The sequence below is a fragment of the Diplotaxodon limnothrissa genome, linkage group LG12 (assembly GCF_057381915.1).
Source record: "Diplotaxodon limnothrissa isolate DT_005_m linkage group LG12, D_limnothrissa_male_GT1.1, whole genome shotgun sequence".
Lineage (NCBI taxonomy): Eukaryota > Metazoa > Chordata > Actinopteri > Cichliformes > Cichlidae > Diplotaxodon > Diplotaxodon limnothrissa.
The window spans coordinates 8483711-8555799 of NC_140607.1; the positions used below are offsets into that span (position 1 = coordinate 8483711).

The following is a 72089-nucleotide window of genomic DNA, read 5'->3' on the forward strand; positions in this document are numbered from 1 at the left end:
GAGACAGAGTATTTAACTTAAAGGTGGCAGCTTTTATTCGCTGGCAAAAGCAAACTGAGAAACACAATACATGAGCACTAGAAATACAACAAAAACTCAAGCTAGGAAGAGTGACCTAAACTGGGAGTACATGACATAACCTAACATGACAACATGACGAGTGAGGAATACGTAGAGTGGGAGGATGCGACAACAAACAGGGGAATACTGAGGACTCAAACACCAGCAGGATAATGAGAAACAGAATGAAACACAGCTGGGACTAATCAGACACAACAGGACAAAGGGGAAGCAAAACTGAACACATCAACATAGGACGCAAGACTGTCAAAGTAAAACATGATGTAAGCACAGAGACATGGACTTGACACTGAGACAAGACTGACTGGATATGAAACATGGAGCACTAGAAGATAGAACAACAAATATAACATCAAGAGAACTAAAACCATGAATAACAATAAAGAAGAAATATAAATTAAACACAAAACACTGGCTCACAGACCCAGTGTCGTGACACAGGAATAGTTTTCCAGGCTTCTTGAAGGTCATTTAGAGCTCTCTTTTAGGTTTTGGCTGCTTTTTATCTGTTCTCTGTCAAGATGATCCAACTAAGCTTACAAAAAATGTTGAAGTTCAGCTCCGGAGAGGCAGATCCATGGTTAGTGTTTCACTGTATGTTATTCAATCCAGGTATGAATTTCCTGCATTGGTAATGTGTTTGGGGTCATTGTAATGCTGAAAATTGAAACTGTTGCCAATCAGATGGTTTCCACATAGTATTACATGTTGGATCAAAATCTGACTCGCTGGGAGTGAGACATGTAATTTGCAAATATCCTGATAAATTGGCTCTAAGTGTGAATGGTTCTCTCTATGTGTTAACCCTACGCTGGTGACCTATGCACTGCACGTCGTACTCTTTGACAGCTCGAATTGGCTCCAATTCATTGTTTTATTAGTTTGTATTACTTTGTAGAGATTGTAATGCATAGAGCAGGCTTTACCTCTGCATTCTGGTGTTATGACCCGGCTCTGCTAGGCGACAGGGGATGTAACATAAATGAGCCCAGAGACAGGAGGGTTAGATAAAAAGAAAAATATAAGGTTTATTAACACAACTGAAAACCGTTAGTGAAACAACTCACTAGGCAATAGGGTGATTTGATATATAATATATCAAATCATGCTCCCAGATTCTGGGAGCATCATACAACCTGTTCCCATGTTCTGCAGTCAGCTCATTTTTTTCTGCTTCCAACACATCAGCTTTAAGAACTGTCCATTCACTTGCTGTCTGATTAATTTCACCCCTTATTATGTGCCACTGTGTTACAGGGTAAGATTCCTTATCTGTTAGTCACTTAAACAATTTTATTTCATCTTTGTACAGTTTGGCCCCACTTTACAAAGTAATAGGACAAAGTATACAGCAGGACAATAATATAGTTAAATATATTGGGAAACAACCATAATGCAAATAAATGTAAAACAAAATGTTTCAATATAAGAATTAAGAAGAATTATACAACATCAACATTAAAAAACATCACAGTCGCTCATTTTAATGGTGTGGCAAATGATATGTGTCTTACCACTTGCATGTGAAACCTAATCTTGTATACACGTTTAGTGGTCCAGCTTCTAAAAAGGCACCAATAAGAAGCTCATTTGGCATCATGCTTCTGTTCTTTCTCTACTCATGCAGAAGTCTGATTTTGTAAACAAAGTAGATAAATATGTACATTTAGATAAAAATATAAATACAACTCAAACTTTTACAGTGTCATAAGAGAAAGCATGGTTTAAAATATTAAAAAAATCAAACACTTAGGGTGCTTCATAATGTTCAGCTGGTGGGGAAAGTGCAGTCTTTAAGATCTCTGAGTGCATTCACTGTAGAGTGCAACAGAGCATGGCACTCTCCATGAGAGGGGTCATGATTGCGGTCATGATTACTCACGTTGGCAGGATGGGACTTTGCCGCTTTTTCCAGATGATTCCTGCGATGGCAGCAATGATGCCTAGGACCACTAGTGTAAACTTGACTGCAGTGACAATAGTTTTTCCTACAGAGACAGAAAAAAATCGGTTTCCTTGGGTTGTAGTTGTGCAACATGACACAGTAAATTGAACTTAATCTGTAGACTGAAGTAGATGACTCTTACCAGTACCACTAAAAGCTGTGTCCACTGAGTCACAGTTAGGAAGCGTCCACCCAGGCTCGCACTGGCACTCACTTTTGTGGTTGCACACCTGGAAAGCACAAAGAACATGTTGCCATTATTAGTCTTAAAAAATACACTTCAGTGAATATGCTTTATTTAAAAAACAACAACAAAAACACTGACCTACCTTTTGAATTTAAGTAATATAAAACACTGCATGCCCAGTATAACTGGTGGCATGTAATTAACTAGATTTAGCCAAATTTGAATTACTTGGACTTTTCTTGCATATTCTGTTCATAGTAACATATTATCCCTACATCACTTTAGCTTCTGACCAACTGACTCTAGTTTTATTTAGTTTTGGATAGACTATAGGTAAAATATGTATAAGATGCTAGGCTAAATTATGTTATTATGATCAGCTTTTCATCAGTTTTTCCTTGCATCAGTTATTCTTATAAAATATAGCTAAACTAAAGATTTTTTGGGGCTCAAAGTTTAACAGAGTTTTTGCAGAGCCAATTAAAAGGCACCAAGTAAAAAGTAATACAAGACCTTAATATTAAGAAAACTTCCCAAACTGCTTTGGATATTGGACGTTTATGAATTGTTTTTCTCAGAACAGTCACTTTTCAAAAGCAATTTGTTATATCCATTTTTTTAAAATAACTTACAAATCACACACTTCATTCAGTGCATATTTGCAATGACACTGCAGTTGCAAATGTTTGCATATGGTTCTACAAAAGTCTACATGAGTAAGTTTGGGCATGGTTGTATATCTCACATTAGCATTTCAGGGATGCCTTAAAAGGGTGTCTTTGTCTTTATAGGGCTAAATATGACCAATATGACCCCATTAAGATTGAAGTTATAAAACATTAAGTCCAAAAGTCAATGCAGGCTATGACAGTGACTCCATCCACCTTTTACACATAAGCTACATTTTAAACATGGATATGGTAGATTAGCTGCCCCCGGCTAACAAAGGATTTAGTTAAACTTTGCAGCGAGAAATCACACAAAAACTACTTTTAACCCTTTGATTTTGTAAAGTTGATCTTAAATTTCACTCTTAGTGGCATTAAAGTCTTTAAAAGCTTTAGAACCCTGTTCACAACTATGAGGGTACGCAGCTTCTCCTCTTGATAACCTTTTGAAAACAGATGAACTAATAATGAAAATACCAGAATATACAGTCCAGCACAAAACTGTTATAAATCAGTTCCACCTCAGTGGATCAGTTTTTGGTGTTGTACTCACAGCATGGCCTGGGCATTTTGCTGAACAGTTGGTGTTTCTGTATGCCGTCTGCAGATCCACACACTGATTCTGGCTGCACACCTTGGAAAAGACAAGTCAGACATATATTTAACTTTATTTTGTTCTACACTGTAGATGCAGTAAGCAAAAAGTGGATTCAGGAAGCCTGCTACCTTTCCATCTCCACATTTAGTCCCCGTTTCCACCTGGCCTTCGTCACCGGTGGTGTCTGAGAAGAATGCTGCCTTGCATGTGCCGATGGCGACCATCCGGCCATAGTTTGGGTTGTCATTACCGCCTTCACAGAAGAGCTTTCCACAAAGAACATCTCTGCAAAAGAAAGACAGTGTTTGTTTCTGATCATGTTTGGTTGATATGAAGAACGAAGAATCAAAATAAGGGTCGGCTGCAGAGCAACTGTTGCCCTGTACGTTCTACTGGGACTCACTCTTGCTGACAGGGGATGAACTGATTATTTGAGGGGCGTTTGCAGAAGCCATAGTAGACTCCTCTGGTGTTGTAGTTATAGCATCCTTGTTTGGCCTCCTTAGCTCCTGATAGCAGCAGGAGATTGCATAAAAACCTAACTCTCCATATGACTTTCACATACATCCATATGCGTATTGACAGGATACTCACCTGATCCATACATCTTGACACACTGCTTAGGTCTCTGTGGACACTGACCGTTGTAGCAGTACCCTTGGCCTCCATCACATGGGAGCCCATTCACAGCAAACACATCCTCCGGACAGGTCGTGCTCTTCCCATCACAGTACTCTGCCAAATCACAGTCATCCTGCTTTGCGCGGCACTGTCTGGAGGTAGGCAAGATCTGTGCCGAGCATATACCATCAACGTGTAAGTTATCTGAAACATTGTTTTTCTTAAAGTGTTATATGTTTAAATTTTCTAGCGCTATGTGAAACACCCTGAGTGTGTGAGCTCTGTAAACAAAATATCAAAATGCAATACTGTGGTGTTGGTTCAAACATTTGCAATATCCTCTAATTACTTGAGGACTGTAGCTGAGCAAACAACTGGATCACTACAGCCAGAGGAGAGACTTCCAGGGATGAAAATAAATAAAGAAAAGAAAAGAATAATCCTTTAATTGTCCCACAAGGGGAAATTTGATTGTAACAGCAACAAGAAAAACACATGTACAAACAAACAGTGAACAGGACACAGAACAGAAACATACACGATTTTTTTTTACATATTTACATTAAGGGTAGTACTGTACTGTTACGTGCCAAGAGATGTGGCTTTTCTTTTGTGTTCTTTTTATCTTTCAGGTGTCAAGCCTCGACCTATTGGCCAATTCAAAGTTGATTTGCATGTGTCTATTGGCTGGTCTGGGCACAGTTGGCCAATCACTCTCCGAGGACGACTACAAATGAGCATCTCCCTGGCCAGCTAGTGGCTGCTGGCTTCTGCTTTATGACAAACATTTGCGTGAAGGCTTCTTTGTATTGTGTGTGGTGGGAGGCTGGACAGGTAAGCTGGGGTACCCTATACACTGGCTGCAGTTTTAAACTGTTACACACTAGGTTATTCGGTTGATGTCACTTTTGTATGTTTTCACTGACCTTTTGTCGAGTAGCTAGGTAGGTCTTTTGTTTTGCATTTTTGTTTTAGTTAGGGTTAGTCAGTGTGGTCGGACTGCGTCTTCTGAAGTCCACCATCAACTCCTTGGTTTTCCCGGCGTTGATCGGCAGGTGGTTCTGCAGACACCAGTCCACAAAGTCCAGAGTCCACTGTCTGTACTCTGAGCCGTCCTCACCTGTGATGAGGCCGACTATGGCAGAGTCGTCAGAGAACTTCTGTAGGTGGCAGCGTGGGGAGTTGATGGAGAAGTCTGTAGTGTAGAGGGTGAAGAGGAACGGTGCCAGCACAGTTCCCTGTGGGGCCCCCGTACTGCAGACCAGCGTATCAGAGACACAACCCTGTCCTCATATACTGTGGGCGTCCCGTGAGGTAGTCCAGTATCCACTGGGACATGTGGTGGTCCACTCCTTATAGCTCCAGCTTGTCCCTCAGAAGTCATGGCTGGATGTTGAAAGCACTGGAGAAATCAAAGAACATGATCCTCACAATGCTTCCAGGCGAGTCAGAGTTCTGTGCAGGAGGTAGATGATGGCGTCCTCCACCCCGATGCCAGACTGGTAAGCAAACTGCAGCAGATCCAATGAAGACCTCACCAGGGGGCACAGATGGTTTAGAACCAATGTCTCGAGGGTGCTCATCAGATGTGATGTCAGGGCTACCGGCCTGTAGCTGCTGAGGTCCTTGGGATGGGAGGTCTTTGGTACCGGTACCACACAGGAGGTCTTCCACAGCTGTGGTACTTTCCCCAGCGACAGGCTCAGGTTGAACAGATATCCTAGGATGCCACACAGTTCATCTGTGCTGCATCTCAGGAGCCTGGAGCTGATGCCATCTGGACCTGCAGCCTTCCGCACCTTAATCTTGCAAAGCTCGTTCCTCATTTGAAGTGCTGAGATAGAAAGAGTGGATTTTGGGGGAGGGGGGTGTATGTTGGAGTCCACAGCATACACCCTCCTGGCTGGGAGCTGAGAGGTGTGAAGTCCTGAGATGAAAGACAGGCAGTGCCTGAAGATGAGGGAGATAGCTTCAGGGGGGACGATGCTGGGCGGGGTGGGTGGTTGATCAAACCTATTAAAATATTTATTTATGTCATTCACCCACCCCAAGTCTCCTGCAGCCTGGGGGTTGGTTTTTGTCCTGAGATTGTCTCCAGGCTCTTCCAAACCCCTCTGATGTTGTCCTGTTGCATCTGCTCTCTGTTGGCTCGCTTGGCAGTAGGCAGAACAGCGGAGCCCCTGAGGGCTAACAGCTGATCCCTGCTGTAAACAATGGGAGGTCGGACCTACACACGCTCTGTTCTGACTATTGTCAATTTTGTACATGTTTTGTTTTTGTTTGGTTAGTGTGCTGGCCCTTTAAAAGAAAGGCATGGTCCGTGCGTGGACAGGAGAAGAGTCAGAAAGACTCAGACAATTGACAATCGACTGACTAACATGTGTTCTATTCATAAAAAGGCATTCCCTGTGAGTATGCGTTATTGTTTGGCACTTTATGTTAATTAATAGCAGTTACTTACATGCTGTATTACGCAGGCTAATTTATGGCGGTTATTTGCTGTTAGCATTAGCACATGGTTACGCAGCTCGTCAAGTAATTATTTTAGTTTGTCACTCATATACACTGTATTTTGTTATCACATTTTCACACCTGCCATATAAAGCGAAGTCTAAACCCACTCTGGCATCAGTGACTTTTGTGTGGAGGTGTGTAACTCCTGGCCAGTACACGCTCTCTGGACACAGATACCGTAAAAAATGTGATAAAAAACACAATTGTCCATAAATTTCTGAGCTCCATTGTGGAGTAGTACACTCCACAATATAAAAACAAGAACAAGAAAGACAATAACAACAAAGAGAAAAAAGGACTCTGTCAGGTCGAAGCTGCTGATACTGGCTGCCTGGAGCGGCGCCGGAAGAGAAAATAAGACTACGTTCACACTGCAGGTCTTAACACTGGGATTGCCAGGCTTCTACCGTTCTACCTTTTAATACTGCAGACTTGCAATGTGTAAGTTGTCCTAACAGTCATCTTAAGTAAGCTTTACTTAGTTTTTTTGAGGCAACGAGTTTCCTCAATTTTTTGGAGTTCTGGGAACTAACAAGGCTGTACAGTGTACTCAAAATGAGTAAGTTGCCCTAACTTGGTCATCTTACGTAAACTTGATCCAATTTTCTTGAGTTCTGGGAACAAATGAGCTTGTACAGAGTACTCAAAATAAATAAGTTGTCCTAATTTAGTCATTTTTAGCTAAGCTTTACTCAATTTTTTGAGGCAACGAGTTTCCTCAATTTTTTTGAGTTCTGGGAACTAATTAGATTTTACAGTGTACCTACTTCTTTGTTCATTGTAAACAATTGTACTTTCTGTAAAGTGCTTTCAATAAAACAGAAAAGAAAAGTATGTTTTGTTTTGTTTTTTTTCTTCAAGATCTGTTCACATGTACTTAGCAAGAGTGAGTACACAGCGTTAAAAAATGGTACTTAGTGTAGTGAGGAAGGCGAAAAGCAAAGAGAGCGTATGAAGGTAATATTGAAGTAGGCGCAGTTTTGAAGTGGTGAAAGGCAAAGGCATGAGTGCAAGCGTAATAAAAGGTAATAGGAGAGATGTAGAGCAGGCGGAGGACTTGGCTGGAGCAGGAAAAAGCGAGTGCACGTCTCCCCGCCCCCCAAGCGAGGGCCGTGGCACTGAGTTCCTACGAGCTGTGTTGTCGGTTGCAACCTTAGATCACACCATAGGGAAGGCAAGAAGCTGGAAAATCGCCTCTCTTTTCATCCTTTCCCCTCCTGGAAGGCAGCGAAAGCGAAAAAGAGCACCCATCGGAGGTAAACCCCCCCCCCCCCAAACGTACCAAATTGCTCTCATTGTACGCTTCCAAATTTTTGCGGGAGCCGCAATCGCGGGTCATCGCGCTTTTCCATTGACTTTACATGTAAACCTGACGCTCTGTTCGCGTCTATCGCGTTCAAGCTTTTTATAGAATAAATTGCATGACTGCAGTGAGAAATCAGTAACATCACGACAATGTCAGTAGGGAGTGGGGAGAGGGTTTTAGGAAAGATTCGAGTGCCCGGTCTTACAACTGCAGCACAGATCATAATAAAATTGCTATTTGCTTGGGTATTACTTTCATGAATGACATCCATATTAATAGGAATCAAATTCTGCATCTTCAAGTTAGGATTTTAAGGGGGATAAGGGGCGGGGACACCAACTGATGTGCAACCTCTACTAAAGCTTTAGCATAGGAGTAATACTAATGATTCTTGACGCCAGTGAGGCTGACAAAGTGGTGTAACAATTTGGGTTTTTTTTAAAGATAGAATTTCCTATTACTGACAGCATTTAGAAACTAGAGTTTGACTCCTGTGTGAGACCGTAATTTTCTTTACTCTTCTTTATTTATGTAACTTTTGTTTTCACTGGCAATTTAGTGTTAGGTTAGGACAAAAAACAAATTAGGAAGGTTAAAGACAGAACATTACTAGATTGTGGTTTTAATTAAAATGTAGCCTTTGACAATGCTGAACACATGAGAAGCTACTTTAAGGCATATCACCCAATTTGTAATATTGCTAAACATTTCTTAAGGCAGACAAGTTATGCTGGCTGGGTCAGTGTCATTTTTGTTGTAATTGATGTCTGGTTTGTTCTGTTCCCTAGTGATGGGTAGGGATGGGTACCAGTATCCGGTGTTCTGACATAATCCTTGAAATAGTAATAACACAGTATCCTCAGCAAAGATGAATTAAACAAGTTTTATTTTAATGGAAGTTTACTTCAAGTCTTCAGATTTTTACTGTCTTTTATTTGATTACTTTAAAGTATATGATTACATTAGAGTAATTAAATAAAGACAGTTTTGATGGAGCTCCTGAGCCAGCCCAAGCTCTCTATGAAGACGAGGAAAAACTCCCCTGGGGGGGCCAGACTGACGGGAAGAAACCTCGGGAAAGCCCATTCAAAGAGAGATCCCCTTTCCTGGGATGGCTGGGGGGGGGGGGGGGTTACAGGAATTCCAAAACACTGAAATTTAAAGTGGGCCAATTAAAAAAAATTATTTCCTGAAAAAAAGAAAGGTAATTCATACATCACACATAAATGATAACGTCTGAATTGTGTGTGTTTGTGTGTGTGTGTGATAGGCTTATCTCAGCCAAGTGTGATGCTGTAGCTCCTCCAGCGTCGGCCGCGTCTCCGGGACTTTGGTTAAACACGCGTCCAAGAAATCCCGGCAGTCTGGAAAGAAAGGAAAGAGAAAAAACATGAAGATGATAGTTCCAGTGGTCCAAGCCATCAGTCAGTCTTGAAGTGTGACGTTTTCTTACTTTTGGACAGATGTCTTTTGAATTTCAGGCGCTTTTTGAGGAAGCTCGTGGTGTTAAAGTCCCCGGCATGAAGCGCTTCGTACAGAACCACTCCCATTTGCCATACCGTGGTGGGTCCACACCTGTAGCAACTGCGCCCGTACCACTCGGGAGGGGAGTAAATTTCTGTACCTAATAAACAGACACAATTGCAATTTCTTCTAAAACAAAAGGCGAAAATTGTGACATCTGTGAAGAGCAAGAGCAGAATATGTTACCATAGAAGACGCGGTACTGCGACTGCTCCTTAACAAAGCAGCTCAGTCCAAAGTCGATGATACGAACACGCGGTACATCTGAGCCGGTCTCAATTAGAATGTTCTCACTCTTGATGTCCCGGTGAAAGATGTGTTTATCCTCCAGGTGCTTCGCAGCATCAACCAGCTGCTTCAGAATGACCTGGAAATAGAGCAGGGCGATATGACCAAAAATATTTATCACGATATACATTTGAAAAGTTGCGATAACGATATAACTGACGATATAACTGACGATATAACTGACACTAGACAAAATACTTTACAACTCCACAACTTTATTAGTGCAAAAAACCCCATAAATGTATTTTCACTTAAACAAGCAGCTGTTTTTTTATGTGCATTAAAGTTATATAAAAATGTAACAGTGCAAATGCAAATTCCTCGCTGACAGTTTAACCAAAAGGCATTTCCAGTGGAAATTGGCCGACATATCCTCAGCATAACCATGTAAAATATCCACAAAGCTTAAAAAGAGGTTATACACACACAATACGGTAATATCACGTTGAGGTGCAGTACGTATCACTCCGCGAGGCGCCTGCCTACGATAGCCGTAATGCTCCGACAATCCATCGAGCGGTGCGGCTTTGTAGCTTAGCAAAGTCGCCGTGTACATAAAATCGTTTTGAGGTCAGTAAACACAACCAGAATTCATACATAAGGCACACGGGATTATAAGGGGCACTGTCGAGTTTCAGAAAAATCAAAGGATTGATTTTAAGTGTGCCGTATTTTCCAAACAACACAGTAATAACGACGGCCCGCTAGCATGCGCTACCAAAAATTGTGCTTTGTTGTGTATCTGACGGACGAAAGCTAAACCAGTTCCACACCACTAAAGTTGCAGCATTTTTACAAACCAGTTCTGGTTCATCCGTTTCATTCAACGATCCACTTTTGCTCTTCTCTTTCTGCGTCACCGCCATCTGCGTATGTAAACATAGGCACTGCGCATGCGCGTTTTACCTATTCTAGCGCGATATTTCATTTTCCTATCGTTGCCCAAAATTACACCGGTATTACCGTGAATGGTATGATATAGCCCAGCCCTACCTGGAAACGATGAAAAAGACAATAACCAATCAATGGGTTAATGTTTCTCTAATACTCTGTGCTTTGATTGAATGATGTACAGTCTAAGACTCTTCTAAGACAAGTCAACTTGCCTTGGCCTTGTCCTCTGGCAAAAATCCTCCATTTTCTTCTATATATTTATCCAGGTCCACAGCGGGGACAGGTCTCTCCATCACCAGGATCAGCTCTCTGCCAAAGTCAAACCACTCCAACAGAGACACTGGGGCTGATGTTTCCACTGATCCATCTGCTTCAGCTGCAAGCTTCAGCATGATGGCAACTTCCACTGACACATTCTTCCCGTTATCATCCTGAAATATTTCAACAAAGTGGATGATGAGGCACAGACGTTCCACAGGTGAACGCTGCATGCAATCCACTAATGTAAAAACAATTCAAGTCTTGCACATTTACCTTCACTTTGCAGTACACTTTCCCCTTTGGGATGTGTTTGATGGCCACCTAAAAGACACAGGGCATTGATGAGCATTTCCTCAGTATGACATCATTAAAGGTGTAAAACAGCATACATCTCAGCTTACGATATTATCCCTTATCTGCATTACTGCCTGTCTTACTACCACCATCTGAACACTTACTGGTAAATGATCCTTTATGCGGTAGCCAGCAAACACTGCTCCGCATCCTCCTTCTCCAAGCCGGTGCTCCTCCACGTATCTCGCTTGGAAGTCACCTAAACAGACAAACACAAATTGGGTTTTACTACAGCTGTCACACAAATTACTCTCTGCTGTACCCTAAATGTTCATTTTGCTCTTCACCTGAATATAAAAGCTAAGCTGCTTGCTACTTACGTTTCTGTTCAGCCACTGACTTTTTGGCAACGGTTTTGGTTTTGTCCTGGTCCACGTTCTTTTTCTTAGGTGGGTCCCTGGTGTCTCCCGCAGCTTTCCTTTTGCCAGCCTTTTTGTTTTTACTGCAGCTCTCTGAAATCTCTATGCTGCAGTCTGCAGATGTGGAAAACACCAAAAGCACGTCAGCTTATTAGATAATAGACACAAATATCTCCCAAACACTAATATCTTCAAACTAGCAACCAGATGTACACTTAATCTACCCCTCACTCAACTAATTAGCCTACCTTTACCAGTGTCCAACCAGGAAGATGCCTGCCCCTTGTCACCGCTCACATGCTCAAGAAGTTTACGCTTTTTTGCTGTATTGGTTGTCCCCGCTTCATCTTGTTGGACCTTTCGCTTGACTCCCCCGACCACATGAGCATCTGAGCTGGTGGAAGGACCAGCCTGCTCAGTGACCCTCCTTCTTTTTATGGGGGTCGTTTTTTCAGGACTGGCCTTTCTTTTAGCCATCCTGCTCTTACAATCTATAAACAACAACAACACATTAGTGAAAAAGAGCGCTCGACATCAGGACTAGAAGGATTTTGATGTCATTGAATTTTAAATTAGTATTGCTTACAATATAATAACAAGTTTATCCTTTTGATAAAAAACACACCAACACGAGTCCATACTAGGTCTACTAAGTCTAGATACTGATGACACTTGTTGCTCTGTTTTCACTGCTCAGTCCAAGAATAAACTTGTCACATTATTTTACCAAAAGACAAAGTGCCCCAGTAACCTTTCTTTGATTAGACATGTTGCACTCAGGTTAGTTTCAATCAAAACCAGGATTTAAATCCTCTAAAAATGAATCATTTTATACACAGAGCCTCAACATTGTTAGAAATGTACATTCTGTTATTTGGGGGATTTTTTTTTTTTTACTTACTTTGATCTCCTGGATCTTTCTTATCTGCCTCAGTCGTAACTTTTCTTGTTTCCTTTTTCATCTTAATTTTTTGAGAACTTTTAAAATAGAAAATGTCACCTTAATGAGTGAATAGTCCTTCAAATGTCTGGATGCTTGACTTTTCTAACTAAGCTGTATAAGTCAGTTCTGTAAGTGAGCTTTAAAAGTAAACTCCGGAGTCTATGGCAACACAACATTAGAACCTTGCCTTTTAGTGACATCACTAAAAGGCAGTGTCCCAAGTAGTTTAAAGAAAAACACTCTGGCATTTCATATAATTCAGTAATTTCACATTAAACTTTCTTTCATTATCCTTTCATTATTTGTTTAAAGACTTGATGTGTGGATGCTACTATGAAGACTTCTAGTTGAGCAAACACTAATAAACACTGACTAGTTTATCTGAGATAAAATATAACACTTTTTTATTAAGTCAGTGTTAACTCTGTTTTTTTCTGTTAGGATCATTCAATAGTATCAGAAGAGAAAAGAAAAGTATGTTTTGTTTTGTTTTTTTTCTTCAAGATCTGTTCACATGTACTTAGCAAGAGTGAGTACACAGCGTTAAAAAATGGTACTTAGTGTAGTGAGGAAGGCGAAAAGCAAAGAGAGCATATGAAGGTAATATTGAAGTAGGCGCAGTTTTGAAGTGGTGAAAGGCAAAGGCATGAGTGCAAGCGTAATAAAAGGTAATAGGAGGGATGTAGAGCAGGCGGAGGACTTGGCTGGAGCAGGAAAAAGCAAAAGGGGAAATGCGAATCCCCGCCCCCCAAGCTAGGGCTGTGGCAGCGAGTTCGTGGGGGTTCGAACTGGCGGCGCTCTGTACCAGAGTGCTCTGCCACACGTCATACGCCAAACGGCCGGCCGAGAGAACGTTTAAAAAAAAGGACATTTATCATTTCTTCTCCAGCCAGCCAGCCAGCCAGCCCTTCTCATGGTTTTTACAAAGTACACAGCACAGCAGATTCTGCAATATTCTTACACATCAATTACACATGGAAACCTACCTACCTACTTCTGTCTTCATTCTAAACAATTACACTTTCTGGAAAGTGCTTTCAATAAAACACAAAACAAAACCATCTTTTCTTTGCTTTTTTTTATTCAACATCTCTTCACGGTGTAGTGAGGAAGGCCAAAAACAAAGAGAGCCTATCAAGGTAATATTCAAGTAGGCGCACTTTTGAAGTGGTGAAAGGCAAAGGCATGAGTGCAAGCCTAATAAAAGCTTGAATGCATTTGCTGCAGATTTGTCGGCCGTTCAGCTGTGACACAAATTTTTTTGGGCTGCTTCCCTGTCACATGGTGTCATCGCTGCATGTTCCCAGGAAGGAAAATTTGTGGAGATCAAGTGCAAGCATTACTTTTGCAGCCCCGACCTTCACTTCATTTACTGCAGATATTTTAAACTCAGTTTTATTCATTTGTACAATACAGCACAAAATAAATAAATAAATCAGAACATGTGCATATATCTGGACATAAACACAGATGAATATCTTCTTGTTCTATTACTGTGGTTCAACTGTCTTGTATCATCATCCTCTTTATTAATAAGATGCACTGAAAGCCAATTATAGACAAACCATTAACATCAGGTACTCAAGGTCACATGCCATCATGTGACCTCCGGTGTTTTCCTGACACCCGTAACTGTACAAAGGGGATCTGAAAACAAATGATGTGTGACACACTGTTCTTTACTTCTACCACTCAGTAGAATAAAACTAATTTAGTTGGAAGCGGACTCATTTTTCCTTTTTTTGCTGCATGACCTTCTGGTTGAATGTTGTGTACAAGTATGGCTGCCATGTCCCGTAGTAATATATGTTTATGAAGGCCACAGTGAAAATCACTCAGGCTTTCCCACAGCGGAAACATTCCCCTGTCCTGTTAATGGCATCGTACTCAAAATGAGCACAAGTTCTTCGTAACAACATGGACCACTGTGTTCTGTGTGTAGCAGTTCTCTACTGTGAGAACCCCAACCACCTTTTAGCACGACCAGCATTCGTCCATATATTCATACAGCGCGTTAGTCTATACCTTTAAGCATTTTCTCTCACATGCACACTCACACTAATGGATGCATCCAGGGAAATTTGGGGGTTAAGTATTTTGTGCAAGGTGACTTTAACATGAAGCCCGAAGGCACCAGGGATTGAACCAACAACGTGCTGACCATTGGTTCAATTCCTGGTGCCAGTGATACTTTCAAAGCCATCATGGACCCTGTGAAGTCCTTCTACATGTGATTAAATGATAGACATTTAAGGCTTAATGCTTCACATCAGACACGAGCCTTATTTAAGGTGGCCCTCTGTGTTATTTATAATTGCGCTACAAGGCATGCTGCTGATGCAACATTAATTCAGGCAACAACTTTCTTGCCTCTTTGTACTTCTGAAAGTTCCTCTGAACACTTATGCAAGATGCTGTAATTTTCTTTTATCCTTTTATATCCCACCTACTCTACCCAACCACTCCAACCAGTTCCTCACCTTGAACGTGCCTCCAAGTCTGTGAGCGAACCCTCTTTGACAAAGTGAGTGACATCAGCAATGTGAACTCCCAGCTCCAGCCTTCTGTTGGGGAGCTTGTGTACAGACAGCGTGTCGTCTACATCTTCACAGCCGCGTGGATCGATGCTGAACACCAGGCGACTGTCCCTAAGATCCCGCCGCTCTGCCACCTCAGAGGGGTCTACCGTCCACGGCTTCTCCAGAGAGTTGACCGGCATCTCTCTCAGCTGATGGCAGACAGACAGGCACAGCTAAACAGCCGCATAGTCTTTTGAACTTTTCACATTTTGTTATGATTCTATACAAAACATTAATAATAATAATAATAATAATACATTTTAATAAGCGCCTTTCAAAACACTCAAGGACACTTTACACAAAGACAAAGCAAAACAGTGTTTCACTTTCAGTTGCTCCCTTGTCACAAGGGGTCACCACACCTGATAGCTCAGCATCTTTTGATACGGCAGAGTTTTATACCAGATGCCCTTCCAGGCACAACCCTGATTTGTATCTCCGGTTGCAATCGAACCAGTGACATTTTGCCTGCAAGCCAGTGTGTAAACCACTGATGAAAAAAGGAAAGAATGAACTATTCCACATATTTAATGATTCTTTAATATTTTGTTGATTTGATAATAATAATAATAATAATAATAATGGATTGGATTTATATAGCGCTTTCCAAGGCACCCAAAGCGCTTTACAATGCCACTATTCATTCACTCTCACATTCACACACTGGTGGAGGCAGCTACAGTTGTAGCCACAGCTGCCCTGGGGCAGACTGACAGAAGCGAGGCTGCCATATCGCACCATCGGCCCCTCTGGACAACAATAGCTATATTGCAATCTTTAAAACCTTTGGTTACTATGGTAACTCTCTGATAACCAAGCACTCTCTGATGTGACCAATCACAGAAGCTCTACTGCCACCCCCTTTATAACATAAAAAGTTATGAATGATGTTCCAGTCTATGATAGTGGACTCATCTGTGCTTGTCCTTTGTTACAGCCCATTGCAACCCTTACACTCCTTACAGTGGAAATGCAGTTGTCTTCAGGTGTTGCCTAGGTTTAACTGCCGATTGTCTACACCTGGTGAGGTGTGGCTAAAGGCGTTCCTGAAGTGGTCTAGTCCAATCACCTTCTCCAGGCCAATCAGCATTCATGCTGTGTCCTCGGTTATTCTTCCTTGTACACGCCTCATCTCATCACTCATGCTCCATTCAACCATTCCACCACCAGCTTCCAGGCTCTCGGGGCTCCTGCTCTAATCCTTTTCACAGACGGGGTTCTGTTCCGCTGAGATAGGCCATCTGAGTCTAACGGCAAATCACCTGTTTAAATTCTGTTCATCAGTAAATCAATTTCATTCTTTCAAATAACCTCTCCTTATTAAAATATCTGTACTGTATTTAGTGATGAACAATTTTTAAACTCTGGTGTTTGCTCCCATAATTTCCCTTTTATTTTGACGCTCTCTGCTCTTTCCTCTTTCACCTGATCTCTGACTGCGATTGTTTGGAGGTGAAAACCAAACATCACCTGGGTTTCAGAAAACCAGAGTTACCCTGGTAAGCAACCATTCTCTGTATCTCACTATGGGAGATATAATCTACTTCCAGGTTGTAAGTTCTTTATCCTTAACAAGGTATGGAGCAGGGTAAGCCCACACTAAGGACTGAGTGTGCCAGTGAGGATGCAATAATATCAAAAACGCATAACCTAACAAATGTAATAGATGGTCCTCTGGTGAACTGTGAAGGTCACACTCTCAGTAGCCTTCAACAGCCACACAGACAGATACACTCAACAAAACAGGAACACACAGATGCTTCAATCTATGCAAAGGAGTGCAAGACACAGAAAAGCGCTATATATGGCTACATTTTCAGCAATTTACCGTTTAAAAGTGGGCCCTGCATAAACAGGATGTGGACCAATTGGTGCATTCCCAAAGTAAATGTGATACGAAAGAGTAGCTAAATGCAGTTTAATAAATGGAAAATAATCCTCTCTTATTTAGCTAATCCTGAAGGAAACATAACATGTGGAACAGAGTTAGGAATGGGTACCGGCAATGTTCCCTCGAAGCTGTGTGTGTGCACAATTGCGCACTGCTGGCACGGTCTCTGCGCACAGAAAATCTGCGTTGCGCACAAAAAAAAAAATCTAACCTGAATTGAAATTAAAATCAATACTTTAACAAGTCTGTTTTGCAGTGTTAGTCAGTGACTGGCTGCTCCCGTATGGGATCCAGCCAGTAATGCGATTCACATTCGTATATACGCAGCTAATCAATGTCGTTGACAGGCTCTGACAGCGTCCTTATGTGCCGACACCGGTGTTTTAGCGAGCAAAGCGGCGTGGCGACGTTTAGTGTGTGTCAGAACAATGAGGCGACTGCTGAGTGTTACAGGTGTTACAGCAGTGACACATCTGCTGCTGTCAGGCCTGCAGGTATCAGGCTGTTGTTCTCCTTCATCTCATAGTTGACAGAAATTATTTTTGGAGTGGCACAAATAATTTGTGTGGCATCAGATTTGATGCAATTTGATGATTGTTCTCTAAATAATTTAAAATGTTTATTTAAAAGCTGGAGAGCAGTCAAATGCTGGAAGTGCTGGAAGTGGAAGCTAAATTGGCTAGTCATTCATATGTATATTAGGTTGTTACCTAGGAATTCTGGAGGGAGGGGAGTGGGGGTGAGTGATTGAGGGGGTGGGGGAGTGGAGTGTTTCAGTTTGCCATCTTAGGGAGAAATCAACACATGTCCTTTGTATGTCCTTTGTTGCTGACATTTATTGATGAAAATAGTACAAAAAACCAAGCATTTGTACACATATTTACAAATAATGATAAAAAGTGAGTGAGTACATTTCAACATTTTCAGCAATCACTCACAATCCTGGCACTGCCACGGTATCTGTCGTCTGCATTTACCACATGTGTACCTGTAGCAGTGAACACATCGCACAGTGGCCTGATTTTTTTTGCATCTGTGTTTGACCTGACACGTGGCCCTTTTTCCAGGGCTCGGTGTGGAGGGTTGTGTCCGAAGCAACTGTTCTTTTCTTGCCTTCTTCGCAGCTACATGAGAGCGAGCCAATTCTGTTGCAAGCGCCACCAGGAAGTCCACCCGTCTTTCCTTCGTCCCGGGGCATGCTTGATACAGCACATGTGCATTCAGTGCTGCCATGTCAATCATGTTATAAAACACGGCAACTGGCCAGCGCCGTGTTCCTTTGCGGACAGTGTACTCCCGAACCATCTGGTCCATCACATCCAGAGCGGAGCATGTTCATTGGTTCATGGACCTCCCTGAACTAATGGCATTTATTGCAATTGTCATCTTGCGGGGGGTTTACAGGGTTCCATCGGTAAATGACTGCTGGTCAGCAAACCTGGGAAACCCACAGATAATTGGAACTATGGCACGAAACCGCTTCCAAGACATCATGCAACACCTACGCTTTGATGACAAGTCCACCCGCAGTGATCGAGCAAAGACTGATAAGTTCGCTGCAATTTCCAGTGTGTGGGGATCATTTGTCACCAACTGCATCACGTGCTACAACCCTGGTCTACATATCACCGTTGATGAACAGCTTTTCCCATCAAAGACTCGGTGCTGTTTCCTGCAGTATATTGCAAGTAAACCGGACAAGTTTGGGATCAAGTTTTGGGTGGCCTGCGACCTAAAATCCAAGTACATTTGCAATGTCTTCCCATATCTTGGCAAGGACCCCAATCGTCCCACTGGGGAGAGACTTTCTGAGAATGTAGTAATGAGGCTGATGGAACCATTCCTAGACAAGGGCAGAAATGTTACCACGGACAATTTCTTCACATCGCTTTCACTTGCGCAAAAACTTCTTGGACGGAAAACCACCATCCTCGGCACAGTCAACAAGATTCGCAGGGAAATTCCTCAATCCACTAGACAGACAGATCGCAATGAATTCACCACTCAGGTATGTTGCAGGTCTTTTGTGGTTCTATGTTTATGTGTTTCATTGTGTGTAAAAGGGCTATGGAAATAACAATTTATCTTATTTCTTAGGTGTTTTCAACCTCTGCTGCCACGCTGACGGCGTATGCGGCCAAACGGAAGAAGACAGTCTATATTCTTAGCAGCATGCACAGCGTGGTTCAGACTGATAACACCACCAAAAGGAAGCCAAACACTGTCTCCCTTTACAACAAAACAAAGTGTGGCGTGGATGTGATGGACCAGATGGTTCGGGAGTACGCTGTCCGCAAAGGAACACGGCGCTGGCCAGTCGCCGTGTTTTATAACATGATTGACATGGCAGCACTGAATGCACATGTGCTGTATCAAGCATGCACCGGGACGAAGGAAAGACGGGTGGACTTCCTGGTGGCGCTTGCAACAGAATTGGCTCGCTCTCATGTAGCTGCGAAGAAGGCAAGAAAAGAACAGTTGCTTCGGACACAACCCTCCACACCGAGCCCTGGAAAAAGGGCCACGTGTCAGGTCAAACACAGATGCAAAAAAAATCAGGCCACTGTGCGATGTGTTCACTGCTACAGGTACACATGTGGTAAATGCAGACGACAGATACCGTGGCAGTGCCAGGATTGTGAGTGATTGCTGAAAATGTTGAAATGTACTCACTCACTTTTTATCATTATTTGTAAATATGCTTGGTTTTTTGTACTGTTTTCATCAATAAATGTCAGCAACAAAGGACATACAAAGGACATGTGTTGATTTCTCCCTAAGATGGCAAACTGAAACGCTCCACTCCCCCACCCCCTCAATCACTCACCCCCACTCCCCTCCCTCCAGAATTCCTAGGTAACAACCTAATATACATATGAATGACTCCAGCATTTGACTGACTGCTCTCCGGCTTTTAAAGGTAGAAACGCAAAATGATGACTCCGCGGGGGTCTAAGGTAGAAAACCAAAATGACTGCTCTCCGGGGGTCTAAGTGCTCAATTCCGATTTTTTGATCAAATCCTATTTTTTTTTTTTTTGTCTGCTTGTTCACACTACAAATAAAATGTGACAGCAAACGCGCTCTAGTGTGAACCCTCAAAGCGGCTCGCATGCGCAAAAGAAGATGTCACACACAACACGCTCTGTTTAGACCCAGAGCTTCTCCGGCGCTGATAATTAGCGTCTGTCTTGTGTCAGTGACGTAAAAGACGGATTTAATGTGACCTGACTGTTCAAACAGCAGTCGCTTTCTAAAACATCGGATATGTATCGGATTCAGTACCACATACAAAAGTGACCCAGATCGGATTTGAAAATATCGGATTTGTGCCGTTCACACTGTCATACCATGATCGGATATGGGTCGCATAGGGTCAAAAAAATTGCTTTCCCCTGCAGTGTGAACGTAGCCTTAGTGACACCAGTTACACTGATCGGTCTTCTTACTGACTCACCTTACAGTTCTCACAGCATTCGCCTTCAGCACATTGTGAACCCTCTTTCAGGGTGCAGGTGATGGCGTTGCAGCACGGATTGGTGCACTCCTACAGGGACGACATATATTAGAACTCATCAGGCTGGTGTTAGGTCTTACTGCTGGGATGCATTATTAAACATCTGTTTGCTCTGTTCCCGTGAGGAATCTTTATCGCTAGGTTTAATACTCAAATTTCCCATTGAGAGGGCCAATGTGCGTTTATCATCTTCCATATTGAGTTGATTGGTTCAGCTGCCCGTCACTACCAGATCAACTGCCCATTTGCACATGTGCGAAGGTAACTACTTGGACAAACTGCCTGAAATGTGTTGACAGAAGCATTTCGGGGATTTTGACACATTCTGCACTCCAGATGCTTTAATTGCGTTAAAAATTTTAATCGTGTTGACCTTGATGGCGGATTAATTTGCGTTAATGCGTTAATTTTGACAGCACTAGTTCAGTTCCTTCTAATGATCTCTCCTTGTTGAATTCCAGCAGAGGTGAAAACAGGTCTAAACATCACTCTGACTGTAATTTTCTTTTCACCGAAAACTACAAACTGTTCATCTGTTACACACAGCTATACTTTCACTATATTTCTATATAGGTACATAAAAGTGTTAAGTACATATTCCAAGTAATACTGCAAAATAAAAAATAAATAAATCAGCAGTTCTTCAGCTTCTGGAAGAAGTCAGTTGAATAGTGGGACTTGAAAAAAAAAATATGTGTGTGGCTCAGGCCCATTCATTATTTCATAAATGGTAACTGGTAAATGGCCTGCATTTGTATAGCGCTTTTCTAGTCCCTAAGGACCCCAAAGCGCTTCACACTACATTCAGTCATTCACCCATTCACACACTGGCGATGGCAAGCTACATTGTAGCCACAGCTGCCCTGGGGCGCACTGACAGAGGCGAGGCTGTCGGACACTGGCGCCACCGGGCCCTCTGACCACCACCAGTAGGCAAACATGGGGTTAGTATCTTGCCCAAGGATATTTGGCATGCAGCCAGGAGGCAGCCTGGGATCGAACCACCGACCTTCTGATTAGTGGCTGACCTGCTCTGCCACCTGAGCTACAGCCACCAGTACATATCTGGTGTTCAAGGTTCAAGGTTCTTTATTTGTCACATGTATAGTTATACAAGTATAACACACAGTGAAATGTAGCCTGACACGCTCCTCCACATGTGCAAAAAAATTGGGGGGGGGGGGGGGGGGGGGGGTGTAGAGGAAGAACATTATATACATATATATATACACTGAACAAAAATATAAACGCAACACTTTAGGCCGTCTCATCGTTGTTGGAGATGGCACCCAACACCACTGTGTCGTCAGCAAACTTCACAATGGTGTTGGAGCCATGGGTGGCCACACAGTCTGAAGTGTAGAGGGAGTAGAGCAGTGGCGAGAGGACACATCCCTGAGGTGCTCCTGTGTTGATGGTGATGCTGTTGGAGAAGCACCTGCCCACCCTCGCCACCTGAGTTCTGCCAGTGAGGAAGTCCAACACCCATGCACACAGACGGCTGTTAAGTCCCAGTTCCCTGAGCTTTGTGAACAGTCTGCAGGGCACTATTGTGTTAAACGCTGAACTGTAATCAACAAACAGCATTCGCACATAGTTACCCTGTTTCTTGTCCACATGGCTGAGAGTGGTGTGTAGGACGTGGGCGATGGCATCCTCTGTGGATCTGTTGGATCTGTAGGCGAACTGCAGCGGATCTGTGGTGTCTGGGATGGAGGAAGAGATGATGTTCTTCAGCAGCCTCTCAAACACCTTCATTACTACCGAGGTCAGTGCAACTGGCCGGTAATCGTTCAGGGATGAGGGTTTGCTGTTCTTGGGCACAGGGATGATGGTGGATCTTTTGAAGCATGTGGGGACCACAGACTTCGCCAGGGACTCGTTGAAGATGTAAGTGAACACACCTGCTAGCTATCAGCAGGTGTGCAGCAGGTGTGTATCAGAAAGCTGTTTTTCTCACATCGCCTCAGAGCAAGCACTTCATTAAAAGACTCAAGATCAGACAAAGGAAACATGGAGCTGAATTCCATTCTGAGTTCAGAAGCCATTTCAGACCTGAGCATGCACAGACACAGATCAGAATCATAGCATAATAGTAATAAAAACATTTGTACTGCTACACTGTTTATCAAACTAGTCTTTGTAAGTGAGAGGCCAGCAAAACATAGAAGAAATAGAAGTTTGTGGAGCTACAATAGGCCTAGGCTGCTGAGGGCTTTCTTCCTGTTAAAAAGGGGTTTTCGCTCCCACTGTTGCCAAATGTTTGCTCATAGGCAGTTATTTGATTGTTGGGGTTTTCGCTGTGTTGTTATAAGACCTCTATCTTACAAAATATAGTCCCTTCAGACAGTTGTTGTTGTGATTTGCTGTTAAATGAATAAAACTGAACTGAATGAAAAAGAAAAGTTCTCCTTCACCAGATCAAATCATCAACAGCTTGCAGATCAGATCAACTTGCTACAAAATGAAAGGTTTAAGCAGCTGATGTGCTTATTTACCTTCACCGAACCACAGTCGCACTGCTCTCCTTCCTCTCTGAAGCCGTTTCCACAGACCGCGGGAGCCACGACACTCTTGTAGGCTGGTTTGTCCAGCAGACAGCTGGGGCTGCGGCTTGTTAGGTACTTTTCATAGTTGCTGCTGCTGCAGCTACTGAAGCTTCGAGGAGTTTTCCAGCTGAAGAGGAACAAACACATTATTAGTATTATTATCTTTTGTTGTGTTATCTTTATCAGTGTCTGACACTAGGAAGACATGGCTGCACAAAAGCGGTATGGTGGTACATATACAGCACGTACGCACCAAACATGCTCACACACGTTCTTCAGTCTTATAGCCATGTGAGATTAAGAGCTGCACCAGCTGACCTCCTTTTTGGTCCAATACACACAGTTATTATGTTGTTGTACCAAATGAAACATGTTATGATGATCAAAACATTTAGTGAGGTTTGTAAGGCTCGTATTGTTTATTTACGGTCACTTGTTATAGCCTGAATTTATTTGCTAACAGAAAGAATCTGCATTCAACTTGAAGGATGTCTCAAGTCAGCTTTTCTTACCTGAGGGCTGCTGCCATGATGCAGCTATCGTCAGAACATAAACAACCACTGGAGTCATCGTGGTCCATGCCCAGGTTGTGGCCCATCTCATGAGACAGTGTTGCTCCCACTGCTATGGCTGCATCACTGTGATCCTAAGAAAAAAATGAAGCACAAGAAAGCAGCAAAAATTTACTAACAGCAAGAGAGAGCAACACAATAATGTCACATGTTTGTCTCAGTTTTAACATTTTCTCAGTCTATTCAGTCGGGACTTTCAGACTGCATGGATCTATTGACAGAGTTAGTGTAGTGGTCTACAAGTGCAGTGCAAAAAGGAGGAAAATGTTTTAAAGGATTTTGTGAAAAATTCATGATTAGTCAAAGAATGAGTTTTCCACGTTGCACTTATGGAGATGTGTGCATCTCAAATGTGCAAAGAAGACTTTGTAGACCGAGTCTAGTTCTAGATCATAATTTAACTTAGTTTTTCTCTTTTAGCAGGAAGTGGTCACTACATGTTAGTGATAAATTGATGGAACTGTCATTTATTTTCTCTGGTATTTGGTCATTAATCAAAGTATCAGATGAACAATTAAGTTGATTTTTGAGGGGCAAAGGAATGACTGAACTAAATGGATTTAGGAACATGTTTCCAAAATTCACATTTACCACAACATGAAGCAAGGGCAGAAGTTATGAAGTCAGTGAGATACATCATCTGGGAAGCATGAACACCTCACCTGTACTACGCCGACAGAGTGACCAGAACAGAGAGTCCTGATGAAAGCAAGACCCACAGTTGGTCCTTCAAAGTCGATACCACTGAAAGAGAAGATCAGAAAGTCTTAAATTCATATACAGGATTCATATCATCCATCTACTCACTAATCTAGCTACTACTAGATTAGATTAGATTAGATTAGATTAGCTACTGTGAATTTTCCTGAATGTTGAGGTGTGAACATTCAAGCACATTCTTATTTAAGATTCAATAATGGATCTGCTTGTGGTTGTATCTTGTGTATAAAACACAAGTTACACAAGCGTTATGTGGAAGCTTAAAACCTCTTAAGATGATGTGTCAGGCCGGTTTAACCTGGGAGAAAAAAATATGGATACTCACAACTCAGATTTCTGAAATTAGTTTTCTCTTTCCTGCTCGAAAGAAAGTAGGAGACATTTTGCTCCACATGATTTGAGTCTGACTGATTCTACTTATAGAATCTATCCATACCTTATAAGATGTGCATTGTCATGTTTTATCCTCATCACCAGCTCAGAGTTTCTCCACTTCATGAAAGCATCCAGGTTTGCTCCTGCTGGGGGGGTCACAGAGATCAGGTCACCATTCGTCCATATCTCCAACCCCACCAGAGCAATAAAGGTCCTCAGAGGTTTGTAGACCTGAAGAAGACAACATTGGGGATGTAACATTATACTCCAACTGCTAGCAGCTACTGCAGAACAGTATGTAGTACAGTGCGTCTGTATTGGTATGGAATCTGTATAGAAATAGCAAAAAAACAGACTCACCATGTTGACAAAGTTGACAATCTCAAATATTCTCTGTCTCATCTTCTTTTGATCCCTGTTCATCTTCACATACTGAAACACCACAAGACAAATTTCTCATCCTGCTTCTCACCAGTTTATCTTATAAAAATCAAATTTTGCAAACCAAGGGGAAAAAATGAAAAAGTTAGAAAAGAAGATTAATTTTACCGCGCGGTTATCAGCAACAAGGACGAGCTCAACGTATTTCTGCTGCTGTACAATAGAAATACCCTGAAGAAAAATGTTAATATGGATAACTCAAGCAGAACAACACAAATGAAGACTTACTTAAACTTTGTTATTATAAGAATAATATTGGTAGACTGACGGATGTATTAGTATTTGTCACATTAAACTTAGATAGTTTGAAGACCTAAAAGGTTTCAGAGGTCATGACTTGGAGGAACTCTGGTGAAGAGGACAAAACTAATTGTGTTACCCCTGATCTAGAGCGGCTGCTGCTTGTTGGAGGTTCATAGTCGTCACTCCAGCTGGTGTTAGTGACCCCACACACGGCAGGCGTGAAGTTCTTTTCATTAAAAGTCATCACTGCATGATCCCCCTCATCGTCACTGGATAGTGGCTCAATCAGGTACCTTTGAGCAGATGTTCTGAAGTAACCCCTAAACCAAATCATGCTGGTTAGTTCATTCATTTTTCAGATGTTGCTTTGAGGCTGACTCAACTCAGGAACCTATCCACTGTCATCTAAAGACTTATTTGGGCCAAACCTTCTCTTCTGTTGTTTTAATCTCCAGCCTGTGTATAAACCTCTAGTACACAGAGAACCAGTTGTGAAATGCACAGTAAGGAAATGGTTGGCAGAGACTGAAGAGGTCCTGAGTGACTGTTTCCATTCTACTGTGTGGGACAACCTCTGCAGCCCCCTAGAGGGTGACCTCAACAGCATCACAGACTGCTTTACAGATTACATAAACTTCTGTGTGGACAACGCCGTACCCATCATAAAAGTACGGTGTTTTTGTAACAACAAGCCATGGATGAATCCTGAAATTAAGACTCTCCTCAAGGAGAAGAAGAGAGTCTTTAGATCTGGAGACAAACAGGAGCTGAGAGCTGTCCAGAAAAAGCAGAAATGGAAGATAAGGCAAGGGAAGAAAAACTACAGAAGAAAGATGGAAGAGCAGCTGCAACAGGACAACATCAGAGGGGTTTGGAAGAGCCTGGAGACAATCTCAGGACAAAAACCAACCCCCAGGCTGCAGGAGACTTGGGGTGGGTGAATGACATAAATAAATATTTTAATAGGTTTGATCAACCACCCACCCCTCCCAGCATCGTCCCCCCTGAAGCTATCTCCCTCATCTTCAGGCACTGCCTGTCTTTCATCTCAGGACTTCACACCTCTCAGCTCCCAGCCAGGAGGGTGTATGCTGTGGACTCCAACATACACCCCCCTCCCCCAAAATCCACTCTTTCTATCTCAGCACTTCAAATGAGGAACGAGCTTTGCAAGATTAAGGTGCGGAAGGCTGCAGGTCCAGATGGCATCAGCTCCAGGCTCCTGAGATGCAGCACAGATGAACTGTGTGGCATCCTAGGATATCTGTTCAACCTGAGCCTGTAGCTGGGGAAAGTACCACAGCTGTGGAAGACCTCCTGTGTGGTACCGGTACCAAAGACCTCCCATCCCAAGGACCTCAGCAGCTACAGGCCGGTAGCCCTGACATCACATCTGATGAAGACCCTCGAGACGTTGGTTCTAAACCATCTGTGCCCCCTGGTGAGGTCTTCATTGGATCCGCTGCAGTTTGCTTACCAGCCTGGCATCGGGGTGGAGGACGCCATCATCTACCTCCTGCACAGAACTCTGACTCGCCTGGAAGCATTGTGAGGATTGTGTTCTTTGATTTCTCCAGTGCTTTCAACATCCAGCCATGACTTCTGAGGGACAAGCTGGAGCTATAAGGAGTGGACCACCACATGTCCCAGTGGATACTGGACTACCTCACGGGATGCCCACAGTATATGAGGACAGGGTTGTGTCTCTGATACGCTGGTCTGCAGTACGGGGGCCCCACAGGGAACTGTGCTGGCACCGTTCCTCTTCACCCTCTACACTACAGACTTCTCCATCAACTCCCCACGCTGCCACCTACAGAAGTTCTCTGCTGACTCTGCCATAGTCGGCCTCATCACAGGTGAGGACGGCTCAGAGTACAGACAGTGGACTCTGGACTCTGTGGACTGGTGCCAGCAGAACCACCTGCCGGGAAAACCAAGGAGTTGGTGGTGGACTTCAGGAGACGCAGACCCACCACACTGACACCGGTGAACATCCAGGGAGTGGACATTGAGATAGTGGACTCGTATAGGTACCTGGGTGTTCACCTGAATAATAAACTGGACTGGAGCCACAACACTGATGCTCTTTACAGGAAGGGTCAGAGCAGACTCTACCTGCTGAGGCGGCTCAGGTCATTTGGAGTCCAGGGAGCGCTTTTAAAGACCTTCTATGACTCTGTGATGGCACCTGTCATATTTTACAGTGTTCTACTTTGGACCAGCAGTTTATCTGCAGCTGAGAGGAACAGGTTGGAAAAACTCATCAGGAAGGCCAACTCTGTTCTAGGATGCACCCTGGACCCAGTGCAGGTGGTGGGAGACAGAAGGACTCTGGACAAAATAACATCTCTGATGGACAGAGTTTTCCACCCCATGCATGTAAATGTTGCTGAACTGCAGGGTTCGTTCAGTGACAGACTGCTGCATATGCACGAAGGAGTGTTTCTGCAGGTCCTTCCTCCCTGTCAGACTGTACAATTGAAACTGCTCCCAACAATCAACCAAACAACTACTACTGTTATAACATGTACATTATTTTTTTCAATTCGTATTAAAAAAAAACCCTATACTTTAATCTTAATAACTGTACAGTACTCTGTTTTTGTAACTATTGTCGATGATGTACATATTTTTTCTGTAAAAATTGTGTGTTTTTCTGTTCATTGTCTTTTTCTGTTTGTATATGTGCTTTTATTCTGCTGCTGTTACAACCAAATTTCCCATTTTGGAACAATTAAAGGATTATTCTATTCTATGTTAATTTAATGTTTTGCTGGTGAGGTGTAATTAAAGTTCGGGTCATTGTGAGGTGAGGTTTGGTTGAGGGTTAAGATAAGGTTAACTTTAGGTTTACATCTAAAAAGTAATGAGAGTATTTGGAGAACTTGTTTCTGGCCTGAAATCTATTCATCTCATATGAAGGTTTAACATTATTAATTTAATGCGTTATGCAAATACAAAAACTGGTTACTTGTCTTTGTGGCTTAATACAACAAAGGAATGAAACTGTGAGGTTATTTGAATTATTATGACAGACAGCATGGGTGGGTATCGCTTTGGAAAGATGTCATGACAGTTTAAATAAAGAAAAGATAGAAGACGGTGGCTCACCTGAGTCCATCACAGGTACTGATGCTAACAGATGACTCACTGTCGTTCACAATCCTCCCATGATAGAAGCAGTGATCCTGGCAAGGACATGAAAATGGTGACTGTGTTATTAAATGACAACATGTAACTTTCTTTTCATCTGCTTATGTCTCCAGCGTTCACTAACAGCCTTAAAAGCCTTTGAAGCGTTTTAAATCTAGTAAAATGTGCAATTTTACAGCTGTAAGTTTGAGGTAAGTTTGTCTACAAACGCAAACACTTACAATGTCATTCGGTACTGTGGTGACTCGAGTCCCATCTTCTTGGTAGTAAGACTCAGTGTAATCTTTGGTAAGTAATTCACTGAATACAGAAAGATAAAGAATAACATACATGTCATATGATTTGACGTGAAGACTGAGTCAAATTCCAGTTTATTCAGTGTTTTCTTACAGAAACTCATTTGTTGATTGGGGCATTTTCAGTACTTTTTAGTCTCTTTAATTGTTGCTCTTTTTTGCATTTTGAAACAGGATATTTTACATTACTTGTATATCCATTTGTCCACTTATTTTCTCACACTGCACAGACACACAGGTTTAGGGAAGTAAAAACTTACTTATTTCTTTCAAGTTGCATTTCTATGTCTTGTCCGCCCACAGTCATTGCATACGTAAGAGTGTCTGGTCTGTGGTACTGTGGGCAAAAAAACAGGAAATTTTGCTTCTAGTCATTCATTTTTATTTTTTTATTTTACATAATCAGGAGAAAAACAGCAGCTGATTTGATTGTCATCACAGGATTTAAAATAGAAAAGAAAAGAAACCTCTGTGTGTCTTTTTCTGATTGTGTGAAGTCTGACCGGTCGAACCACCTCATAGTGCTTTCCCTCCTCAAATTCAGGACCATGGCTTCCTGTGGAAGTGAATCACATATGTGTGATTAGAAAAAGGATATTAATTTTGGATGCTAGTGTCAACAGGGTCTATTTTGTAATTAGTCGAATGCTTAACTCATTGCTTTCAATATTTGTGCTACCTAATCTCGTCTGATTACATCCTGCTTTAAAGTTTTATGTATCTATTTATTTTTAACCAAACCAATAAAACAACAACAAAAAACCAAAACTGACTACATAATTTGATATTCCATTCCAAATGTCATTTAGGCTTCAAACATGTGATCATCGTGACTTTAAACATTTAATTAAAGTTACATTCTCAAGTTTGAGAAAAAAACAAAATGACTTTGTTGACCTGCTCCCTGTGAGATTTTGCAGTGCTCAAAACAATAACAATCAGTGTCACTCGTTTTTATTTGTGATGTAAATAAAAATTGCTTGAATAACTTTATGTGTATAAATGATCAACTAAACAGTCGCATTGATTATTTCCTAAAACAGCACTTTGACAGAGCTTCAAACACACCCCACGCTTTCCTTTTACTTGCTCCACTTGGCTCAGTGAGTGAGTGATATGGATTATAACATTACAGACAATAAATGTAGTATTAAATTCAGAATATTGAGATTACTTTGGAAATGTCCATATTTAGGCTGCCAAATTTAAAATGTGGCTATGTGTCATAATGACAGCATCCACACTGCATGCATGATGTTAGTTCGAGTGGAGGTCTATGGGGCGCCGTTTGTAAAGTGAAACATGTTGCAATTAACGGCAAGATTTAGCTCAAAACTTTACAAAAACATGTTTTTTCGAGTCAGTTTTTACAACATTTAGTAAAATATTTGTAATTTTTCATATTTAAAGCACAATTTTAAATGTTAAATCTAAATGTTAAATCTAAATGTTAAATGTTAAATCGAAATATTATATTTAAATCTAAATGTTAAATGTAAATGTTACAGGAAACTAAATATTTTGCTAACATGCAAATTTATGGTACGGCTCAACGGAAATACCAAAATAAAAGCTTTACGAAAACATCAGGTGCAAAATTGTGCCAGTAGTGGTCAGATTGTGTCTGCTCTCCAATGATGGTCACTTCTCACCGCTGTGAGCTGCTTCACTTCTTACCTACGAGCATGTTCAGCGATTTGGCTGGATATGTGCTGCAGCGATTGTGGGGTTTCAAGTGGAGACTGCAGCTGCTGAGAGTCCACTACTGTGGAACCTTTGGATGGCCGAAAAACGGATCTTTCGATGTTTTTAGCTAAATTGTGTTTGTCTTTTGAGGCATTATTTGGCCGTAATGAGTGTGCATCGAAAATGTGTTCCACAGGCGTGAGACATAGTGTTTTAATGTTCCCCTTATAATCATATGTCTAATAAACAAATGCAATGGGCTGAGAGGCGAGCTCATCTGAACATGAAAGACCAGAACTGATAAACTGCTTGGCTAGGAGATTTAGAGGGCTAATTGTGGAAAAGAAACCTGTCCCCTGTAGAGGGTTGAATGAACAGAGGGTAGGACAAAACTAGGTTTTAGTACCCAGAGTGTGAGTGGAGGTAAAAGTATCCAGTGACTTACCCGAGAGCTTGGGGGAGGCATATAGGATGAGGACCCACAATAGGAGGTTTCGTGTCATTGTCCAAGTGCACACAGTGAGTGTCATGCGCTGCGCTCACCGCAAGCTAAAACGAAGGACCAAAAATTTGTGTTGCGCTGGTCGCTGCACTCTGCTTGCAAAGGCTTTTTTTTTGGCGGCCGCTCTGTGTGCTGATGCATCTGCTTCTTGTCATTTCAAAACATGTATCTCTCAGACTTCGGATCCTCTATGAAAGTTTGTGTTGTATAATGTTCAAATGTTTAAATAACATGTGTCCCTCATTGCTAAAAAAGAAAGCTTTGTGACTTCCCCGATTCGTGAAGAGTGTGTCGTTTGCACTATACTCCCCCCTCCCCCCAATATATACGTCCCTATATGTGAACGTAGACCGCACAGGATGTTTTCTTTCATCGTGTGGTTGAATTTAGCGCAGCAGTAGTATGGCGTTATTGTACCTCTATACTTTTTTTTGTATGTGTATGTGTGTGTGTTAGTCCCCATAGGGAAATAGTTCCTCTGCATTTAACCCATTCACCCAGTGAAGCAGTGGGCAGCCACCAATGCAGCGCCCGGGGAGCAGTGTGTAGGGACAGTACCTTGCTCAGGGGTACCTCAGGGTAGCCGTTCAGTGGAGTTGAACCCCCGACCTTCCGATCATGGGGCCACCACTCTACCTACTGAGCTATCCCTGCTACCTAGAGTAAGTAAATAATTTTTGCAAGTACAAATGTGGCATTTTGAGAGGAACATTATTTTGAGCAAAGACAAGCTTAACTTGAACAAAAATTATTGCTGCGTGCAATAAATGTATTTCAGTGTTTGCTATTATCCATACAGATATCCATATCATATCCATGTAATAACAGCCCCCTCACTCAGTTGTTGGCATTTGCTCTTGCTCAGAGCTCTGCTCTGTGAGACATCTGCGGACCTCCTCTCAGCATGAAGATCCCGTCTCAAAATCTCCCTGCATGCTCAACTCTTTCCGTACACCGTTATAAATGTGCCACAAAACCAACCAATCACAAACTTGGATGCAAAAATTCTAATTGGCTGTTTTGATCTGTAATCAGCTCGCTAGCTACTGCATTCCGCAAACACCGGCCAAAATGTAGCTAAACCCAGTGGAGTGGTTTGGTTTAAATTAAAACCCATTTCAGTTAGTTTGTTGAATTATTTTATTTTACAATACACAATTTTTTAAGACCATTGTTGGTGTAGTATAGTGCTGTCGCGTTGTTGTGAAACAGATTAGGAAAGAGTCAGTCCTGAAGAGATGTTTCCTCTTCAGCCTTCTTCCAGAAGGAGGGATTTTTCATTTACTCTGCATCTTAAGAAGAGATGACAGAATCAAACAATGGTTCCAATAATACAAGGCATACGTTCAGGGTTTGGCACACACACACTTCCCACTGCTGCCTTTCCTCAGCGTTTTGCACACCTTCTGAAGAAGATTATGTGTTTAGATAGAGTCGTTATGATGGAAAATATAAATATCGATATACAAAGTTGATTAAAGCAGTTTTAAAGTATAACATACATCTTTCTGCTGAACTTGTGTTAGAGCTGTATAACTGAGTATTGTACCTTATAAGCTTGTGATTTGTGTCTATGTGGACCAGGGAGAGACAGCATTAACTCAGTGCATGGAGGCCATCATTCTCCACCACTGAACGTGGAGATCATTAGAAACCAAATGTCCTTGAACCATTTGATAGCCATTTGGCATTTGATTTTTGATACATGATATGATATTGTCCAGGTTTTGGTCATTCATTGTACTGTATATTCTTGTCACAGACAAGTCAAAATCTTCCATCCTCAGGTAGATCGTCCTTCTTGAAACACCAAGACATTTAGCAGTGCAGCTGACTGGCAGCTGAGTGTTCAACAATCTCTTCAGTTTTTCTCTCTTTAATAGAATTTTGAGGATGAAGGCAGCAGAAGTTTAATCACGACAATGCGACAGCACTATACTACACCAACAATGGTCTTAAAAATTATATATTTTGAAATAAAATAATTAAACATTCTAACTGAAAATATAGTTGATCTGATAAAGTTAAACCAAACCACTCCACTGGATTTAGCTACATTTTGGCTAGTGTTTGTGGAATGCAGTAGCTAGCGAGCTGATTGAAGAGTAAAACAGCTAATCAGGATTTTTGCATCCAAGTGTGTGATTGATTGGTTTTGTGGCACAGAGTTGAGTATGCAGGGAGCAGAGATTTTGAGAGTAACACACTGAGAGCAGGTCCGCAGATGTCAGCACACAGAGCAGAGATCTGAGCAAGAATAAATGCAACGACTGAGCGAGAGGGGCTATTATTGTGTGTCTATATGGATAATAGCAAACACTGAAATACTGCATGATGCAATAAATTTTAAGTTTTGCTTTGCTCAGAATAATTTTGCCCTCAAAATGCCACATTTGTCCTTGCAAAATTATTTAGATAAGATAAGATAAGATAAGATAAGATAGAACTTTATTAATCCCTCGGGTGGGTTCCTCTGGGAAATTCGATTTCCAAAAAAGCACAGCACCGACAGAAGTTACAGAGTTACAGAATATTATATACACACACACACACACACACACACACACACACACACACACACATATATATATATAAATACAGAGACAATATAAATAAAATATACGAAGGGGATAAATAGAATAAATAGGAATAAAAAATAAAAATACAAGTGAATTGCACATTTCAAGTATTGTCTATTGCACTGTTGACTATTTACAAAAGTATTGCACAAAAGGTATTGCACAGTGAGGTGAAGAGGCACTACAGCTTAGTTGTTCCCCCCTCCTTTGTCCTCCTGTTTCCCCTCCCTCTCCCCTCCAGAGAGGAGTTAAACAGTTTGATGGCGTGTGGGACAAAGGAGTTTTTAAGTCTGTTAGTTCTTGTCTTTGGGAGAAGCAACCTGTCACTGAACAGACTCTTCTGGTTGTTAATGGCTGTGTGCAGAGGATGCCCAGCATTGTTCATAATGTCCAGCAGTTTTTTAGTGTCCTTTTCTCTGCCACTGTCACCAGAGTGTCCAGCTTCATGCCGACCACAGAGCCAGCCTTCCTGATCAGTTTTTCCAGCCTGGATGAGTCCTTCTTTGCTGTGCTGCTCCCCCAGCACACCACAGCATAGAAAAGTACTCCAGCAACCACTGACTGGTAAAACATCCTCAGGAGCTTCCTGCAGATGTTAAAAGACCTCAGCCTCCTGAGGAAGTACAGTCGGCTTTGGGCTTTTTTATACAGGTGCTCTGTGTTGCATGACCAGTCCAGTTTATTGTCCACCCACAGCCCGAGGTACTTGTACTTGTTGACCACCTCCACCTCCTCCCCCTCTATCTGAACCGGCAGTGGACCTGCTCTAGACCTCCCGAAGTCCACAACCAGTTCCTTAGTCTTTGAGGTGTTGAGTTGCAGGTGGTTTGTGTGACTCCATGCGACAAAGTTCCTCACCAGACTTCTGTACTCCTCTTCCTGATCATCCCAGATACACCCCATGATGGCCGTGTCATCTGCAAACTTCTGAATGTGGCATAATTCAGAGTTGTAGCAGAAGTCAGAGGTGTACAGGGTGAAGAGAAGAGGGGACAGCACAGTTCCCTGTGGTGCTCCTGTGCTGCTGACCACTGTGTCAGACGTGATGTCCTTCAGCCTGACGTACTGTGGTCTGTCAGTGAGGTAGTCGGAGATCCAAGCGACCAGGCAGGGGTCCACCTCCATCCTGTTCATCCATTTACGTAGGCTCCGAATAGAGGCACAAAAATAACACCATATTACATCTTCTTTCTATTGGTCGCGTGAAGGTGCATCGCAGCCTGCAGCAGAGCATTGTGATGAGAATTTTTTAACCCTCTTGAGGCAGGCGTTGCCGATTTGCAACAGTTAAAAAACGAACTACCCGATTACCCCACATAGATATTTTATGAGGTTTTTTTTTTTAATCAGAAGTACCACTGCAGGACTTGGTTGTGCATTAGCAACAAAAAGTTTAATTTGAGCCTGAGAGGGTTAACTAGTCGACCACGCCTATAGGCTTTATAAGGCCTTATTTAGACATGTACATGGAATGAGGTTGTAAATCTCCCATTTTCACTGAGTAACACTTAAGATACTTCTTCTTAAAAGCCATAAATAAGCAGTATGACTCACTGTGTGCTGTGGTTTAAGCTTTGCAGTCATTTCCGTTGTCACATTTGTCATGCCACTGTAGAAACATAACGTTTCACCATGTTTTCCAAATATAGATATTAAGTGTCTTGTAAGCTCTATGCAGCAGTTTGGACGCTAGTTCCTCAAACTCTGTCCTTCACCCACTGAACACTTGGAATTTCGTCTTGATGCATTCTCAATCATCCAGGAAAGTAAATCTCCAAAAGTTGATTCTGTTCATCTGGACGTAGCGTTTTGTGGGAGAAACGTTTCGTCACTCATCCAAGTGACTTCTTCAGTCTCAGCTGACTGCAGGTTTCCCCAAATCTTATTTTGGAACACTTGGAATTAACAGTGATTGATGTTTTTTGAAAGCAAGTTTTCTTCTTCTAATGACTCAGTGTAAGACCAAATTCACACAGAAAATGAGCAAAATTAGAAGTGCATTGATAACATCGATAGCCCGCATTGGTCAGCTAAGTGAACATCAACAAAAACTGTCAGAAAAAAAGACCTAATTTTAAATCAGTAACAATCCAATCGGGTGAGAGTCTGTGTATGGAGTAGCTATAGGTTGGCTAGATTTGTGTCCATGCACATCTTAGGAACAAAAAAAGTTTTTCTAATTTTTATGGCTCTCATTAATTTCACAAAGTTCCATTCACTGACACTAAAACCACTAAAGTGAATGACTGTCTCATAGTGACTGAGGTGACTTAACCCAAAAGTGAGAAGCAGCAGTTGTAAGTGGTAGACAATAAATCTTTAAAATGAAGCCAGAGATTAATTTTGTTATGATGAAATACTTCATGACATGAAAGTCACAGCCTGTTTTTGTGATGTGACCCTATATAAATAAAACGGAATAGGAGGAATACGAGGTTTGATGCTTGATACCGACCTCGGAGTGCGATCATTATCTTAAAATACATTCACAAATGTATCATGATTTCACAAATATCTGTCCGTTATTTGAAAGATTGAACTGTTGAATTCAAATGTAATGCTATGTAAAAGCATATAACATGAGCCCTATAAGCTTGTGTTACATCACATAAGTATTATTATCATTGTTAGTTAGGGCGTTCGTGGCTCAAGAGTTGGCAGCTCGCCTTGTAGGTTGCCGGTTCGCGCCCCGGCTCGGGCACTCTCCGTCGTTGTGTCCGTGGTCAAGACTCTTCACCTACCGCCTACTGGTGGGTGTTGGCCAAAGGGGCCGATGGTGCGATATGGCAGCCTCACCTCTGTCAGTCTGTCCCAGGGCATGCAATCAATTATTATTTAACTGTATATTTCTGTACATTTACGTATTATGATTCATATTTCCACATTCAGTGACCTTGTTTATAGGTAATTTCATTGTTTGATCACGCTAAAATGTTCCTAATTTAATGTCTAAAAGCACTTGGAAAAGGCAGAATCCCATGTAAAATTAGCGCAACAAACTCTATTTTCATTACTGAAAATGACCGTATTTTTATGCGGGAATTATTTTCTGTAATTATACGGTCGTATTTTGGCGCCCCAGCTGCCGGAATATTACCATTTTTTCAAGATGCTTTTTCTAACAGTGCAGACTGACTTAGAAGTCTCAGGCTTTAACTCTAAAATTAACTGGGAGGATGTCTTTAGCAAAGAAATTTCACAAACCGTCTTGTATCTGTGACAGGCTTTTACATACAACCATCAAGTTTTGTTAACAATCTAAATATGCATATGTACAGACAGATACATTTAATAATCATGAAAATTATGTTGTATTACATTACAGTGATTTAACGTTAATTTACATTCAAAATGTGAAGTCAAAGTCTATTTACGTAACTTTAATGATATTCTAGAAGAACAGAACATTACTGTAAAATGCACAGTAAAATACCTTCATATTAGGGTTTTTTCCTACGGTCGCAGCCATACCAGCGACCTTGTTGTTGTTAGTTCACATTCATTGGCCGATGCTTAGCGTCATGTTATTTATATTAATTGCAATTCCTACCTCGACATTTCTTTTGCTAAATATATAATTAGCACAGCGTGGCCGTGCAATGTTTTACATTGTGGCATGCAGAGAAATCTTAATAAAGAAGAACACAGAGAGAGATTGAGCTTGTTATTTAATCCCAAACTGGTAGGGGGAGCTCCTTATTAAAACACTTGCCGGTGCTACAATGTGCCTCAATGTTCAGCAACAGCACAACAGAAGTCACTCATGGTACAGCACTCTCTCTACAAAACAACAACTGTCAGTGACGCTGCACCACGGCGTAAACACAACATTCAAGATAACAGTTAAAAGTAACGTAACCATAAACAATAAAACAAGAACATCTAAGCAGCAGCACATGTCCCAAGGCATGATGGGCGAGAACTAGCTGTTCCCCCAACACGCCACAATATGTTTTTTTTAAGTTTTTATTCCTATTAATTATATCTTCACTTGTTACCTCTGAATTATTGAATCAGACCTAGGTGACATGAAATTTTCAGCAAAATTATAATTCAAATACTCCTTTAATTATTGATTATTCTCATTAATTGTCGATCATTTTATATATTTTTCCATAGTATTACATTTGACTTTAACAGATCATTCTCTCACATAACAGACAAATATTTGTGAAATTATGATACATTTCTGGATGTATTTTTACAAAATCTAAATATGTATATGTACAAAAAAATATATTTAAAAAACAAGTAAATTGTGTTTTATTACATTTACAGTGATGTTATGTTATTTTACATTTGACGTGTCAGATCACAGTCTACTTATGTAAATGTAATGATATTCTAGAAAAACAGTACACAACTGTAAAATACACAGTAAAATAATTTGACATTACTATTTTTTGGAACAGTGTGTATGAGTCCTACTGTACTGTGAAGCGGACATCGTGGACTTTCTATTTTATGGTAATAAGCAAGGTTAAGTAACACAACATTATGACCCTGTTGCTAGAAATCTAATTGTTTCTTCAATTTGAGAGTCCTAACATGGATTTCCTAGCATTTCACGAATAGTTTTACCCCTTCCACAATAACAATAATAATAATAATAATAATAATAATAATAATAATAGTAACAATAATAATAATAATGCATTTTATTTATAGGCACCTTTAAGACCCTTAAGGTCTCCTTACAATAGCACAAGAACAATAGCAATGATACAATATAGTAAAACATGGCAAAAAAAATTTAGACATAAGAGAAAAAAAGAGCATGAAAGTATAAAAGCCAGTACAAAAGCTGAGCAACGTAAAACTGGACTAAGACAGAATCAGGTGTATGCAGTTTTGCATAGATGGGATTTGAGGTGTGATTGAAAAGTGGGGAGAGAGTTTGTGTTGGAAGTGCATTCCAAAGTCTCGGGGCTGAACAACTAAAGGCTCTGAGTCCCATGGTAGTCAGGCGAGCAGGTGGAACAGACAGAAGGGAAGCTGAGGAAGAGCGAAGTGTACGATGGGGTGAGTATGTATGGAAGAGAGCAGATAAATATGGAGGAGCAAGGTTATGAAGCGCTTTGAAAGTAAGAAGCAGGATCTTGAAATTGACACGGAGGTGAACTGGAAGCCAATGGAGCTGTTTAAGAACAGGTTTTATATATTCAGTGGATGTAGTTCTGGAAATAATACGAGCAGCTGTATTTTGAACTTACTGCAATTTATGGAGGGATTTATGAGGTAAACCATAGAGAAGAGAATCACAGCAATCTAAATGAAATGTGACAAGAGCATTGACAAGTGTGGTGGTACTGTTTGGAGTGAGTGAAGGACGAGGCGGTTAATATTACGGAGATGAAAATAGGAAGACTGAGTGATATTATTTATATGGGCTGTGAAGGAAAAAGTGCTATCGAGGATGACACCAAGACTCTTAAACATTGGAAGGTTGTGACAACAGAGTTACCAATGGATAATGAAAGATTTCAGGTTGGGACTGTTGGGTCAGTTTTGATCTCGTGCCTATTAAAATGAATTCTGTTTTATTGCCATTAAGATTGAGAAAGTTGTGAATAAACCAGACCTTGATTTCACTTGAACAGTCAGAAATGAATGTGGGTGGGAGAGTAACTGTGGGTTTGGAGGACAGGTAGAGCTGGGTGTCATCTGCGTACCAGTGAAACTGGATGTTATGCTTTCTGAAAATATTACCTAGGGGCAGTGTTGGTCAAGTTACTTGAAAAAAGTAATCAGTAACTAATTACTGATTACTTCCCCAAAAAGTAATCCCGTTACTTTACTGATTACTTATTTTCAAAAGTAATTAATTACTTAGTTACTTAGTTACTTTTTAAAAACACGATTTACAACCTGAACAGGTGATAAAGCGATATATCTTTCAGCCCAATTCTACTTTTTCTACACAATCCATCATACAAAATGTAATCAAATGGAAAAGTCTCTTTTTTAAACTTGTTTTATTAGTTTTAATCTTTTAACTTTATGCATCAAGCAAAAATTTAATTATATGCAACATTCTCTGAGTTGAATAAATGAGTTTAACATTTAAACCTATTTTCTGCACATTCCAGCACATCCATCCATCCATCCATCCATTCACTTCCGCTTATCCTTTTCAGGGTCGCGGGGGGCGCTGGAGCCTATCCCAGCTGTCATGGGGCGAGAGGCGGGGTACACCCTGGACAGGTCGCCAGTCTGTCGCAAGGCTAACACACAGGGACAAACAACCATTCGCACTCACATTCATTTGCACATTCACACCTAGTGACAATTTGGGTTATCCAATTAACCTATCCCCACAAGCTGCATGTCTTTGGACGGTGGGAGGAAGCCGGAGTACCCGGAGAGAACCCACGCAAACACGGGGAGAACATGCAAACTCCACACAGAAAGACCCCGGCCTGATGTTGGAATTGAACTCAGGACCTTCTTGCTGTGCGGCAACAGTGCTAACCACCATGCCACCATGCTGCCACATTCCAGCACATAAAATAAAATATTTTTTTTGTTTACACTCACTCTTTCAAATAGATGCAAGTAAAACACAGCAGAACATGAATAAAGTCAAAGACTCAGCGGTCCTGTTGCTCTATTTTCACCTGTAAAGCAGGACTGCGGTAGGCGGAGGTTTACCCTGGTGCAGGTGTGCAGCGGTCAGTGGAAGGATACCGCAGTGTCTCTGTGAGTTTCCCATTACGTCGTTGCGCACTTGGTGTTTGCTTGGGAGTTTAGGGGTTTTTTTCGCTGTAAAAAGAAGTTTTCTTCCCACGCACGATGGACGCTAATGTTTTTGTCACTTTTTATGGAATCAAACTCAAAGTAAGGTCAGTACTTCCACGCTTTAAACGCTGCACGCTCATACTCTCTCCCGCACTCGATATATGATCCATTGTTGATCTGCACACAGCTGTTGTCACTAACGGCGCACTCGCTTACGTCACTGTCGTGAGACATTCTCGCAAAAAATCACGGTTTTAGTAACGCAGTAACACAGCGTCCCTACGGGAAAGTAACGGTAATCTAATTACCGTTTTTGCAATAGTAATCCCTTACTTTACGCGTTACTCAAAAAAAGTAATCAGATTACAGTAACGCGTTACTGCCCATCTCTGCCTAGGGGTAGGATATAAATGATAAAATGTAAAGGACCCAGGACAGAACCTTGGGGTGCTCCAGAATTAACTGCAGTAGATCGTGATCTGTGAGTGAGTAATTAAAAAAACTGTAAGCAGCCAGAGAGATAAGAGGTAAACCAGGCGACTACTATACTATTTATGCCAATAAATGCTAATCTATGAAGAAGGATGTGGTGGGAGATGGTGTCAAAAGCTGCTGTAAGGTCAAGGAGAATGAGGATGGAGATGAGTCCAGAGCTGCAAGCAGAAGATCGTTAGTGATTTTTACTAGAGCTTTTTCTGTAGTATGAAATGAACGTAAGCCAGACTGAAACTGTTCGTACACGTTATTTCCAGTGAGATGTCTATGAACCTGTGCAGTCACTATCTTTCCAGAATTTTGGCTAAGAAAGGCAGATTTGAAATTGGCCTGAGATTATTTAGATTGGAAGGGTCTGAGCTGTTTTTTTTCAGTATTGTGTAATGTAGAAAACAAAGTGCGAGTGTTTCCTTCAGCAGATTCAATAATAGAAGTGTAGCAGGCAGATTTAGCATGATGAATAGCTTCTTTTCAATGTTGTATATGACTGAGATACATGTCCTTTTGAATAGTAAGTCCTGTTTTCCTTAAGAGATGTTCCAGGCGGCGCCCAGTAGCTTTAAGTTGGAGTACCATGGGGCAGAGTGAGAGAAAGAAACAGTTCGAGTTTTCTGGGGAGCCAAGGTATCTAAGAGCTAAATAAAGCTTTTATTCAGTGTTATTTGTAGTGGACAGCAGGACTTACAACCTCACAGTTTCAACCTGTGTCCAGACTTCAGGAAGTATGATCCTATGATCATATGAATCTAATCTGACTTTCCATTCGGTGCTCAATTGACACATCAAAGAACAAATTTATATATGACTGTGGGAATTGTATAAAATATTTGTATCTGCCACATAAATGCTGGCACTGGTCCCGTAGGCAATGTTTATGTAAATGCTGACCACAATCTCCTCCTCTGAGCTGTCATTTTCCTGCTCAAATGCCTGGCCGTCCTCCACCTCATCTCATGACAGCACTGAGTCACCTCGCCACAGATTCCATAGAGTGAAATCACTCAGCCCTCGGTCATAATCCATACCTGATCACTGTTAGAGTGAAAAATAGAAACAATATCGTCATGAACAAGTCACTGTGTTCACTACAAAAGGGACAGAAGATAAAAAATAAATAACTTACAATTGAACACACAAAAATCTAAATATCAAAACATGAAAAATGAAATTGTTGCATGCTTTAATTTATGCAAAATGCCAAAAATCCTCAATGTCATGAACACATATTTCACCAAAAATTTAAACCTAATTTTTCATGATTTACTGGGGTTCAGGGTAGAACTGGCCATTTTCAACTTCTTTATATTGTGCCTGGCTTTGTTTGGTATCATAACTTTCAGCACAATCTCACGTGTCTGAATTTACAGTTATTTTTTCATTGACATGCTGTATTAACACAACTGATCTGAAATCACAACAAAAACATAAAATCCTGGTAGGAAAAAGTAATTTCTTTTACTGTAAAAACCACAAACATGTTTAGTGAATTATTTTCATAACATTAAATGCTAATACAAATTGTAAATTTTAAAAACTTATGCACAAATGTTGTTATATAAATGAATTAAGTAAATACCAAAAAATGGAGCCAAAGCCTCTGGTGTTTTTGTGGGGGTTTTTTACAAACATTTTTGGGTAAAAATTTAACAGAAACTAAAATGAAAGAACAACCAGGTGGCACAAAATGATGCCCCACAAATTATTTGTGCCAGTGCAAAAAATTGTTTTTCAGGCTACAAGACACCACATGGAACCTGAAGGCCTGACAGCAGGAGATGTATCACTTTTCCTGTTTCACACCTGTATATTTTAAGATTGTACAGTAAAGGTGGACTCAAATGCACCATTGTTTATTTTAATAAAATTGTGCAACAGTAAACTACAATAATTCAAAGAATGGGCAGGGTTTGGCAGCTTGGCAGATTAGAAAGTCATAGAAAATAAAGATAGAAAAATGATACATAAACAAAGCAAAAAAAAAAAAAAGAAAAAATAATATTTTTAGACTTTAGCCTGGCTTTCGCACTCACAAGCAAAATACAGGATAGGAAAAGCTCAAGATTTACAAATAATGTTTAAAAATATTACAGTTTTTGGTTTGCTAGTGATTCTTCTTCTGTTGTGTGAATTTAGGATGTATCCCTCCGTTCCATTAACATCCTTATATTGTAGTGGAGTAAAAAAAAAAGAGTAACAAGTGATGCAGCGTGGAGACATTTACATTTGTTATGGAGCAAGAGGCAGGGCACCAAAAGCCATTAAAGAAATTTGAAAATTTAAAGTTGATGTAAATATTTTTTCTGTAAAAATTGTGTGTTTCTGTTCTCTGTCCTGATCTGTTTGTATATTTGCTTTTCTTCTGCTGCTGTTACAACCAAATTTCTTCTTGTGGGACAATTAAATGATTATTCTATTCTATTCTATTCTATTCTATTCTATTCTATTCTAGAATTGCTATTCTAAATGTCAAAACGTCAAAGTGAAGCCAAAATAAAAGTGTGGATAGGTGCAAAGTGCAGATAGATGTTAACATATCACTGTTTGGTTTATTCAACATTTTGATTGCAGTTTTATACAGACTAATATGTGTAACCTCGGATGACCTGACAGACTCAGGGTTGGTGTCATCCCTCCTCCTCAAACTGAAAGTTGAAATATTCAGCATCACCAGCAGAGAGCAGCAGCTTCGCTTTTTAAACAATCAGCTGTTTATGAAGTGAAACTGCAGTAAACCTGAACTGCCTGTAGGAGGCTCTAGCATATCATCATTAACATGACATTTTACTGTGATGTTAAACAATCATTTTGAAACTGGGCATTGCAATATTGTTTGAAATATTGAAATGGGAGAAATCACACTATAACAGCGTGTGATTACAGGCAGCTTATGTGATCTCTAAACCAGCCACTTCACAATTTCAGTGTTAATGCCCCTAACTGGAACATATTATCTGTTCTGCCTACCAACTGGTGTCATTCAGTGGTCAGTGCTTCTGCTGTTGGACATCCAACAGCTGGCTTGCATGACCTATGTGCGGAAAAATTGAACTTTATTGACTGCAAACACAGAAAGCATGACAACTGTGCTACTACTGGACTCCAGGGACATTACAGTCACTTCCACACCACTGGTCTGACCTTGAAATTAATCTGGCTCAGGAGTTTTCCAATTTACCCGCAAGCCAAGATCCATAACACATCAGTGAGAGTGGAAAAAGGTCACATCCATTTTGAGATTTGACAGTGGTTAGCATTCAGCCATCCAGATGCCTTCTTTTTGCTGATACTTTGAAAAAAGCAACATTTCAGAGACTGTCTTGCAACTTCATAGTCTTCATTTGAGATTAGAGTGGTATATAGAGCAGACACCATGTCTTAAAAACGGGGAAAGGGGGCCCACAATGTAAGAAACAATGTGGCACTTATCCACAGTATACCATTTGCTCTGTCTCCCTCCCATCCATCCCTAACCAGTCACAGCCGATGGCTCTGCTGGAGGCTTCTTCCTGTTAAAAGGGAGTTTTACTTGCCACTGCTACCAAGTGCTTGCTCATAGGGGGTCCTCTGAATGTTTTCTCTGTAGGGTCTTTTCAATATAAAGCACCTTGAGGTGACTATTGTTGTGATTTGGTGCTAAATGAATAAAAATGAAGTTGAAGAGTGGCATACATAAGAATAAATAAAAATCTTCATTTTCCTGGTACTCCATCCATTCATCTGTCTGCCATACTTACATATATTTTCTAAACCAATTCATTGCTGAAGGGGGGACCTGGAGCCTATATCAGCTGTCATGGAGTGAAACACCCAGAAGTCTCCAGCCAATCACAGGGCCAACACACAACCATGCAGACAAGCACTCAGGCTAACAGCTGTACCAATAGGTTCAGTTTATAATCATAAGCTAACCTAACATGCATGTAACTGGACTGTCTCTTACTCTTGTAAGATATGGTAAATATGTTTGCAAGAAACAAAGCATACATAAACTATTAAGAACTAGGGAGATTGTGTTAACTGTACTGTATTAGCAGAATATAATTACTAATCCATCGACAATTTTTTATTGAAAGCTTCTCCGGAGTTCAAACCCTGGGTTGGAGTCAAATCTTGTGTCTCTTAGAAGGCATTATATTTTATATACTGACCACAACATAGCTTTGTATAAATTCGATTTAAAACGTGTAAATGCAGATACACATTTTCCACAGGTCTATATCTTATTTACTAAATCACTTCCCCATCATTTATACAACAGAACAAACACTGCATGCTGACTGTTCCATCTTTCCTATTTGTTTTTGTTCTCTCATGCTCCGATTGCAAATCATACATTCCATCTAACCAATCCTCCCCTTAGGATTAACCTCTGGAATGTCTGTAAGGCTGTATGTTTATGTAATATCCTTGAGCCATCTCCTTCTCGTTTTGCATTCATTCCTTAATAGCTGTAGAATAATAAATTTTTCATGTACATGTGATTTTTCATTTGGATTTTTCTCAGGAGCCTGGCTGGAAACACGTCGCTGGCAGGTTGAAGAAGAGGCTGCACTGACTCCACACATGGCTTGTTTTTCGTGTGGGCCACGTGCCGTGGTCCAAAGTGGAGCAGGGGGGATGATGATGCCTGCCCTGCTGTCCAGCATGCAGTATAAACAAGGACTTAGAAACAGCAGCCTTTTAGTTTAATGCTACGTTCTGAAACTTATGACTCAGTGCTTGTCAGTACTTCAGTGTGCATTAAGAGTGGATCCCTGTGGAGAGTAACTGTTGACCTCATTTCTCTTTATCTCTCACTTCCTCACGATTTTTGTCCTCGTTGTCACATATATTATCAGAATCAGAATCAAAATACTTTTTTGATCCCTAGAGGAAATTATTTTGGTTACAGTGCTTCAGTATAAACAGTAACAAAGACAGACAATACACTAAGTAAGAAATAGACACAATATATACAATATATACATGACTTATACACATATAAGGCACTTATTGATGAATAGCTGAATAAGAGGAGAGCGTGTGCAAAAAGGGTGTAGCTATTGCAGTATACAGTGTGTTAAGTGGATGAGTTGTACTATTATGATGCGTTTCACGTGAGGTCAAGAGAGCCCATCTTAAAGGAGATGTGCTTCTTGTTTTCCCAGCTGATATTTGCTCCTATGCCAGCTTTCTCTGCAATCTGTCTTGGCTATATAGCATATATACTCGCAAAGCCATCCAGAAGACTGAGTTTTCTTACTATACTGCTTTGAACCAGCCTAAAGCAGACACTTGCTCTCAGTTCCATATCCAAACTATCATGCTAAGCACTTTTAAACCTCCCTGAGCTCATAGAATTGCTGCAAGGCTCGGCTGATAGACTTCCTCTTATTGCGTCTAGGTCATTACCTCTTTCTTTTAATTCACAGACTTATTGAAAAGGCTCACACTAAACACTTGTACATACGGCACTGTTAATAAGTCTTGACCCACTTGTTATTTCTTTCTGTTTCACTTCCAAGCAGCCAGAGTTTCTTCTCATTTTTGGAGGTTTGTTGGAGGACTTTCAAACCTGCATATGCACTCATTTTCAGACAAGTACCAGTACCTGACCATTATCTGATCGATTCACTCAAGTATAAAGAAAACACCTTACTCAAGGAACAAACTACTGATGTGTTGACACATAAAAGATAACTCAGTTGACCTAATTTTAAATTGTACCTTTAGGCACTTTGTTACTAGTGGTCTGTTGGGAAAAAAACTACTGTAATTATTCTGTTTTCTTTTCTTTAGTTGAGTCTACGAAAAACATAATATGAGAGACGCTGGCAATAGAATAAAAGCCTATCTGGGTAGAAAAACACACAGTGCAAGTATGTCAACTGTCACTATCAGGTCAGTAGATCGCGCTACAGCTCCTCTGATTTGCATGTCCCTGGACAAACTATGGAGGTTAAGTATAGATAAAGTACTGTATGATTGTGTGTGTTACTGAGTGAATAAGCAGAAAGTGGCATAAAGATTGCTCAACTATTAAGTAAATGTTCTTCAAAGGCCCGGAGAACTATTTCTGAAGACTACTTTAAGAAATTACAAGAAAGCTGCCGAAGAGAGTTGTGTTGTGTTGAAGAATAAAAGTAGTCACACCAGGCACTAACCATTTTCCTATTAAATCATAAGGAAACAATGGGTGGCTCGAGACTTTTGCACAGTACTGTCAACACCTTGAAGCTGTTATATTTGTTCTGCAGACAGAAACTGGCAGGAGTAGTCTGTGGAAGCTCTCAGTCGGCATTACTGTGGTCTAATAATTGTCCAGTGACTGTAAATAGAGGTGCATTATTTCCCATAAGTGACGTTTTCCTTTCTGTCTAAACAGAGATCCAGTTGTGTGATTGAAAGCGTCTGACCACCACTCTTTGGCTTTCAAAAATGAAAGAGTCATTTCTGGTTTCCATGTGTCTGCTTTACAAAAAAGGGATGTGCAGGGCTGTAAGTGCGACTTCTCTGATGTCACTTGAAACGTCTTTGACCTTTGACCTACTTTTACAATAAACAAATAAATGAATAGAACAGAAGAAACCAAGATAGTTTATAATACATTAATGTAGACATAACATTTTTGCTTCCTGGTGTTGTAGAAATAAGCCAGCAGCGGCAACAGGTTCACTGGCAGGAAGTGGAGCGGATGTATCAGTAACTTGTGTTTGACAAGTTGTTGGCCAATGAGCATGAGTACTTTGACCAAAATGTACAAACTGCATTAAATGATCTATTCAGTATGACCTGAAATAAGTGACTAAGGAGACAGTCCCATCATGAATTTAATTACCAAACTCACCAAAGTTTAACAGTCATTTTTCTAAGACTTCCATAGGCCAGGACGTCTTCCTGCAGCTATTGGCCTCAGTTGGCCAGTAAAAAGGAACTTCCGCACTGGCTTCACTGTTACAGGCTATGATTGGAGTCTCCACTGAAAGTGTTCTGCAATCAGACCCCTCTTGATTTATTACCTTGCAATAGCTGACTTGTTCATCAGTGCAGACTTGACTTGCGTGCTCCACCCTCTTGTGTCTCTGATATGACCTTGCCTTCCTGCTATGCTAACAATGGACCTACTGCCGACACATCCCAGTCATTTCCTTTACCTGGTGCCGGACCAAACGACATCAGCTCATACACTTCTTTGTCGTGCACGCCATGGGGTCAGCACACTTTTATCACATCTGAGGTGGAGAGGCAGACGGCAAGGGCACAAGGCTGTGGTTGTACTGGGGGAACACCTAGTGTTTGACTCAACACACTGAAGTACAGTTTGTTGTACAACTAGGTGGAATAGGGTGTGATTCACTCCAAGGAGATATTAAATGATTACTTATATTGATCATTTAATTTACAATATCTGATTGCATGTCGAAATAATATCCAAGGCAAAGCACAGAGATAAACACCCACATACACTGCAACCTTTACCAGCTGACTCAGCGGAGGATGCAACGCACCCAGGCTCCTTCAGCTTGTTATGGATCTTTATTGAGTTGCCAGGTTTATGCAACAAGCAGGTTTTGGAGTGTTGGCGAAGTTATGCAACAACATATTATCTCAATTCATTTTTAGATTTATAGCACCACTTTACAGCAACAGTCATCTCAAGGCACTTTAAGGTGAGGAAAAGGCCCTACCATATTAGAAAAAAGAATCCTGATAATCAAATGATGTGTAAAATGAGCACTTGGCAAACATTGGGAGGAAGCGATTGAAGAGCTTACAGAGAACATATTATCTGAAGGAATGGCAAACAGGACAAAAAACAAAGAAGCTCAAACTGTCCCCGTTTACTTTACGTGTTTAATGTTCAAATCGTCTGAGATATTTGGCACATTTTATTCTAAACATTGAGGCGTAAAGCGGAAACTGTATTGTGGGATGGTTTATTGATCACTTCTTAAGAAGCAGACGGCCTCCAATGCAACAGGACATTATAATTCATCTAACTGAGTCACCCCGTGTTTACTGGTGCAGTGTTATGGAAACCCAGTCAAACCCTCTCGGTTTCCTCCCTGTCTCTCCACCTCCACTCGCTGACTCTTATTGTCGTTAAGGCTTCGCCATGGAGACAGTGAGCCATGTTAGCCCCTGCAAAGCTGTCTGCAGCAGTGCATCCTCACTCAGGAGTAAAGGGTGCGTGACCATACTGCCCTGTTTTGCAGCGTCTGCTCATGATGAACAGAAACTGAAACAGCGTATGCATGGCATGTGTTTTATGGCTGTTTTTCTCTTTGTACTGACTCTTGAGCTTTGAACTGTGCTCAGATTAGTCTGTCCTCATTCCTTTATTCATTGAGCTATACTGTTATCGTTTGTTTTGTATGTATGGATAGAATTATAAAAAAAAGAAGCTGCACTTAAATTTTCACAAAACTAGGACAACAGGAATACTTGGCCATAAACACCTTAAAGCCTGGGCAAAGGATTTTTGGATTCAACACAAAGAAAAGAGATTGCAAATTAGAATTTGTACTTCCAGTGTTGGGCTGGGAGGTAGTAAAAACGTACATATTCTGATACAATAGTGTTTGGTCCACTAGATGATGTATGATGATGTAGGTCAAATGATCCTCTAAGCGATTACGTTTTATGCTATAAGAGCTTGAGAGGTCTGCAGCCTTATGATACATAACATTAACAAAAGCAAAATAATGGTTGCACTAAAACTTTCCAATATCCTAAGTGCAAGTGTAAGAGCTGAGTTTGACTTATATATATATTATATACATATTATATATATAATATATTATTATATATATTATAGGCACTAATGTGTGGACTAATGACATTAGAAAACCAACCAGCTTATGGACGAGTGACCTCAGTACCATCCACCTTATCCAGTGATGCTTGGAATTGCAGGCTCAGTTCATGCTGCTGACTGGGGGAGCATCATGTGGATAGACGAAGAGGAGTTTTTGTCTCGGGCCCCTGTGGTGCAACCAGCCCTGAACCGAGCTGCAGCCGCATTGAACTGGCTCGGTGTAACGGTGCCTTACATTGCCTAGGTGTCCATGTGGCCTCAATGCTCAGTCATCTAATCCGCATCTACTGTTACCGCCTGTGGCTCCAGTGCCCAGCAAGCTGTGAAACAAAAGGTGATGATTAAAAGAAAAGCTGGCAGAACGACCTGTGAAGACTTCGTTCTGAACATTTGGTGAAGATGGTGTTCATGTGATACGTTTTGTATGTTTTAAATGAACATGACATAAAACCAGAGGAAGGTGGTTGAGTCACTATATCTGTTTTATAATTGAGACACTCTCCTGGACGTTACTGAGCACTTTGAGTGTTTTTATTTTTGGCTAAACAATTACCAGAATTAGCTTGTTTTTTAAATCCTCAGCAGGACCCCCTGCTTGCATACGGCACTTGCAACTGCGGCAAATTCTCTTATAATATCACTGTTTAAGTGTTACCATCATGACAACTAAGGTGCCAGTTACGTCTGAATAATGTGTGCTGGCTTCATGCCTCTGCACCACTCATCTAGATCTTTCACAAGCTGCCTTTGAAAGCGCACTTAAGGGGGATATGTTTACAGTTCCCTTAGTGTGCACACACACACACACACACACACACACACACATGCACACACACACACACATACACACTAGTCCCCCAGAGACTCCCACTCTACCCCCCAATGTCCTTCCCTTCCTGTCACATCTTACATAAGCAGCTGCTTGCCAAACAGACAGGCTGGGTGTTTGCTGCCAGATTCCAGTAAGGTCCTACAGTCAGTTATAAACACAGGCCTGTGTTCTCCTATTGTAACCACAAAGCTGGAGCTTGGGGATTCATTATTCGTCATTATTACCAGCGCTTGTTATTGAGCTATATACACTAAGATGGCTTGACTCATTTACCAGCACTGACTTCTAAAACCTGCTTGCTTGTTTTCATTGCTATGAACAGATGGGTTTATTTTTAGCAGATCAGTAGAATTCACATGTTAGTTTTTTCTAAATACATTTGGTCGATTGTGAAATTAAGGGTCAAACACTCTGGGCAGTCTTCTGATGAAACTGTAGCCGTATACTTTACATGTCTAAGGTTCAAATCGTCTGACATATTTGGTACATTTAGGCCGGATTACGCAGCAAGAACACCAAACAAGAATTGATGCATTTACAAAACACTGCATGCCCATATTAGAGAAAAGCAAATGCCCCGTAACCTGGGATCATTTAGTATCTTTGACTTATCCAGGATTTAGTGTGTACACATGTTGACATCTTGGCTTCTTACGTCACCTACTGTTTCAACAAGCATCACTGTTCAACGATTTCCTAATCATGGATTTTTTTTAAGAATTACACATGATGTTGATGAAATCATCATTGTTCTCAGCACGTTGTGATGCTAATATCTATATAATCTGCGCTCACTTTATATAAATGAAGAAGGGAAAAACAATAAGGTATTTAAGCAAAATACGCTTCCTTCAGGAAAATACATTTATTTACTCGAAGAATTCTAATCTGTCATGTGGTAAACAGCCAGCTGCTTTGTATATGTCAGATTAGTTTATCTTAGATTAAACGTACCATGCAGAAAAATGGGGGAAACAATGTCTATCATTTCAGTAAACACTATTGCAAGTTCTTGTTTAGAAGACAGAAAAATGAAAAGAATGAAAATAAGTAGCAGGTTATAAGCGAGACATGAAGTGCAAACTGACATCAACCTGACAAAAAAGAACAAAGGAGATGGAAGATAAAAGAATCATGTTTAAAATGTAAACAAGCACTCCATTAGTCTTTTTGTTCTCAGCAGGAAGTCCTATCTTTGGAATTACCCCCTATTCTTTTCAGTGTTCTTTTCCCTTTCAGATCTGCAGCTTTTTATAGATATTTTCTAATTCCTCAAAGCAATTTTGGCACTCACAACAACAATAACTGAAGATGCACTTTCCCTGAAACACACAGCAGAGACTCCTGAGCCAAACCAAGGGTGAATGACCTGACTAATGAATGGAATTATTATGACATCATTTACAGGTTTATGGATGACCCTGAAGTCTTGAGCTTAGCGCTACATCGTCACCATCACTTTTCTTTTTTGAGTATGCTTGCTAAGCTATCAACTAATGCTACCAAACATGCATCCATAGATTGTCCATAGATTCCACGCATTCAGGTAACTGTGAACCTATTAAAAATTATGTAGATGAGACAACTATAAGTAAACAAACAAGTTTACACGCTCTCTGAGAGGAAGTCAGATACATTCATGACAAGCATCTTGCTCATTATGTTGAAAAAAATTGGCAAGTGAGGGCTGAAGATGGATGGTAATTGACATGCCATGCTAACCTGACATCACATATCATTATGTTATCAGCAACTCCTCAAATTACATTGGACAGGATATGAAGACCTACAAAAGTTGCTTATAATGCTTATCAGTATTTTGTGTCAAGATGGTTAACATGCCCCAGTTGCTGGACTGTGTCTGAAATCACTGGATCAAGTGGACCATGGTCAGTGCTCATTATCCCTTACTTTGTCAACAAGTCAACGAAGCTCATTTCTGAATAATGACAGGAATGACAGATAAATGATAGTGATACTGAGGTGAATTGTTGAAGACATCTGTATTTTTCCATCAGTAAGCACTCCCATTAGCTCCTTTTTGCTGCTATGCTGTTACTGAAACTAGTTATTGAAGTGGATCTAAAGTGGACAGACTCGCACTAGGCAAACAAACTTTCATGTGAAGTAAGAATGTAATCAAAGTGCTGATCAGAGGGAAGGTAGTTTAAAAGTTTTAGGACGCAAGAGTCCACAATGTTAGCTTGTAACGTTTATGTTGTTGTTTAGGCAGCTCTTGTTAGCTGTCCAGAAACAGGAGGGTTGCAGAATAAAGACACAATAAAGACACAGTAAAGACTTGCACAGGTCCTTTAAATCCAGAATCATAGAAGGAAGTCAAAAAAACATTAGGATCTAAGCTGTAATTATCATGGCTGAGCTTTCTCTGTTTTTCCATTTTTAATTCTTTAAATAGTATACCTGTAGATAAAGCACCTATTGCATGCATTATTGTATTTTCATTTGCAGATTTTCTGCAAATTCTGTTCATATTTTTTTTACTGTGTTTGGGAAAATGCAAAAAATATATTTTTAAGACCTGCTTCTGTAATAAATACACAAACTAGTTTGTGTCTCACACTAGTAAGTTGTTGTGCAATAATTACAAGGTTAGGAAGGTCAGTGATTCGACTCCTTCAGTCTAAAGTATCCTTGGGTAAGATACTGAACCTGAAGTCACCCCCAGTACATCCATTGGAGACGATATTTGTGTTTGCGTGTGCACATGTTAGAAAGTGGCTAGACATAGATAACTGTAGGAATGTGTATGTGATTGCATGAATGATACTTGTATAAAGTGCTTTACGTTCTCAGATGTGTAGAACAGTGCTATTTAAGTAGCAGTCTTGCTTAGATAGACTCAATAATTATCTGCATAAGTTGCATAGACTATAAAGCAATTAATGCAAGGCTACCTGCTGCATTATGTAACCTTCATTTTGCATCCCAAACTGTGGTTATAAAATATTGCAGGAGTCTGGAGCATTTCAAAACTGAAGTTTGTGTAAATGTTCTTTGGTAACGCCAGACAGCTCGTGCCAAAATAGGACAGTCCAATAAATCTGGAAGCTCTTCCAGAGACAGGAATTATCATATTATAATAACTATATTATAAAACAACCATAAACAAAGATAAGGGTGAAACACAGTAAAAGTGGTCCAATAGATAAGACTGATCACTAACTCTGTTACATAATTGCAAGGACTTCAGAGCGACTGCAAATCTTAACGTGCAATGAAGTGCCCTGTCTGTGACCTCCAGTCTATTTGAGGGATGTTTCAGAGTCTAATTATGCACTTCAAGCCAAATCTTAAATGAGCAAAATACAAGGGAGTGAAACTGCTGTCTCCTGAGAACAGCTCTCCGTAGACAACATCTGAAAAAACGAAGAAGAAAAAAATGCTTTATACTTGGTTAAATTTAGTGAATCTTTTGTTATGATAAAACGTGAATGCTCGGGGTGGACAGGAGAGCAGGGTCAGCAGCACAAGGCTCCAGTTTCCGTCTAACTGCTGAAACCTTATTGTGCATTCCTTATCTGTCGCGCCTCTGGGACAGCTTTGGGGCCATAAATATGTCATTTCCAGTTCCATGTTTTTCCAGGGTGAGTGCAGCTATTCTCTGTCTCTGTGCCAGCTCCAGACAAGCATTTCTGGCTTATTGTTCAAAATCAGCAAACAATGTCAGTGCCACATGCCGGCCATACCATGCATAAGCTTTATTCCGCAAGAAAACACACACTTCCTGAGTCACTTATACCCGAATGTGTTTTTCCATATAAGGCGCCATGTTGAGGGGACATTTTAGGGCAAATGTCAGTTTTTCAGCATAAAAACACCGGCTGCTATGACACTTGCTGTGTGTTTATAACGAGAGTTTCAAGTAGGGGAACGCCTCACAGCCTTATCAGCGCAACTCAGCCGGGCTGCGTTGGCCTCCAGTCACCTCCAGGCATAAACAGAGCTCAACAACCCTCTCATGTCAAGTCCAAAATGTAAGCACACTGCTAACTGGAAAAGGAAGATACAATCTGCTGTTGCAGTTTTTGGAACTAGTGAAAACCCATTTTTAGTTAGTTGGAGTAAAGTTTGCTTTCAAAAATAGCACTTAAAAAAAGTGTGTCTGTGTGGGGTTTTTTGCAAACAGTTTAAATCTAACAGAGACTTATTTCAGCCAGACGACAGTCACATCACAACACTATACACAGCACGAGGAAATGAACACTCACGCAGTGAACACATTCTCTCTGTGTTAGAAAGCAAGCTAACAGTTCTAATTAATCCATTCCTGTTATGCCCACTTTTACCTAGCGGCCAGCTGGGCCAACAAATTTACAGAAACAAATGACTCATGCACTAAGACAGATGGTTATTGTTGTATTTGCGTCCTACATTAGTGCTAAGATATATATTTGTGTTTTCTTTTGTTGATTGGTGACTTATTTTTGTTTCTTCCTTTCTTTCTTTCTTTCTTTCTGTCTGTCTGTCTGTCTGTCTGTCTGTCTATCAAAGTAAGTAATAAAAATGAGCCAACTGGAGACCTTTCTGTATTATACTGATCCAAATTTAAAGAAGGAGTCATTCAGAATTTTCTTGGTGTCCCCTCAAGTAGGGTAACGTCATAATGAGCAGCCACTTATTAGTCCAGAATTACTTCCCCATTGCTATTTATGTTTGCCCTCAAGCAAAAGAAAGAATCTGATACCCACATTCCTGCCATTTCCTCTAACAATGGAGATTCTGATGTTTTAAAAAATGTAATGAGCAGAGGTTGTGTCAACTAAAATAAACTAATAAGACTCTTGAAGAAGAGGCGAGCATCCCTCATTCAGATTGCTTTTATGAAATGAATTCCTTTTGTAAACAACCTTTGGCAGTATCACGGAGACACAGAGAGAACAGATCCATCCACATCACGTGCACTAGCAGTATAGCACAGAGAGATGAGAAATACACGGGTGGGTTAGGGGGGTTATGACCCCCGCAATAATTAGACCCAACCAATATAACCCCCGCAATAAAATTATCTGAATTATCTTGCATAAATAGGCTGTTGATTTTCTTTACTCGTTTCAGTTATTACCAGCAAAATAGTTGCATGTTTAATCATCTAGGAATTTACCCAGATTGATTTAGACAGAGATCTTGTCGCCCCCAATGTTCAGCACAAAGTTGTGTCGATGGAGAAATACCAACGCGAATGAATTCTTCAGAATCTTTTGATTTCTTTAAGGAGACCCTTGTCAGTTATCGTGGCACACAGAATTCAGTTTTCATAACAGAGCATTTCTGTTAAGCAGTTAAGTTACTGTAATCAACAGGCCTTACAGATAAAGCGCACAATGGTTTCATCAGGCTTCTCCCTGTGTGTGTGTGTGTGTGTGTGTGTGTGTGTGTGTGTGTGTGTGTGTGTGTGTGTGTGTGTGTGTGTGTGTGTGTGTGGAGTGGTTAGGGACTCTCTAATACGTTGGGCTCGGAGGGGCGGTGCGTCTGTTTGCTTCACAACTACTGATGTCACCGGCTGGGAGTGCGTCCCGGCAAACTCACACCCCACACTGCCTCCATAAATATCCTACCGCTCATGCTCAACGGCACTCACCCAGCCTAACGTTCAAGCCTGAGCCGCTCCACAGAAACAGTGCGCACCGAACAACTCCCCCTTACCGAGTTGGAGGGCCACAGCTGGAGCGGAGAAACTATACTCTACAGACACAAAAAGCTAAGATGTCTTCCTACGCATCCTCTGAATGCCGCCGGGTCAGCCCATCCGTCCACGGCAACAAGTTCGACACGGCGCACCGCAAGAAAGCCGTGGCCAACATTTTCGAGAACGTCAACCAGGACGCGCTGATGAGGCTTTTCCAGAAAACGGGCGACATGAAGGCGGAGGAGAGAGTGAGGAGCATATTCTCCTACACGCAGGATCCGGAGGAGACGGCCCGGGCACTGATGGCTCTGAAGCAGCGAAAGAAGGACAAGTTCCTGCAGATTGCGGGGATGGTGCGGCAGATGTTCAAACTGCGCTGACTGTGTTTTAGCAGTTTCACCGCCTTTGTCTCTCTGTGTGTCGGCTCGTGTGTGAGCCGAATGTTGAGAACACTCCCGGTGTGTCTGGGCTGTGGCTCACCTGTCGCCTGGAGACGAGCGTCAGGTGCCGAAGGAAAAAAGAAAGCTCAGCCGGCGGCGTGCGGCGGCTGTCGCCTCATGGACGGAGGGGACAGCGCGGAGTCCTGCCCGGAGCGGGCTGGAGCGACATGAACTAAGTGGGAATATGAAGGGAATACATTTAAGTCTTCATGCAGACTTGAATTTACTGATGCACTCTTGTGGGTGCGTGACTGTACTGATGCAAATCGCTGTGCTGATGATGGCGCACAGCTGCAATGTGAGACTTCATGGTGCCCTGGAACCTGCCTGTATGAATGCCTATCCTGAACACATGCCTTGTCCCTCAGCTTTACTTTGTTGTACGACTACAAGTTATTAGTGGCCAATGTGTTATTGTCACCAACATGTCTCAGCACAATGAACTGCATTTATGAAAAGTTCCTTTTGTTTGTAATTTTATAAAATAAATTATTTTGTTGTATACTATAACTGAATCCTTGTTCATCTTTCTTACACGTGTCACACATGGTCTTTGGTAACCACCAATCAGGGCACATCAGGTCAACATTTGTGGCACATTAGATTTGTGGGCTTAACACTGTTATACTGCATTAGAGTATACACGGGGCATTTTAAGTGTTACAAAATAGTCTCGAGTCTACATGAAATACTTTTAGCTTTTTAAAAAAATGACATCACACTCAGAGCTTGACCTATGTGCTCAGTGTTAGTCACACACAGGGAAAACCCTCATGTCAGACACAATTCAAGTTACCATAGAAATGGGTAAATAATGATGTAAATGACCTTTGTCTTTGACGTTAAGTGCAGGTGGATAGATCACAGAGTAGTGTAACAGCTTGTGTGTAGAGTTGAGTCATGTAATCTAGGATAGGGTTTATTTCTTAGTGAGCAAACAAAACAACCAAAAAAGACACTATCAGCACATTTCTACCTCTAATGTTCTTCACTGTGACACAGCAGAGGGCATTCAAAGAGGATAGAGTTACTCACGAGAGGATGTGGTTAACCTTCACTGGGTTTCCCTCACAGCTCTTTACCAGACCGGTGTAAACCAGTTTGGCTCAGGCTAGGATGGGAGGGTAGGGAGGTGAGCAGCTTTCTCCACACAGTGTATTTTACACTGGACTCTATTTAATCATGCAAGGCTTCTAGATAAGAGCTTGTCTAAGTAGCATTAGAGGGTTTAGATGAGTTGAGGGTTTGACTCCTCACCCTCTGATTCTTTATCTTCAAGTTAACCATAAATGGGCCCTTTATTAAGACAATCACCCACTCCATTAACATCCAAATTTCAAATCATTTTTGATGGTTTTTATGTCTGTGGTCTATGGTAGGCCGTGTATGTAGGCTTAGCTGCTGACACACAGATCACTCTGCCTGCTAATCTCCCTGCTCTGATAGTCACTCTACCGGCTCAAACCAGTTCTCTGGGTTGTTTTTCATGACGACATCTTAGCTGCAGGCGCTTCTTGCATGTGCTTACAGTTAAGGGAAATGTCAGTATCAGTCACTGTAAGGTGTGGAGCTCTCAGGTGAGAAATCACCTGTGATGGTGGAAAAAGGAGTGCTTTAAAATGACTCCTTTGCAGCTTGTAATGATAATACAGAAATGTTGAAAAAATGTAATCATATTAATCTGTACAATAAAAACATGAAATTGAAGTACATAAAGTTTTTTAATTTGACTGCTTAAGTCAATAAAACTAATGATACTGATCAGAGTTATTATAGTTTTGTATTTTCTAATCCCTTGTTCAATCCATTCATTCATTTTGACTCTTTGTTTTTATTTGGTTTAAAGAGAGGATTCTCTTCTTTCAGATTAGTTTTTCTTGTTGGAAAATGTTTATTTTGGTTTAGTTTTGATCATTTTCAGTGTTAGTTTTTAGTTTTATTAATTATTATTGTACAAAGAGCATATGTCAAAGACAAGTCTTAGCAAAATCAGTACCTGTACTATAATAAACAAAATAAACATAATTTTATAAGCAGCTGACTCAAAGGGCAAGCTCTAAATAAATCTATAACTAAACCAAACTAAAATATACTAAAACTGAGGATATTTCCTTTAGATATTTTAAATTTTATTTTAGTTAGTTTTCCAAGTTTACTCAGTCATCTCACATGTGTTTTAGTCTAGTTTTTGTTTCTGTTTTATTTTATTTAACTGATTTTTAAAAAACATGTAGTTTTAACTTTTAGTTTACTTTTAATTTACTAAAATAACCTTGATTGAGTGAAAATGTTGTAGACATTAATTTATTTGGCAGTGAACTTAATTTAAAGTTTCCACAGCTAATGTTTTTAATAATGATATTGTATCATCATGAAGCAAAGTAACATTACATAACTAACCGCTTGTAGTGAGAAACCTGCTGAGAATTATTGCTTAAACTGCAGCTTTATGGAGGTTTACAGTGGATTTCAGCTCATTGTTCAGCTGGTCGAGCCCCAACATAATATTTTGGTTCACTCTCCGTTCTCATAGTGTCAGTTTTGGACGCAGCAGGCAACTGTTTTCAACAAAAACGCTGGAAAAACCCAGTTTGCAATATCTGCCAAGGACCAGAGAGCAGAGAGAAACACTTAGCAGCTTGCCGGTGAGTACAGAGGAGCATCAGATGAGATGGAAAATAATTAGTGTTTATCAAGAACCACAACTATTCATATATTAACACACTTATATATTAACATAATGGGAGATATCAGTGCTCACAGTTTAACTTGTCCTCCAAGCCTAAAGTGGCTAAAAAAAGTTTAGTATTCAAGGTTTATCTAACTTTATAAAAGCTCATAAGCTAAATAATCATTTTTGAATATACAACTATTAGTTTTTTTTAAAAAAAAGAAACTGTAATGTATCCTGTTTAATATCTGTTTGCTAAGTCTCCAGCTAGCAAGTTAGTTTAGCTTAGAAGACTTATTAGCGCCATAGGCTTGCTAATCTGCTAAAGTACAACATGACATTTCTAATGGCTTAAATAAAGAAAATATAAAGAGTCAGTTATACTTTAGAGCTCACTTTCAGTGTATTTTAATGATTTTGAATGGAATCAGGCTCCTTTGTTAAAGTGCCTATATGCTATGCTAGGCTAACTTCAGTAGTTTAAGGTTGAACGTCCAGTAGCTCCTGTCTTTTCATGTGACTGTGAATATATATATTTCTCAATAGGCAATAAATATTTCAAAATAAATATTCTTAAGTGGTATGTTTGTTTGTTTATTGTTCAGGTGAATTTATGACTTTATTACAGGTTGCAAATCATGCCATTTATTTTTTACTCTTTTATCTCACAGCTGTTCCTTTTGTTTATATCATGTATCTCACTGCAGGCAGCTCTTTGCCACCCCTTTTTTCCTTTTATGGCTGTTCAATTGTTAAGGAAAAGAAAGCTAAATATTCAAGGCAGTTGTCTTGGCTGTCTTTGCTGTGTTGGCAGAGGTGTGCGGGATTGAACACAGGCCTGTTGTCTCCCACCCTCTTCCTGCCTTTCATAGGCTTTAGAAATGGCCAGTGCTTTGATGTCAACAGACACTGTGGCAGACAGCATTTGAGCCTAGAGGACAGTAACCACAATGAGGGAGAGAGGGAGGAAGATACAGGGTGGAGGTGTGAGTGGCGAAGGGTCAGGGATACAATAATAAAACATAGCAATATAAATCATAATATAACAATAGTTGTGAAAGGTGCCTGAATGAATCAAACACACACACACACACACACACACACACACACACACACACACACACACACACACACACACACACACACACACATATATATATATGATGGTGATTCAGCTTTAGAGCAGTTATGGTTTCTGGCCTTTGGGAATCTGTATTAATGTAAAGCTGCATGACCACATGAGGTCAACTAAATCATTTTGCCTAACAAAAAGAAAGACTTACTGCACCAGTTCTCCTTGTTTGGGCAGCCACAACAAGATTTGGCCCACTCTTCAGTGCTGAATGTAAGTATGCTGTAAACACAGCCTTTGGGTTTTAGATAAAGACTGAGAAAGAGGGAAGCGAAACAGAGCAGTGCAAGATTAGTGATTATAGTGCAGGGAGTGGCAGTCAACTTGATTCCAGCGCAGACCGGTTCCAACCAAAGTCTGTGATGAGGAACTAAGCATGAGCTGTGCACAGGCTTAGGATTACTCAGCGTTTAGCTGGAAGATGAAGCCATAAAATCAGTGGCCCTCGATCTAAGTCGACGTTTTGTTTGATGAACTGCGGAGGGCTGTGATACTTGGCCCGTCTCACATTAACAAAAGGCATCTGCTGATTCTAAATTTAGATTGTTTTTTCTTTTAACATCAACCAAGAGGCTGGAGCTTTTCAAAGAAATGCAACAGAAGACAGCATTTTAAATGATTATATATCTGGTTATAATGTTATTTTAAGAAGATGTTTAGAAACAATAGTGAGGATTACTGCAAGACATGTGCAAGCACCTGCCGCAAGTTCTTAGGAAATTTATTTATTAATGTAATGTGTCTGTAATTCATCATCACACACGGATACTTCCTAGTGTCTCATCACTTTCAGGGAATTTCATCATGAGATATAAATGGCAGTTAGGCCCAATGTTACAATTAGAAGGAAGTTAGAGTTAAGAATCAGTTTCTGCTTAAAATGGGTTTGGTTTAAATTTGAAAATGCACTGCTGGGCCATTAGTATGCCTCGGTGTTTTAGGCAGGAATACCCACAACAATTTGACTGTTGATAGAAAAATTCATACAGACATTCAACATTTGAATGGCTGCAGATGAATGTCTGCACTGACAAGCAGTGCTTTAGCCCAATGGCTATTATTTTAATTTTTAGCCTCATTGTTGAGCATGATCATCTCAATATTTAGCTTAGCAGAGGCCGAGAAATCTTTTATGTGAAAAAAAGGCTTTTGTGAAATGTTACATTTTGACCTGACCTGTGATGATTTTTGTTGGCAGTGTCTATATCAGTTAGGCACTCATTCAGAGGATGAAAATAAATACATTTGTTTACTTAGGCAAGTGATTTTTTATTTTTTTTTGCCTGTCCAGTTTGGTTTTTTTGCCATCAGAATTATTGTCTAAAGGCGAGGAAAGATGCCCAACGGATTTACTTTACCAAGTTGACCATCCCAGCCTTGCCGTAATGGTCCATTTGATTCATCTTTTATTGTTTAAAATAAAACAATAAAAAGGCAAGTGATTTTTTTAACACCTTGACTATGACAAGTTCCATCCTTCCAGTGACCAGTTGCCTGGTTTCAACAAAAAGTCCACTTATATAGGAATATATGTCAAAATTAGCTGACTTCACATGGATTCCAAGGCCTCAATGAGTTTCCTAAAGAATTTTTGCTCTTTTTAACTTTTATTCCACTTATACATCAATTCTACATTCCAACATATCCATGGTTCCAGTCATCATTTTGAAATAAAAACAGCCTGCTATGGATTTGGTATCCCTAATTCTTCTATTAACATTGACCAACACAGAGGACTCTTTGTTGTTGATGCACTGCCCTATTTTCTGCCTCACTCATCAAAAGCGGCTGTTGATTGGCCATTAAGGACAAAGCACAGGTCAGCAGGTCACAGTGATGTAAGATACATCCAGGAAGAGGCTCAGATGTGTGAAAAGAAGAAGAATGAAGGAAAAGAATAGGAACCGACTGTCCGACAGTTTTCCTTGATGAGCTGGGTTGCCTGACTCAAAGCATTTCCTACGGGGGCCCTGTGTATGCTGGCATCATCCGGATTAGCTCATAATGGGAACACAAGAGAGACATACTGAAAATGAAACACATTCCTCACCATCAAGCAAAGATTTCTGGAATTTGGCACATTTGTGGTCTGTGATTGTCTCTGCGTAGATGTCATCCACTCGGGAGTAGAGCTGCGCAGTTTGTGAGACCTCTTTGTTGTTTTTGGACGAGTTGTTGCATTGTACATTGTGCATGGTGCACATCGTGCCACAGCCTCACATCAACACTGAAACATGCTTTGCGTCAGCGATCTGCGTGGAAAGTGAATCCTGCCAATGGGATGGCACGCACAGCGGGACCACGCAGACACCGTGATGGTGCATTTCCACCCGAAACAAAACATTCAGACCATAATGTTGATTCCCAATCACATAGCGCTTTGCAGCAGAGATCCTTCCTGTCACTGTGGCTTCTGGTCAATTTGACAAACATTAAATGGATGCCGATGATGGCCCCAATGTGGTGAACAGAAAAATATGACCATATATGGCAGAAGTGCTGTTGTTGAGTTTCCATGTGGCGTGCTTGAGAGAACACGATGAGTTTCCAGGGGAAAGAATTTATTCTTTCACTCCTTGATTGTGCTTGATGTTGCTGAGGTTAAATAAACTGTTATGTTTGTAACAACCTTCAGAATTTCAACACTGTTGATTCCCCAGTCTGTACAGATGAAACCCTGGGCTTCCACCCACCGAGTGACAAAGCCTGAGTCTGGTAGTATACACGTAGTACAATCAAACAGTTTTTGGCATCTTCTTCAAAGGGTTGTCAAATGTCTGTTTAATGGCCAGCTTTGAAATCAAAATGGAAAGCTCTTCAAAATGTCTTTAGTAGAATGGAAACACTGAGAGAACCGAGAACATTTTGAATACAATAAACTGTCCAATTTCATTTTTTGCTTTGAACATACTGATGTCAAGAAAACAGAGTAATTGGAATTAGGAGTGATTTGCCAGAAAATAAGCCTTTCAGTCTTGTTCTCTTCATTTGCTATGATACAAATCACTGTGTGGGACAGCGTGTTTATAATGAATACCAAGTGGAGGTCACTGTGCAAACAGTGCAGTATCTTGTTGCAAATGTTGCTTTATTTGAACATGAGATACATGACGGAAACCGGCTTTTTCTGGAAACAATCAGTCCAGCTTGGAGAGTTAGTGCTGTGTAAGCACACAGTGAGTAAAATAAAAAGCTGAATCTTCCACGAAATAAATGTTCCACCCTTCAGTAACCTCTGCCTTTGTAACTCCGCCACCCCCCCTCAATACGACAATCTGTTCTTTGAGTTTACATGAGATGATTCCCTGGAGTTACAGCAAAGTCAAGTCCAGGTCTGGGTCAGGATGGGGGGCCTCTATTGTTCATGTTTGTATCAGTGTGTGGTTGCATGTTGTGTAAGTCTTTGTGTGTGTCTGTGTGTCTCAGGCGGCTCTAGAGAAAGCTCTTTCCTGTGTGGCGCTGGAGGCTCCTTCTTGGGCTGGATGGCCGGCGGCACCGCAGACATGCTGTCTCGATCCAGTTCAATCACAAGGCCTCACTATTGTTCTGCTCCCCACTCCCTTTGTCCTTTTCAGTTTGGCAACACCCATCGCCTGTCATCTAACACCTCCACCCCTCTCCTCCTGTCTCTTACCCTGCAGGTGCAGCTGATCTGTGGCCCAGAGGAGGAGGAAGCTCAGGCCTGGAAACAATAGCCGACTTCTACTCCTATTTATATAGTAATTCTTTGTTTAATCTGTGAATTTGACAACATATTTTGGGGTGTTGACATCAGCTTGTACATTTCTATAACCATGCTAGGCTGTAATATCCACTGTGTCAGCACACAAACATGCCCAACTTGAAATTGTTGATAGCCAGCAGAATAATGGGATTCCCCCTTTGACCTGGTTGTAAAGTCCATTTTATATGGCACTTGTGCTGGTTCATCATCTTTATCATCAAGCGCAGACAGGGAACATGGACTGATTTTATAATGTGTTTCCAGTCATCCATATTATTTAATTTCTTATCATAGATGCAGAGGAATTATATTGTGTATGTAACTGCATGCAGGGGAATACCACAACTAGGCTCCTCGCATATTTACAGGAAGTACAATAAATTCACAGCACCATGTAATTAATGGGCATTATCGCTGCTGGTCAAGTGCAATCTGCCACTGATAGCATCCCCATGAGTGTCCCAAGAGTGTTTACGAGATACCGCAGTGGAACACCAACAGTATGATGCAGATCAAAGTGCTCGGCTGACTGGCTGCCACAAACATATGAGGTCAGTGAGTGCATGCCGCAGTTATCCTGAAGGTTTTCTAAAACTAAGGCGCAGACACCTGCATGACCAGTTGGGGGTGGGGATAGGGAAGGCATAACAAAAGACTCAAGAGAGCCAGAGATTAATAATAACAACCAATGATTTAATGCAGTGTTGATGTAGAAACACACAGTGAGAGGACAAAGGTGCATGCAGAAGAAACACTCGGTGCATCATAGGAAGCCCCCACCAGTCTAGGCCTATTGCTGCATAACTAAGGAAGGATTCAGGGTCAACTGTTGGCTGCTTTCATAATTTATCATTTCTGACCATATTTTTAGAAAAATCTATGTTTTTTTCTCCAAACTTTCGTGTAGCCAGTATTTAAAATGATTAAGACTGAGAACTCTCATACTAGAGTGTTCTGAGCAAAGATAGGCAAGGATAACCTGGCATGTGGTTTGAGAAGACATTGCAAGTGATATTGCATTTCCATCCACAGCTGTTATGTAAATGAAAACCATATTCTTTACAGCTAAAACCTGGTTCATTAAAGTTCAAAGTGAAAATGTAAAAGCACTCTAACTGTTGTTTTAAATTATATGTGTCATAGTTTTTTTTAAACAGCTGTTTCATTAGGTAGGTTCACTTAATATTCCCTCCAGACTGACTAGTATTATTAGATGGGATTTATATAGTCAGTAAGTTATGTTTCCAGTGGTGTTATGTCTCATTGCGTGATCCACAGTGGTTATAGGTCTATAAGGAAGGAGATGGATATGAATGAAGTTGTTTGGACTTTGCAGAGAAAAAGGAGGAGGATGTTTGGTGAGTGTTGTTTCACCTTTTAACCAAATTCGCATTGATTTGCATCTTTTCCTTCTTGAGAAAAGTCTTTTTAACAATCTCAGGGGACAATGTGTTCACTGTTTCCTCTTTAATTAAGAAATTTCAAAAAGATTTTCTGTTTCATACAGTATATATGAAGTAAATATAAAATATAACCAAAGGGATAGTGTGTAAAAGGAAAATGGAAACATGGGAGAGACTCCTCTCCTGCAGGCCTCCTCGACTCCATACACCCAGCCTATTCTTGTCCGATCAACGTTTTTTGATAAAGAAACAAAATGAGAAATTCAACTTAAAATAAGATACATTTTACGTAAGATACATGAAAATATTGTTTCCCAGGAGCTACAGTCTACTTTCAACAAGTCTACCTGTCAGTGCAAAAAAGTAAAATGTCCATGAAAATTCCACATAAGTCATAGTGGGGACCATGCTACCAATACCATACAGACTGACCACCAACAAAGAGAAAGCTGTTTGTTTACATCCTCAGCTCCTTTGACAAATGCTCATTTTCACAATTGCAAAGTCAAACAGCTGCTGGCAAACACACAAATTTACTCAACATCCATCAGCTAAAACAGGAACTTCATGAAGAAAAGGAAAACTGATAAGGCTCAATTGCTCTGTAGCTGATCCCTATCTCCGCAGGCCAACGTCAGACATTACGCCACGCGGAGAGAGGATATGTAGTGGGTGTGCTACTTTGATCCAGGCTTTACGGCTGCATTAGCAGCTAATGTGCTGAACAGCTGCTGGGGTCACTTAATTAGAGCATGCATCATAGCAGTTTGATGTGGACAATAGTCTTTGTTCACTTGTATTACATCGTGCATCATTTACTCCCTCTGTTCTTACAATAAATCATTTTATATCTACTCTGGAATCTCCCATTTTAACAACACCCTAGTGGCCTAAACCTGAACACTTGGAGTTCTGCGGAAACATCTGTCCACCTTCTTATGCTCACTAATATTGTCATTGCTGGAGAAATTCCTGGGAATCTAAACCTCACTCATTCTTTTTACTTCATTTCCAGTCGCTTAAACTTTTACCGACGTCAGAGAAAAGCTTTTTGTTTGGTCCTAGTTATTGGCACCACACATGTGTAGTGTCACCAGCTACACACATTCAGCATCATTAGTGATGCTGAATGTGTGCAACCTGCATTCCATTCCTTTAAGTAATGAGTAGATAGAGTTCAGTTTATCATTCTCAGGAGAATCGCACAGTACCGGCTTTTGTCAAAGCTGATAGCGTCTCATGTGGTTGTGGTTCAAAGTGTATCTTAGCAATAGCAAGATGGGTGTCTCACTCCCAACTGATGACATGTATGCGCTTGTAAAAGAGTTAAGGGTTAATGTGAAGAGCCTTACTGCAATTCAAACCAAGAGATTTTCATGAACCAAATTCTTTTAAGTAAAATGTTAAAAGTAGAAAAAAATAGAAAATAACACAGAATATGTGATTAACAACTTTAAAAAATTAGATAAAAATTCATTGATTCTCTGAAATTTAACTCAGATTAAATTCCAATTATAGAGAATCAAGTTAACATTTTTTTTGGCTTTTGAGCCATCATACATTAAAAAAACCCCTGAAAAATAAACATTTTGTATGCATATTGTTCCTGTATTATCACATATGGGAAACAAATATAGGTACATCTTAAAATAAGGTGTCCCTATCAGTTTTGACACTAAAATCTAATCATTATAGAAAAAATAAAAAGTCTGCTACTCGTCAGCAAGTCAAGTCAAAATCCAGGCTGTAGCAGTCAAGATCCTTTACTGTGGATCACACTCCTAAGACCCAAAATGCTATGACCTTATCTGTTGTCAGTCTTAAACATAATTTGGTGGGTGTGTGGTAGCAGCAGGAATGAAAACAGTTTCTCCTCATCGTTTGCAGCTAAGCACAGAAGAATAACCTAACCAGCGTGCAACGTTGTTCAACCAATATAAGCTCTGCTCAAATATATATTTAACAACCCCCCCTCCGTTGTTCTGTTCTTCAGCTCCTGCTAGGCTCTGAGAGGCTGTGTTTATCATGGCCTATAATCAACATCACTTTGATAATCAGCGTGAGAAGGAGGCAGTTGGTAGATGTCAGGCTGCGGTGATGAGCAATGAGGGTCTCTTAATCTGGCTCTTGTCACGGCTCAGTACAGCAGTGAAGATGAAGGCTTTGGCAAAGCAGTGAGCCACATGATGAAAGTAGGACCTGTACAGACAGGAGAATGTGGTGAGAGGGTCTTTAATGGGGGCATTCACTATGATTATTATAATGCTGACTGCCGGCTAGAGGAGAAAAAAAGAGACCAAGCGAGAATAAATACACTGATACACACAAAATGCTTAATACACGTGCTTGTTTAGTGAGGCTGCTGCCGTTTTCTGCTTTGACGTGATCTGAGAAAGAAAATCTGAGAAGAAAACATGCTGTAGCTCTTTTGGAGTTGTGTCAGAAAGGACATCTGGAGTGAAATTTAATCAGCCATGAGGAGCTACCCGCTGTGATGACCCCTTCTGACAGGGGAGCTGTAAAAACAGATTGATATTATACCCCGAACACATGGATGCTGGATGAATTCTGTCCATGGTGATGTCGTTATTTAAATTACCATTTTGGCCCTAACTGAACACTGCTGTCAGTACAATTACTCAGTGAACTGTCACAAACCCCATCATACTGGCTTTAGTCATTTAAGATACCCTGTGTTGAAGGTAATGCTCTGCATTTATCAAATCCTAAATGTTATGAGCAGTGTGCAGCCACTGTGCAGCACTCAGAGACCAGCTGCAGCTGGAACCCCATGCTGTGGTCAAGAGCCCAGGCAGAATCAGCCCTACATGTTCTGAGCCACCAAGAGCATAAGGAGATCAGATCCAGTTATTTCTCCTCAAGAGCTACCATACTTTTGTATCTTTATATAAGTGTCTTGACTGATCTCTTTTTTGGGTACAACTCTTTATGATCTCAGGCTCCTTTGATGTTTAAGTTCTTTTTAATTTCACATACTGTATGGTTTCTATAGACCTTAGAAAAAAAGCTTAAACTCACCAGACTATGAGACTATAGTACTGAATTGTACATCTTCCTTTGATGCCACAATCTCACAGATTTGTAACAACATTTACATTTTTTAAGAAGTTGTAAGATGAAGAGGTGGATTGGTTTTGTGAACCTGTGCAGTTCCCATTTTACAGCAGATAGATTGAAGAATTCCCATTTGTCACAATGGCGATTCCTGTGCTACTGACAAGTAAGGTCCAACCACGCAACAACATCCACAACTGAAAAAAAAGCTAACGTCAAGGTGCCAAAATCTGCACTTCCCTTAATGACCACTTGAGGCTGCTTTCAAAAGTGAGTCAGTCCCCTAGACTTCCATATTAAAAAAAAATAATTACAAAAACCCCCCCAAAAAAACAAAAACACATTCTAACATAAACATTGAGCCTTCAGAATGTGGAGTTAAAATGTCTATGCAGTCTATGATGTTAGCAACCAATCATAACATTTATCTGAAAGTCCTGATTAGGCTAAGTATAGCCTCACTGTGCAAACAGCCTTGCTGCTGACTCATATCGGTGCCTATCATATGTTTTCAATGTCAGACTACTTTTTTCAGATGTTTTGCTACTTTTCTGATCTTGTTTTTCCTAAAGAAAAATATGGTGCTATCCTATATTTGTTGGAAACTGCTGTAATTCTATGCAATGATGTGCACAATAACAGCTTTCACAAGTGAATTTAAATCTTACACTAAAAGCCTGCCAGTCAAAAAGCAAGCTGAGGTCATGAGAGCCTTTTAGGCTGCAAAGAGTGCACTTTAATGCTGGATCAGCATAATCAGCAACAGCAGTGAGTAAAATCTACAGAGTATCTGGCTGCGTGTGCTTGGAGCAGACTGGCTGCTCCAAAACTGGTTCCAAACTTGTTCAGATTAACCCTGTAGGTCAACTCAGAGGGAGAGCTGGGGAGAGCCAAGCTGGACATGCCATACCACTGCTTTATCCAGGCAGCCTGCTCCGTGTAGTAAATCCTATAGACAGATCAGCTATCAGCTGATCACAACAAACACGAGGCATCATACACAAAGCCGTAACTGTGCATGCAAGCTCGGTTTTTGTGTTTTAGTGGCACAATTCAGTGATTCTCTCACTGGAAACGTTCCCTTTAGATGATCCATTTACTTAGTGCCAGACCAAGCCAGAAGCATTTGCAAAGCGTTCTGTTTCAACAGCTAGGCATGATTTGTACCTGCAGGCGATGAGGGAACTGTGCACTTTTAATCTGATTCAAAAGCCAGAGAATAAACAGGTATTGCTAGAAGGTTGAAAAACATTAAGCTTATTTCTGTCCACAGTTATGAGTCATGCATTAACCCAGCTGTAGTGTTTTTTTTCCTGGACCAGCTTATTCTCTAGTTTGCAACCTTTCATCCCTTTCACCTAAGCCTTCGGAAGCATTTAAGCATTTACAAGTGTAATGATTACCTGAATGTGTTAACAGTATGTGGACAGAGAGTCTGCCAGTGACTGACACATGAGAGGTGATTGTGGAGTGCAGCTTCTTTGTGTGGCTGCTGCCCGCGTTCCACCTGGAACAGGTGAAGGCTGAGACGAGACAGATGAGATTACTGCAAGCATCCACGTGGAGCCAGCGAAACTAGTTCTAACCAGCTTTCTCAACACTGGGGTTTTCTTTTGCTCTGTTTACATGCATCAGTTTATTCTTGTAGTCTTTGTTCTCAGTGTAAGTGATGCAGGTCCAGATGGCAGGAATGGGGCTCAGCTATTGCTTAGGGGTGACAACATCCTGCTGTGTTTCAAGTCAGAGTCTTCCCGACCTCATTTAGAGTGAATAACAATGCTAATCCTAAGTATTATCACAAGCGTGCACATCTCAATATTATATCAGTTTTGGTAGGAGGGTCTGTGTTCTAGAACAGTCTTTCTGTTATTTTTCCCTCCTGCGAGCATTTATGTCAGTGACATCCTTAAGGTACTTTGAGTGAGCTGCTTGGATTTAGTGACAGAGAAAAATCTAGAGTCAAGAGCGCCATCTGGTGTTACTGATCGACCTGACAATAGAGTGTAGAAAGAACACACAAGCTGAACACAAATACTCTACTAATGCAAAGATGAATATACAAAAAAAAAAAAAAGATCAAATACCGAAGCCTGTTTCAACTCTTCACTGAAATAAAGTTTTTTCACTATTGTGAAAATGTTAACCGGGAAAAACAAAAAGTTCTAACTGAACAAAACCAAATTTCTGAATGTCCATCACTGACTCACTCAAACATACTCAGGATTTTATCAGAATAAAGAAGTATCTGGCAGCTTCAGAGAGACCTTCTAGCCTTCCCACGAAGGAACAAGTCTTGAGCTACTCCTCATTTCTTTATATTTTGTGCAGAAAATGGGAAATGTGTGCAAATGACATGAAATAGAGGCAAAAACACAGTTTCTGCAATTTGTATGTGCATGAAATTCAGTAGTTATATGACTAGCTCTATTTGTCAACACAGACTGAATTCTCTTGTCAAGCCTTCTTGTCTTTTCTTTAGTCTTCAGGAATGGTTATTCAGGGTTTGTGAAGGACAGTCAAAGCTCCTCTTTGGATGTTGGCTGCATTTTGTTCTGTTTTCTGTCAAGATGATCTCAGACTGCATCAAACATGTTGAGTTCAAAGCTGAGTTCGATCCATGACTGACAGTGTTTTTATATCCAGATATGATTTTACTGCATGGGCAGTGTGTTTAGGATCACTGTTATATTCCTAAAGGAACCTGCTGGCAGTCAGTTGCTTTTATGGTGGATCAAAATCTGCTTTCTGTGTTCATAATGCCATCAATGTTAATAAGATCTTCAACACCACTGGCTGAAACTCAGTCCCAAACCATGAGCTTCCACCGTGTTTCATAATGACTGTAATGTCGATACTCACTGTCACATCTCTCCTGGCCTCCTCCATACATTCTGATGAATATTTGAACCAAACATTTAAAGACCTGTTGCCACTGATTTTTAGTCCACTTCTCATGTAATTTGGCATACTTCAACTTTATTCCATTGCAGCTGTACCACCATGTTTTTGATTTTTCTTCTTTGGATAATCGATCTGTCTGCTTTTAAATGTGTTTTTCAGTCTTTACTGTTACAGTCCTTGGAGGCTTTAGTGAAAAAACAAAAAATACTTTACTTGCATGTTTAATGTAAATGGGCCAATCTCTATAGGATAAAGGGAAAGGCTGATTAGCAGAGTGAATGCACAGTGATTTTCATTTTAGTGGATGGTGTTCATGAATTCTGCTGTCAAAGGTGAGAGCTGAGGTGGAGGTATCAGATAGATGCTTTGTTTATTTATCTGGTTATCTGGCAAGATTATAAGGAAAAACAAATTAAAAAAACATAACAAATTTCCTGAAAAAATATATATAAAATAAAACTCGGTGTAAATCAAAAATGTTTTTTTCCCCAGGGTCATCAAGTAATAACCTTGACTGAGTCAAAGGCATGCTGATGTTAACCATCATAACTTGGATTATTGCTCCATCTATTGGCCAGAATGTATG

At 40.7% G+C, this 72089-nt stretch overlaps 3 protein-coding genes across 3 annotated transcripts; 1 reads left to right on the forward strand and 2 right to left on the reverse strand.

Moving 5' to 3' along the window:
- Positions 1 to 1651: 1651 nt before the first annotated feature.
- On the reverse strand, positions 1652 to 31070 carry LOC146620837 (disintegrin and metalloproteinase domain-containing protein 28-like). Its single transcript, XM_085367898.1, has 20 exons — positions 31013 to 31070; positions 29349 to 29437; positions 29142 to 29218; positions 28807 to 28885; positions 28544 to 28620; positions 25566 to 25749; positions 25295 to 25357; positions 25106 to 25177; positions 24807 to 24976; positions 24313 to 24394; positions 23591 to 23724; positions 23028 to 23205; positions 20470 to 20559; positions 4074 to 4269; positions 3883 to 3988; positions 3608 to 3764; positions 3435 to 3515; positions 2169 to 2256; positions 1964 to 2069; positions 1652 to 1712 (listed from the first exon to the last, which is right to left on the reverse strand). Exons 1-20 carry the CDS (start codon positions 31068 to 31070, stop codon positions 1697 to 1699), a joined length of 2103 nt encoding a protein of 700 aa, XP_085224024.1. The 3' UTR covers positions 1652 to 1696.
- Positions 9193 to 12562, reverse strand: LOC146620838 (serine/threonine-protein kinase pim-1-like). The gene is made up of 9 exons (XM_085367897.1): positions 12502 to 12562; positions 11849 to 12091; positions 11562 to 11714; positions 11346 to 11440; positions 11161 to 11208; positions 10839 to 11057; positions 9631 to 9811; positions 9374 to 9544; positions 9193 to 9284 (listed from the first exon to the last, which is right to left on the reverse strand). Exons 1-9 carry the CDS (start codon positions 12560 to 12562, stop codon positions 9193 to 9195), a joined length of 1263 nt encoding a protein of 420 aa, XP_085224023.1.
- A 25044-nt stretch (positions 31071 to 56114) lies between the features above and the next one.
- On the forward strand, positions 56115 to 56662 carry tcima (transcriptional and immune response regulator a). The gene has a single exon (XM_085367899.1). The coding sequence runs from the start codon at positions 56235 to 56237 to the stop codon at positions 56535 to 56537; it is 303 nt and encodes a 100-aa protein (XP_085224025.1). The 5' UTR covers positions 56115 to 56234; the 3' UTR covers positions 56538 to 56662.
- Positions 56663 to 72089: the final 15427 nt, after the last annotated feature.

What these genes read in the sequence shown, in the direction of transcription:
- LOC146620837 (XM_085367898.1), bottom strand. Translation starts at nt 31,070, where the DNA reads ATGACACGAAACCTCCTATTGTGGGTCCTCATCCTATATGCCTCCCCC. An exon ending in CCACAGTACCGAATGACATT is followed by an intron (nt 28,621 to 28,806) that starts GTAAGTGTTTGC and finishes TGTCCTTGCCAG; the next exon opens with GATCACTGCTTCTATCATGG. An exon ending in CAAAATGCCCAGGCCATGCT is followed by an intron (nt 2,257 to 3,434) that starts GTGAGTACAACA and finishes TGTGCTTTCCAG; the next exon opens with GTGTGCAACCACAAAAGTGA.
- LOC146620838 (XM_085367897.1), bottom strand. Translation starts at nt 12,562, where the DNA reads ATGAAAAAGGAAACAAGAAAAGTTACGACTGAGGCAGATAAGAAAGAT. An exon ending in GTCAGTGGCTGAACAGAAAC is followed by an intron (nt 11,441 to 11,561) that starts GTAAGTAGCAAG and finishes TTGTCTGTTTAG; the next exon opens with GTGACTTCCAAGCGAGATAC. An exon ending in AAGTGTACTGCAAAGTGAAG is followed by an intron (nt 11,058 to 11,160) that starts GTAAATGTGCAA and finishes GAAATATTTCAG; the next exon opens with GATGATAACGGGAAGAATGT.
- tcima (XM_085367899.1), top strand. Translation starts at nt 56,235, where the DNA reads ATGTCTTCCTACGCATCCTCTGAATGCCGCCGGGTCAGCCCATCCGTC.